Genomic DNA, 72,089 nt, shown 5'->3' on the forward strand with positions numbered 1-72,089 from the left:
TATAATACAGGACACAAAACATTTTTTATACAGATGTTTTCTAAAATCCTCCCCTCCATTGCTTGATTTAGCAACTTTTAGTAAAAGACTTTACAAAGCAGAAACTGTATGATTGTGTAATCTAGCTTAATAGTTCACCACCTCATTAATTTTTTGGCATGCATTTAGTGTAGTATTGTATTCATTGCGAATAGTACTTGTAAACTTGATATTACTGAAGAAGCTCAAAATTGGATGTAAAATTTACCAAAATATTCAACTTACCCCAAAATATAGAAGCTAAACCCCCTTACCCTGTAGTATAGAATGTCTTGTCCTTTTTTCAGTCCTGGGGAAATCTTTGATATTTAGAACATCTGAAGTGAAAGAGTAAATTGAATTTTTATTTTTTGTCAGTGGAAAGTAAAACAGTTTCATTTGGATTTGGAAGTGGTAGAGGACTGTCATTTGCAGGTTTGGCTTTCAGTAATTCTGGGGATTTGGCCTTTGGTCCTAAAGGTAAGATTAAGAAGTTATTTTAATGATCATGTTAACAGAACAAAATGCAAGTTAAAGAACCAGTCCTTTGTTACAGTGTTCTCACTAAAGTAGCACTTCCCCATTTATTAAGTGTACTCATAATGAAGGACTTCTCTGATTGATTGTACTGGGGATTGAACCCGAGGGTCCTCCATCACTGAGTGTACACCGCCCACCCCTTTATAAATTTTATTTTGAGGCAGGGTTTCATTAAGTTGCTAAGACTGTCCTTAACCTGTGATTCCCCTGCCTCAGCATTCCCAATCACTGGGATTACAGATCTGCAGGACCACACCCCAATTAATTTCATTATTAATAGTATAATTAAAAGAATTTGTTAAATTTTGTATAAATTATTCTAATGGTATTCCCTGTCCTTAAATGCAGAACTATTTTTCATTTTTGGAATAATTCTGACTTTGGTAATGTTATTCTTTTAACAATTTGATTTGTTGATATTTCAAGAATTAGGAATCTACTTTTCCCCCCCTTCTTAGGTGCTAGGGATTGACCCCAGGGCCTCACACATGGTAGGCAGGCCCTCTACCACTAAATTATGTGTCCATCACTGAATCTGTAGTTTTTAAGGAGATTATTTATATTTTAGTGTTATGGTCATGCTAATTTATGGGGCTAAAATAAGTTTATAAATGATGTGCTTTCCCAGTCTCTATCAGTGATGCTTCTATTTATAATCCATTTGGTAACATTTCTATAAAACAGTACATTCATAAAAATGATTTCATCATTTAATTGTTTCAAGATTATTAGCATAGGGCTGGGAATATAGCTCAGTTGGTAGAGTGCCTGCCTCGCATGCCCAAGGCCCTGGGTTCAATCCCCAGCACCACACACACAAAAAATATTATTAGCATAACGCTGTTCATTTTGGTTTCTCATTCTTACGTCTTTCATATCTGTGAAATCATGTGAATTTCATGTCTGAACCATCTAAATTGTTCTTATATAAGTGTTTGATTTATGGAATAAATTTTATTGAAGGTATATGCTGAAATGGTTAATGCAATTCAAATAACTATTATAACCACTTAGTTACACTTTTTTTTTTTTCACAGCTTCTGCTACTTGTAGAAGCAGTAAACTACTTTGGGATATGATGTTACATTAGAATTTATGGCTTCCCTCATAACAGGTTTCTTTATTTTTGTTTTATCCTAATAGCCTAAAAAGTAAAAGGGCTAATAAGTCAGCAGATATAGCAATATAGTGGGTACAGTTATCTGCAAAAAAACTCCAAATGAAAATTGGTGTGTTTGCTGCTTATTACTCAGTATAACCAAGTACTGTATCATAATTGCATACTAACGTGTAAAATAGGAAAAACATAAGGAGGGAGACTTACTTAAATAAGCCTTACCCACTATATTCTCTCCTCACCGTCACTTCTCCATTTTAATGAGATCATTCCATTCACCAACGTCTTTTCTTACTTTCTTACTTTGTTTTACTTAATTTATTTTGTTCTTAAGGTTTGACAGGAATCAGGAATCAGTGTGCTTGTCTTTTCACAGAAATAGCTGTTGACTTTCTCAGTTCTTTTGTTTGTTTTGTTTAATTGCAGATTATCAGATTTATTATATTTGTTTTCTTGGGTATTGAATTCTTGCTTTAATTTAAGATGTGCTTGTTAATAGTAACTGAAAGTATGAATTCCTTGCAGTTTTGTGTGTGAATTGAACTTGCCAGAATATTCTAAACTTTTTGGGGGTGGGGGTGGTTCTGGGATTGATCCCAGGGATGCTTTACTGAGCTTCACTCCCAGCCTTTTTTATTTTAAGATAGAGTCTTACTAAGTTACTTTAAGCTTCACCAAACTGCTGAGACTGCCTTTGACATTTCAGTCCTCTAGCCTCTGCCTCCACAGCCACCCTACCTGGCTTATTTTAAACATTTTTAATAGATGTATTGGTTGTTGGAAATGATAATGTTGCACTAACAATCTAAGAGCATGATTTTAAAAACCTTTAAAAAGTAGATTATGTGGTTTATATATCCTAATTTAGTCCTTAGATAAAAATTTCCCTGTTGGCAAATACTGGAGCAACTGTGTTTGGGACACAGACAACCAGTAAAGCTGCAGATGGTAGTGATGAAGAGTAGTTCATAGTGAAGATACTCATTTTGAACCAATACTGTCATGACCAGAAGTAAAAAATACTTATACTAGGGGATTGAATGGGTTGTAAAGTCTTGTACTCTGCAGCTAACATAGCTGTAGTAATCTGAATTAACCATTAGCCTAATGATTTGTTCAAAGTTTTTAAATGGTATCTTTATAAGTGGGATAGTGATACTTTTGGAGTATTGCATCAGAAATAACTGTATCTTTAAAAGTTTGTTAGATTGTTTTTCTTTTTTCCCTAAGCTTTTGAATTTTTGTGAAATGGAAATTAAATTGTTTTGGTGCACTATATCAGCTAATTGGATCAATAAATCTTTTCTTTAAACTGAAGTCAGTTATTTTGCACAATACTCTTCTGAAACATTCCTTCAGTATGAAAAAGAAATCCAGATAAATATTAATACATTAGCTTTTAAAAAAATCTGGAAATCATATTTTATTTTGAAAATTTTCCCTATAAAACTTCCACTTTTCAAAAAACAAACAAACAAAAAACAGTGAAAAATGTAGCTTTTTTTTAGTTTGTGTTTGAGATAACCCTTAAAGGCTTTAAGTGGAGCTTTGGTTCTCAGCTGGGGAAACTTTAGGAGTGGCATCTAGTTGGACAGGGTGGGTCCCTGAAGCATGACCCTGTAGACTTTGTTTTGTCCCTATCTCTTCTCTCTTGCTCTCTCTGCTTCCCAGCTGACATGAAATGGCAGGTCTGCTCTGCCATGTGCTCTCTCTCCACCAGGAGGATCTGCCTCACCATCGATCCATAGCAATGGGGCCAGGTGACCAGGGTATAAATCCATGAGCCAAGATAAATCTTTACTCCTGCCAATTTTATCACAGCGATAGAAAGATAACTAAAACATAACCGATGAAATTTCTACAGGGGTGAAAATGGTTGTTAGCAAAAGACTCATGCATTTAAAAAAAATGTCTGACTTTTTTTTGTCACTGAAGTTTTCCTTTTATTCACTGGATTTAGATGTTGGCCAACAGTATATTGAAACAAATGATCTAGATCCCAGGAAGTATCACATTCTCTGGAAAGCAGGCTACATTCTGAAAATTTCTGCATTCTGAATTTCCAGTTCACCTCCTGGTTGTGTTAATTGGAAAAAATTTACATCAAATCTGTAATCTTTAGCTTCCTGGTCTGTAGAACAGGGTTGAAGACACCTACTCTTTTTACCTTACAGAGTTGTTGGCAGGGTCAAATAAGGTTATTATTCCACTTATTATGGAAAATAATTTGTGATCAATGAAGTGCTGTCATTAAATATAAGATTTGATGCCGATTTGAAATACTTGTTTTTACATACATCTAAAACTGTAATGGATTTATCATCCATTTTCCTACAAATGACATTATTTCATTCTTCTTTATGGCTGAATAGTACTCTGTCATGTGTGTTTACATTTTCTTCATCCATCTGCTAATGGTCACCTGGGCCAATTCCATAACATGGCTGTGTTAGTAGTGCCACAGTAAATAGGTATATAGGTTTTACTATAGTTTTCTGACTATGATGTACCCTGATAAAGCTGGATCATATGATAATTCTATTTTTGTTTTTTATGGAGCCTCCATACTATTTTCCATAACGGTGTATCTCTTCACTTTTTTGATTATTTCCTTTGCTGGGTCAAAACTTTTTAACTTAATGTAACTTCAGTTGTCAATTTTTGCTACTATTTCCTGAGTTATTGGAGTCCTGTTCATGCAATCATTGTGTGTGTACCTATGTCTTAAAGGGTTTTGCTATGTTTTCCTCTAGATTCAAAGTTTGGGTCATATATTAAGGTCTTTGATAAATTTTGAGTTGATTTTTTACAGGATGAGAGAGAGACATCTAGTTTCAGTCTTCCTTAGGTGTAAGTCCAGTTTTTCCAGTACCATTGCTAAAGAGGCTGTCTTTTTCAACATGTTTTTGGCTCTGTTGAGAATCAGTTGACCGTAGCTGCATGGTTTTGGTGCTGCGTTCTCTATTGTATTCACTTGTTCTACATGTCTGTTTTTATGCCAGTACCATAGCTGTTATTAAGGCACAATAGAACATTTTGAAATTGGGTATTGTACCTCCAACATCATTCTTTTTTGCTCAGAATTGCTTTGGCAATTCAAGATTGTTTATCCTCTCATCTGTATTTTATGTCTTTTTTTACGTTTGTGAAGAACGTCATATTTATTTTAATGGGGATTGCACTGAATCTGTAGTCACTTTTGGTAGTATGGCCATTTCTCCCAACACATGAACATGGGAGGTCTTTCTATCTTCTAGTCTCTTCTTCAATTTCTTTTTCAAGTGTCATATAATTTTCATTGTAGAGGGTCTTTCACTTCCCAGGTTTTTAATCCTACTACCTTCATGAATTTATCAGTTCTATAAGACTTTTGGTGGACTCATCTGGATTTTCTAAGTTGAAAATAGAATCATGTGCAAACAGGGATAATTTTAATTCCTTACCATTTTTTCTTGCCATACTTCTTTGGTTAAAGTTTTCAGTTCTCAGCCAGGTGTGGTGGCACATGCCTGTAATCCCAGCAACTCAGGAAACTGAAGCAGGAGGATAAGGAGTGTGAAGCCAGATGCAGCAACTTAGTGAGACCCTGACTCAAAGAAAATGTAAAAAGGCCTGGAGATGTGGCTCAGTAGTAAAGAAACCCTGGGTTCAATCCCTGGTATCCCTTTAAAATATGTAATATATATGTATATATAATTATGCATAATATGATTATATATCAAATAACACTGCATATTACATATACACATTATATGATATATAACATGTGTATATATAAACATATATATAACATTTTTATGTATCATTGGAGATTTAGCTTAGTGGTAAATTACCTTTGGGTTCTATCTCCAGTACTGCAAAAAATAAAAATAAACTTTCCAATTCTCTATGGAATAAGAGTGGTACAGTGGACACCCTTGTCTCATTACTAATTTTAGAGGAAATACTTTAAATTTCTTTCCATTCAGAATGATGGTGGCAATGGGTTTGTGATATATAGCCTTTATTATATTAAAGTATGGTCATAATTTGTTGAGGGTTTTTATCATGAAGTGATGTTGAATTTTATGGAAGACTTTTTCTGTATCCGTTGAATTGATCATATGATTTTAAAATTTTATTTGTTTTTTTATTGGTACAAAGGATTGAAGCAAGGCATGCTTTACCACATCCTCAATACTTTCTATTTTTTATTCTGGGACGTAGCCTTGCTAAGTTGCTGAGGCTGGTCTCAAACTGGTGTTCTTTCTGCCTCAGCCTCCTGAGTTGCTGAGATCATAGGCATGCACCACCACACTGGGGCTATATTTGTGTGTGTGTGTGTGTGTGTGTGTGTGTGTGTATTCTTAACTGATTTTTGATAGTAGGATGATACTGGCTTTGTAGAATGAGTTTGGGAGAGTGGTTTCTCTTTCAGTTTTATATAATAATTAAAGAAATATTGGTGGTATTTAACCAATCTTATAAATTCAACTGTGAATTCTTCTAATCCTGGGCTTTTTTTGGTTAGGAGACTTCATTATTGTTTTAATTTTATTATTTGTTATTGATCTATATAGACATTTTAAACCCTCTTGGTTCCATTTTGGTAGGTTATTTGTGTCTAGAAATATGTCCATTTCTTGTAGATTTTACAGTTTATTGGTTAGAAGTTCTCCAAACATTCCCTCATGATTCTCTGGATTTCATTGATATCTGTTATAATATATCTCTTTTCAACTTTAATTTTCTTTCTTTTGGATATTCTCTTTATTTTGGTTAATTTGGCTAGGGGTTTGTTAATTTCATGTATCTTTTCAAGGAACCAACTGTTTCATAAATCCTTTTCTTGTACATTTAGTCTCTGTTTTATTTCTGCTTTGATTTTTATTATTTCTTTGTTTACTGATTTGGGATTTGTTTTGCTCGTTTTTTAAGACCCTGAGATGCATAATTCAGTTACTTATTTGAGGTCTTTCAAGTTTTTTTTTTTTTAATGTATGCACTTATAGTTACATACCTACCTCTTCTGATTACTTTCTCTGTGTCCCATAGATTCTGGTGGGTTGTGTTTTCATTTTCAATTGAGTCTAGAAATTTTAAATCTACCCCCTGATTTCTTCAATGACCCACTACTCGTTCAGAAGTGTAGTTTTCAATCTCCACGTATTTGTATAACATCTGCAGTTACTCTTGCTGTTGATTTGTAATTTCCTTCTGTTATTATAAGGTGCAAGAAAAATTTCAACTTCTGTGTATTTGTTGAGCTTGCTTCCTTGCTGAAAATATGGTCTATCTTAGAGAAAATTCTGTATACTGAAGAAAAGAATGTGTTCTATACACCTGTTAAATGAAACAGTCTGAGATGTTACATCCATTTGATCTATACTGTAATTCTAATGTTTCTCAGTTGATTTTGGGGGCAGAGCAGTTCTGGAAGATCTGCCTCTTGGTAACATTAGGTATAGAAATCACCCACCATTATTGAATTGAGACTGGTCTCTCCCTCTAAGTCCTGAAATATGTTTTATAAAATTGGATTCTATGACATTGGTACATCTATATTTACAACCATTACATCTTCTTGAGATGGATTATTCCTTTTATCAGAGATTAAGGGCCTACTCTGTCTCATGACTGATTTGAGGTCATGACAGCTTTGTTGGATATAAGTCTGGTTCCTCTTGCTTGTTTAAGATTCCATTTGATGGGAATTGCATTCTCCATCCTTTCATTTTCAGTTTATGAATGAATGTTTTTGGTAGTGAGGTGGAGTTCTTGCAAATAGTAAGCAGATGGACCTTTTTTTAATCCTATTAAGTAGTCTGTGTCTTTTAATTAGAGAATTCACGTCATTTTCATTATGGGTTATATTGAAAGAAATATACTAGTTCCTATCATTGTTAGTTTTCTTTTGTTTGTTTTGAGCACTTTGTGTTCATTTCTTTCTTATTTATCTTAAAGTTTTTGTTGACATACTGATACAGTCATGTTTGATTTTTACTTGTTCCTTTTGGCTTAACTACCCTTCTAGTGAGATCTGTTCTTTCGTATTCTTTTCTGGTCGTGCTGTCTGGTTCCTCATCTGAGTGTAGGGTTATGTATGGTTTAGTGGTCATGAATTCTTTTAATTCATGCTTATCTTGGAAAGCCTATCTCTTATTTGATTCTGAAGGATAAGTTTGCTGGATATCATAATTTACTTTGGCAGTTTTTTTCTTCTAGGTCTTGAAATCTAGCAGTTCGTGCTCTCCTGGCCTTTAGAGTTTTTGCTGAGAAATATGCTATTGTTCTGATGGGTTTTCCTTTATGAATAAGTTTTGTATGCCTTTAACCTGTATCTCTATTCCTTCCTCTAGAACTATGAGTCTTTTTTTAATAGCTATTTTTTTTTTTTTTGCAGTGCTGGGGATTGAACCCAGGGCCCTGTGCTTGCGAGGGAAGCACTCTACCAACTGAGCTATATCCCCAGCCCCGAGTCTTTTTTTTCTTTAAACTAACTTTTTATTTGTTCTAATTTGTTGTCCATGACAGCAGAATACATTTATAGATTTTGATAGGTCATACATAAATGAGGTGATCTCTCATTTGTCTGGATGTGTTGAAGGATCACATCAGTCATGCAGCCATACATGCACGTGAGGTAATAAGGTCTATTTCACTCCACTGTCACTCCTTCCCCCACACCCCTTCCCCTCCCTTCGCTCCCCTCTGCCAAATATAGAGAAACTATTCTTCCCTATCCCTCCCTGCTTATTGTGAATTAGCTTCTGCATATCAGAGAAAATATTTGGCCTTTGGTTCTTTGGGTTTGGCTTATTTTACTTAGCTTGATATTCTCCAACTCCTCCATTTACCAACAAATGCCATGTGAGTATTAAGCTTGATCATTTTAATGTTCCAGAGTTTTTATGTGAACATACTCTTTATAGTTTCTTGGTAACCCTTTCTTATTAATAAATCTGAATGTTCTAGTTCATCCTCCCTGTCTTTAAGCTCTGTAAATTTGTTTTCTCCTTTGTCTAGTCTATTGGTGAGACTTGGAACTGGGGTTTTTATCTTGACTTATTGAGTGTTTTATTTCCAAGATTTCTGTTTTTTCCCCAGAATCTCTCTTTATTAAATTGCTGTTTCATATTGCATTATCTTCCTTAATTTATTCTTCTGCTTATTTGTATCTTCTTTGATTTCATTTAATCATTTTTTAAAAATATTTTTAATTGTAGATGGACACAATACCTTTATTTTATTTATCTTTCTGTGGTACTGAGGATTGAACCAATGCCTCACATGTGTGAGGCAAGCATTCTACCACTGAGCTGTGTACATCCCCAGCCCTCATTTGATCATTTTAATAATCAGTTTTTAAACTACTTTTTTCCAGCATTTTATCTCCATTGGCACTTATGGATTTGGTTCCTGGGGAGTTATGAACTTGAAGAATCATGCTGCTTTGTTTCATGTTTTTGTGTTTTTGTCTTGAGATTTTCACATCTGTTGAACTGGTGATCTCTCCAGTACTATGTGAGGATCTTATTAGTGAGTTGCCTTCATTTTACATTGTGTCTGGGATATTAGTTTGTTGTGTAGTGTTGAGATTCATTGCAAATGGAGTTTGTGCTATAGTTTCCTTGAAGCTCCTTAGACTGTTTGGTGGATCTTGACTCCGAGTACTTTGTCAGAACCTGAGGGATTTGCTTTCTTTGTAGGCCTCTGTGAGCGGAGTCCCTCTGCTAGTTCAGGCAAGTATGATACAGACAGTGGAGCATACAGAGTGCACTTTTCATGGCTGCTTCTCCAGCACTTGTTAGCACTGTACATTGTAAGGGGGCTTGGGTGCAGCCGAGACCAGGGCCCCTTATTAGCTGCATGGTCACAATGGTTGTGTTATTGCTCCGTTGTTGCTCAGGGGCTGTAGTAGTCTTCAGCCCACCCCTGTCGTCTGTGCATGCTTGCAGCCAGCTTGTCTGCTGGGTGCTTTTCCCCACCCTATTTTTAAGTTGAAGGATCCATCAAAGTTTGAGCAAGACTCGGTCCCAGATAGACGAAGGTACAGTTTCTCTCAGCTGGATCAGGGCTAAAGCTCAGGGTCATGACATCTATCCATTGCCTTCCAGGTGCTGGGCTTGATCCATAGTGCTGGTTTGAGAGGAGAAAATGACCACCCATAACAACAAAGAATTTAAAGGAAATGATGTATCATTTCCTTTACAACATACAATAAAAACATGTAAAAAAGAAACTCTACAACCCTGCTAACCAGAGAGAAGAAAGTGATGCTCATAATATAGAATAGGTTAAAAATTAGACCTTAATGAAAGTAAAATTAATACTGAAGTAGCTGGGCACATTGACTCACTCACCCCATCTACTCGGGAGGCTGAGGCAGGACTATTTCAAGTTTGATATTAGCCTGGGTATTTAATGATACTCTTTCTTTCTTTCTTTCTTTCTTTCTTTCTTTCTTTCTTTCTTTCTTTCTTTCTTTCTTTTCTTTCTTGTTGTAGATGGGCAGAATGCCTTTATTTTATTTATTTATTTTATGTGGTGCTAAGGATCAAACCCGGAGCCTCACACATGCTAGGCAAGTGCTCTACCACTTAGTTACAGTCTCAGCCCTGATACTGTCTTAAAAGTAAAAAATAAAAAAGGCTAGTAGCTCAGTGGAAGAGCAACCCTGGGTTTGATCCTCAGTACTGTGCAAAAAATAAGTACTGGATGAAATTTTAAAGGGAGGAAACAGAAGAAAGAAGAAAATGAAAAGAAAGAAAAAGGAATAAAAATGAGAAAGTAGAGACAAGAGCAAAAATCCAACTAAATAATTAAAACGTTTAATAAAATTGGATAAAAGTATTAAAAATGGGCAAGAAAATAAAGAACAAAATTAAAATGAAAGGAAAACCAAAGAATGTTGTATTCCTCCTTGCTATGATATTTAAGATGGTGACACTTCTTTCCAAGACCTCAGATTTTTGCCATTTGCCAGGTATGGGGATGTGTTAATTTTTGTCCTTTGCCAGGTATGGGGATGTGTTAATTTTTGTCCTTTGCCAGGTATGGGGATGTGTTAATTTTTGTCCTTTGCCAGGTGTGGGGATGTGTTAATTTTTGTCCTCTGCCAGGTGTGGGGATGTGTTAATTTTTGTCCTCTGCCAGGTGTGGGGATGTGTTAATTTTTGTCCTCTGCCAGGTGTGGGGATGTGTTAATTTTTGTCCTCTGCCAGGTGTGGGGATGTGTTAATTTTTGTCCTCTGCCAGGTGTGGGGATGTGTTAATTTTTGTCCTCTGCCAGGTGTGGGGATGTGTTAATTTTTGTCCTCTGCCAGGTGTGGGGATGTGTTAATTTTTGTCCTCTGCCAGGTGTGGGGATGTGTTAATTTTTGTCCTCTGCCAGGTGTGGGGATGTGTTAATTTTTGTCCTCTGCCAGGTGTGGGGATGTGTTAATTTTTGTCCTTTGCCAGGTGTGGGGATGTGTTAATTTTTGTCCTTTGCCAGGTGTGGGGATGTGTTAATTTTTGTCCTTTGCCAGGTGTGGGCATGCTGTGGGTGCTGGTGGCAGTGTGACGTGTTCCTTTTCAGCTCCAGCTTCCGCAGGCCATGCCAGTTACGGCAGAGTGTGGACTGAGCTCAGCCTCCCCTTGCCCACCAGCCTGGGCTAAGGCAGAGTTTCCTGCAGCAGGGCTACATTCAGGCCGAGGTCTCTGGTTTTGCGTCAGGAATGGGGTTGCAGTGACAGTTGGAGCCGTCCCCCAGCCTCTCAACCTCCACACCTGTGAACCAGTCTGGTTTGCTCACCCTTGGTCCCAGGATCTGCAGTCTCTACTCTTGGGCATGTGGCAAATATCCAAACTGTAGTGGTTTGTCGTCTGCCTCTGAGCGTGGAAAACCAAATCAGTGGGACCTGCCCTGGGGTGGGGAGCCCCTGAAGGGAGAGACTTGCCAGGTCAAGCCACGTGCTCCTGGACCCAGCCCTCTTGTAAGTCCACACAGCTGCTGTCCCTCCTTTTCAAGAGATCCAACCACACATTTTATGTAGAAGCGTCTTCTCCTTACTTCTCTGCCTCATAGACCACATTTCCCACTGCCTAGAGTCCTCAGCAGTCAATTCCCGGGCCCAGATTGACTCTGAGTGGACACCTGCTGGAACAGAGTAGAGGAGAGACATTGGATCTTGGAAATATTAAAAATGCAGGGGTTTCTGATCTCCCATGCAGTAAACTCAGACAGCGGGACCCGTCTTTAGATGTCTCCTCATCATGGCATTGGTGAATTTCCTGCAAAGTGCAGTGAATCTCTTCTCTCTTGATAGCTTGCTACGTAGATCCCAAGTCTCTTTTTATTCTAAAGCACGAAATTTTGGGGTTTTGCCTGATCACTGGCTCCCTACGTTTGTACTCCAGTACTTTCCTATGGCTCCTACCTCAACTTGCAGCTGCACAGCTTCCATTTTGGTTCAGTCTCGTCAAGCAGTAGGAAAGCCTTGAGTGCCTCTCATCTACCATCTTCAGGAGTTCTTGATTCCACTTTTCTCTAAACTTGCATTTAGGTGACATACAGATAAGAAAGCATTTGGTGGAGGGAGTATTATTGTAGGAGGCGAGAATTAGATAATTAGTATGTGACATGAGTATATCTTCCTTATTGACAGGTGATTTGGATATCCACTCCTCTGGAGATAAAGTTGGTTCCTTGAAATGTTATCCTGATGAAAGAAAACTTTGAACAACACCTTTTTGCAGTTCATTCAAGCACTTAAATGTGAATTGGTAAAGTATTCTGAATTATTACTGTTATTTTTCACTCAGTACCTCAAGAAACTGAGAAAGGTAAAAGGGAAAATTGTTCATGTGTTTTCGTTTCCTTGAAGAGATGAATAAGCAGTCTGGGGCCCACTGAATAGTTGAAGAGACTAATTTATTAATTTTTGTTGAGAATTTCTTATTAAAGCATAGACACCTTATGTTTAGTGGCATCAGGGAAAGGTGAATTATTTGCCTAATTTAAAAGATAAAAAATTGCTTATGTGTGTATTCATCCACACATAAGTAAATGAAAACTGTTCTTTTCTCTTTAAAAAAGGAACTAAAAAGGAAACTGTAGTGAAGGATTTTGTGGTGGCAACATTTCAGCTAGTGTCTGTTGTAGATACAGTAATGTTAAGCACTGTACATGAAGAACCATTGAAGGGTGTGTAGTAACCAAAAATGTATTATGTAGTACTGTGCTAAATAGGGTTATAGTTTTAAAAAGGAGATAACGGTGAAATGAGTGTTAAATTGAATATTTAATGATAACAGTTTGTGGGTAGAAGAAATACTGTGGTTACCAAGAAGAAAAAACATTTTGAAATAATATAAAACTATAAAGATGTGCATATACAAAATGAAATGTTGAAATAAACAATTGTGCTTAAATATCTCTATATTATTAACATAACCATATTTGGGAGGTTGAATATTTTAAATAAATTGCCTCTTTTTCTCCTTAAATGAGTTGATTCATGTAAAACACTTTGACATTGCTGGATACATAGTAAAATACTCAAATATTAACTTATCATTATTGTTATTACTCTGTCATTTGTCATTCACAAAATCATCAATTCAAGACCAGGACATGAGGTAGATTGAATGTAGAATAAGAAAAGTAGAAAATACTTTAATAATTATAGCTTCATAGAAATTACGTCCTTTTGTTTAACTGACATTTTAATCATTTTATGTTTATATGAGTGATGTGGGTATAATTCCAAGTTATAATTTGAAGGTTTTGGATGATGACGGTTTTCACACCAGCGGACCTTTCTCACAGTTAGTGTCTACAGTCTGTCTAGAAGTGTGCTGTCCAGCCCAGGGACTGCAGACCACCTGCACCTATTGAGAACTTGAAATGGGGCTGGTCTGAATGGAGATACTGTCTAAAATACACATTGGATTTCAAATACTTAGCATGATAAAAGAAAGTAAAATGTCTTCATAATAATTTTCATATTGATTTTATGTTGAAGTGGTAACATTGTAGTTCTACTGACTATATCGTTGAAGTTTACCTCTTTGTTTGATTTTAGTGTTCTGCCAGAAAATCTTAAACGACCTATGTGTCTTGCATTGTATTCCTTTCGAACAGTGCTGCTCTAGAAATTTCTATTCTAAGATGATCTTTTTAGAGAAATCTGGGTTACTAGTTCTCTTTCAGTCTTTACTAGTTATGCCCTTGTCCATCTCGTAACTTCTCTAGAATTCAGTTTCCTCAGGGTAAACTTTGTTGCTTTACCTAGAATAGATAACAGTATGTGCTGTATCTCTCTCACTGAATTATTGGGAATTAGCAGAAAGAATTTGGCAGTTCCAGAGCATTCTACTGATCTATGTCATTTTGAATCAGACCTATGTAAAGACTAGAAAAGGTTGAAGGATGCTTAGTGGGTCATCAAAATCAATAATGGTTCATTTTTACTTTTTTGTCTCTTACATGTTTATATTTTGCATTTAAAAGAAGTTTACTTTTCACCTTTTTTCTCATTCGTTATGCTGCTAATTTTTAAAAAGAAATTTTATTCTTTTCAAATGCTATAGTAAACTTCCAGGTTTCTGTGATAGGATTTTTTTTAAAGCCTAGATGATGAACTGAATTCTTTTCATGATTTGAAGAATCGGGAAACAGAAGAAGTAATTGAGAATGATCATAGAGTTAGTACCTCCAAAATAAGCACACAGTCTTTTAAAGAAATGTAAAAATGTAAAAAATATATATAAATAGTAATAGTAATTTGGGGGCTGGGGCTGTTGCTCAACGGCAGAATGCTTGCCTATCATCTATGAGGCACAGGGTTCGCTCCTTAGCACCACATAAAAATAAACAAAATAAAGGCATTCTACCCATCTACAACTACAAATTCTAAATAGTAACTTTGTTAGTACACATAAAACTTACCTCCTAATAATAACACTGCTCCTTAGGAGTATTTCTGTGTTCTGGGTATTTCTGTGTTCTGAGTTTTTGTAAACCATGAGATGGTTACTGTGCTTGTCATTAACTAGAGAAGAGAAAAGTGAACTTCATTATTTTCCAGTTGTATGCCTGTGTTTTCAAAACTTCTCAAGATAAGTTAGTAACGATGCTTCTGTGATGCCTTCAATTGTTTTTCATGTCAGTGTTTGTTAGAAAGTGAGGAAATGATTGTGGTCGTGTTTTCCTAACCCTAATATTTTGAAAACACAGTAGAGATTACTCACAGTGTGGCTTCCTCGACACTGAACTCGCAGCAGCTCTGTGAACCTGCCTTCCTTTCATAGCTTTGTCAGGATTTCATGCAAAGAGGCGACCTTCAGTGATGGAGCCTTTAGCCTTCTGGCTCTAAGGGTTCCAGCACTGTTGCTGATGCTCTCTTTTCCTGCAAATGTGTTGTCTGCACACAGTAAACATTCATTTCCCCCTTCTCCCCTCTCCTCCATCCCCTTTGTGAGGTGGATCTCAGTGTTTGAAGACAATGAAGATGCCTTCAGCTGGGACTTGAGTCTTCACATAAAAAACATAGATTAAACTATTTTAAAAGCTAAATATATGTGAAAGTTGACCAAACATGTAAGGAGTGCTCAGGCCAGAAAGTGGTGAGGTGGGAACTTAGAGAGGCAACCATGACAATGAACTGGTCTTATTTTTAGTGTATTTACTGAACTGAATGATGTAAAACTTTTCTTTCTTAAAAATTAATTCAGGGTCTGTCTAAGATGGTGGGCTCCTTTAAACTAATGCAAGTTAAAACCACTGCTAGAGAGCATTTTATGCTCTATATATTAGAAGGAAATAAATTCTGGTGGTGCAGTGTTGGCAGGAACATGAACTAAGAGCTACTTGCTTATCCACTGCCTTTGGGAGTAAATTAATGTAACCACTTTGGAATAAAGTGGCATCAGTAGTAAAGTTGAAGCTGTGCATATAGCACAGTCCATGTATGCTACAGTCATATGCCCCAGAAAAGCTCGTGAACTTGTGTGTCAGATGCGTGGCTCTGTAGCGTCTGTATAGCTGAAGCAGCTCAAGTACCCCTCTGTGGGAGGAAGCTGCCATGTGTTTATAAAATAGGATAAAGTAGTGGAAGTTTTTGAACCCATCATTCTGAAATCATCATGGGTAGATTTCAGAGAACTTGTTACTATTTAAAGAAGGAGGTTATGGAAATTATTATAGACATAAAATTGAGAGGCAGGCACTCTACGTGATGGACTATATTGCCAGCACTAGACATAAAATTGAAATTGGGCAAAACAAAGAAGAACTGTGTGTGTGGGTATGTGTTAAAATTGCTTTAATATTTCTTTTACTTTAGACAACTTTTGTTACAAATGTTAACTCATTAATTTTATAAATTATTGGGTTTCACTGACTTTCCCATACATACATCCATCATGTTTTAATTGTGTGCACCCTCCCATTACTTTCTCTTACTCTCCTTTCTTTTGCTGTCTGTTTTTCTGCCCCTTCCCTAAAATACCTTCTCTACTTTCAGATCATCTTTTTTCCTAACAGTTTCCATGTATGGCAATTTTAACAGTGTTAATTCTCCTAGTATATGAACACGGGATATATTTTCATCTTTATCTTCTAGTGTCTTCAGTTTCTTAAGCATTTTATAATTATTACTGTAGAGGGTTTTTTTTTTTGCCTCCTAAATAAGGACTTTTTAGGTATAAGTGACAGAAATTAAAAAGAAAAATAAGGCAATAATTAACATTGTATTTGTTGTTAGTTTGGTTACAGAGAAGGGAATGTGGTAAGCTTCTGAAGTGATATTCCATTTCATATCCTGGGCAGTTAATACAGTGTTCTCATGCATTTAAAATAATTAAATCTGAAATAATTTCATACTTAGAGAAAAGTTTCATGAAGGATTCCTGTATACTTTTAACCCCAATTGTCTAAATGTTAACATTTTACTGTATTTGCTGTATCATTCTTTCTTTCTTGAAATTTTTCATAATACTGTAAATTGATACTTAAAATAATTTTTCTTGAAGATTACTCTGAGACTATTTGGAACGATAATAAGTTTGTAATTAAAATTTTATTTACTTTGCAGTTGACCTGCCAACAGAAAGGGCCTCATCAAGACCTCGACTGAATGTTGTGATGTCAGCGACTCTTCTTTGAAAAGTGCCAGCTGTCCAAAATCCAAAGTGTCAAACGAGCAGACTTTACTTCCACGTCGGATAAATCAGGTATATGATGCGTTATTTCAAATACATCTGAAACTGCAGGTAAGACCTAAATACTGATTTGAGAATTCAGAAATATTTATATTCTAGGCACTAAGTATTTGCAAAATTTGAATACAATTTTAATTAGTATAGATAAGTGAGCTAAGGCAAGATCAGAAGGGAACAAACTTAATATGTAGGACTATTGAGGGAGAAAATATAGAGACTGAAAGACAAATATTGGAAGTAGTGATTTTATCTGTAGGCATGTGTCTTAGGCTTCAGCTTATCCTATGTTTTATGTTTATATTCATCCCATCCTATTCTTCAGAAACAAATCTGCTGGTAAAGTGTGCTTTTTGAATTAGGTGTTCGAGATTCATTGTTTTAAATATTACGTAGTAAGAAGTTTCCTTGTCAACTCTAACTAACATGTATTTTTGAACCTTCTTGCAGTTTTTCTTTGGTGTTTGTTTCCTTAAGGGTGTAATTTATATACTTATCACATTTCCACTAGGAGTACAGAAAGAAACACTTGTAATCGAGTTTGTTTGCTATTCTTTTCATTGGAAACATTATATACACTTGAAATTTCCAAAACATTTTAAAAACCAGTAGTTCATTTTGTTAAGTTGATTCATGTTGTAGTATTGTACCATTTCAGAAAAAAGTTTTTCTTAGCCTGAATCACTAGGAAAAAAATTAGAGAAAGACAAAATCTGGCCCTTGACCCAGAGGTAGAATTTAGAGAGGAGAACAATGGAAAGGTCAATCCAGGTCAAGGAATTAAGAGATGAGAGTTGTTTGGAAAGGAGTGATGGTCACCTTGTGAATTTAGCTGCCTGTCTTGGAAACAAAACAGTGAATACTGAGGCTAGCACTTTATAGGATTTTTTATCAAATAAGTGACAGTAGAAACACTTTTGATAATAATCTATAGAATAAAAGAGAAGCAAGGTTGTAAGGTAGATCTATCATCTATAGTAAACGATAAAGAAAAATACTTTACAAAAAGTAAAGTACAAGGTATTAATCTGATTTCTTTAATCTTTAGACTGACTTTAAAATTTACTTTGTAGTGTTAAGAGTTGTTGTTAAGCATGTACTTTTTTTCTTTTACTTTTACTAATAAAGAGGGGTTTTTTGACAAAAGTTTAATAGGAATATGAACATGATCCAGTTTTTTATGCCATAGTAGAGTAGGCACCAAACAGGCACCTTCAGACAGGGTGGCTGGATTCTCTGAACAGCCACTATTCACACTCATTCAGGGTTTCCCACTTGACAGTACTTGTCCTCATGTTGTCACCATTCCACTCTTTTTCTGTTGCCCACTAATCATCATCTCCCCACGTTCATCCCAATATTTAAGGGGCCACATCCCTGCAATAGCTCTTGATCATGTCTGTCACCCTTTAATTTCAGTGATAATTTCTTGGCTATAAATTTTTTCAGCTTGTTGTCCATTCAACAGACTCAAAGATGCTTTGAAGTGGACTTGGTGGCCTCCAAGCATATACATTTTTGTTACACTATTGATTTAATTTATTTAATAAATATTCAAGTACCTATTAATATGCATTAGTGCTGAGTAAAATACATATGCCTCTTGCTATATGGAGCTTATTAGAAGCAGTCATAAGTACCCATATAATTACAATTTTATAAACTTAAATGAAGGAATAATAGATGTATACTGTAAGTACCTGATGGGGGAGATTGTGATTGAGATTGGAGGAGATTGAGGTAAGGTTTTCTGAGAAATTAACATTTAAGTTAAATCCCGAAAAAATGAGTAGCAGTTAGCCCAGTGAAAGACGTAGATCCTGCACTGAGACCTTCCAGTATAGTTGTTCAAAGAAAATGTAGTAGGTAGCTCTGAAGATACTTGAAGCAGGAAAGTTGCAGAATCTAATGTGCATTTACATAAATATCTTAGAGAGGGACAGGGGTATAATTTGAGAGACCAGAGAGCATTCTACTGCAGGATCCCAGGTGAGAAATAAGGGTGGCTTGGACTGGGGTGGTAGCAGAGGAATAGAATAAAGGTTATTGTAGATGTAAAATATTCTGGACTTGGCATGATGAATTCATTGAAGTATAGGAAGACTAAAGTAAGTTGGTTCTCACATTTGTGGTTTGTGTGGTGTGGAGAAAGAATGGCTTTCAGGGAGAAGAACAGTATTTCTGTTTGAAATGAGTCAGGTCTGGTAGTAAAATATATTAGCCTGGCTATTAGAAAGTAGACAGTGGGTGATTATCTAATTTGGGAATCATCTATGTGTTAGTGTTCTATCACTGTTACAAAATACCAGAGATAATCAACTTATAACGTGAAAAAGTTTATTTTGGCTCATAGTTCTAGAGATTTCAGTTCAAGATTGATGGGCTCCTTTGCTTTGGGTGGGTGGCAAGATGGTACATATGGCGGGAACACGGGGCAAAAAACACTGCTCACCTCATGGCCAGGAATCAAAGGAGAGAGGTGTTGGGGTCCCACTGTTCCTTCAGTGGCACATACCCAGTGACCAACCCAGCTTACAAAGATCCCACAATCTCCCACTTAGTGTCATTCTGTGGACCATGCCCTTAATACACGGGCCTTTGGGGGACAGTCAGCATCCAAATGTGTTAGTGTTCGACATTGTGGCCAGTATGAGAGGTGAGAGGAGTTGGTGTGAAGTAGTGTTAATAGTCTGAAGTGTCCTGTGTTAGGCTGGGGGCCTCAAGGATACAGAGACGTGGCGGATTCTGGAGATATTTAAAAGGTGGGTTAAATAGGACTCAGAGATTGTTTGGATGTAGGGGATATGCTGGAAGTTTTATCAAGGGCAAAATGCAAGTTTAGTTTTTGGACAGTCGGATAAATTGTGCTGCTTTTTGCTTATATAGAAAACTGGAGGAAGAAGAGATTAGTTTTTACCTTTTTAATGAATAACTTAAAAATTAAATTCTTTAGTGTATAGTTAAATTATATTTATTATATTTACAGACTTGTACTGTTGTCACTGTAACCAATTTTAGAATATTTTATTATCCCAAAAAGAAACCCCAACTTATTAGAGGTCATTCCTCATGTCCTCCAAAATCCCTTCATCCCCAGGCAACCACTAATCTACTCTCTGTTTCTCTAAGTTTGTCTATTCTGAACTTTTCCTATTACTGGAAGCACATAGTATCTGATCTTTTATAAATAACTGACTGCTTAGCATGGTAATTTTAAGGTTCATTCATGTTATACCATGTATCAACCCATGCTTTTTATTCTTTTCCTTTTAGTACTGGGGGATTGAACCCAGGGGAGTTACATCTCTGAGCTACATTCCCAACTTGTTTATTTTTATTTCAAGGCAAGGTCTTGCAAAGTTGCCAGGTTGACTTGGAATTTACAATCCTCCTGCCTCAGCTTCCTGAGTAGCGATAATCACATGTATGCCCCCGGTGCCTGGCCAGCACATGCTTTTTATTGCTAAGTAACATTCCATTATATAGATACATCACATTTCTTATTTCATTCATTAATTTCTGGACATTCAGGTTTTTCCACCATTTGGCTCATGAGTAATGCTCCTATGAATGTTTGTATTTGAATTTTGTGTGGACATATACTGCATTTCTTTTGGGGTATACCTACAGCGGAATGGCTGAGTCACAGGAAAACTGTGTTTAATCTCTTTGAGGAACTGGCAACTGTTTTACATTTCCACCAGCAGTGTACAAGGCTTCCATTTACCCACATCTTTTCAATCATTTATTTTTCTGGTTTTTTTTTTGCATGCTTAACCTTTTTTTTTATTGTAAACAAATGGGATACATGTTGTTTCTCTGTTTGTACATGGAGTCAAGGCATACCATTTGTGTAATCATAAATTTACATAGGGTAATGTTGTTTGATTCATTCTGTTATTTTTTTCTTCCCCCCCATCACTCCCACCCCTCTTTTCCCTCCATACAGTCCTTCCTTCCTCTATTCTTGCCCCCCTCCTTAACCCCAACCCTAAACCTAACCCTAACCCTACCACTAACCCCTCTCTCCCCCCATTATATGTCATCATCCGCTTATCAGCGAGATCATTCATCCTTTAGATTTTTGAGATTGGCTTATCTCACTTAGCATGATATTCTCCAGTTTCATCCATTTGCCTGCAAATGCCATAATTTTATCATTCTTTATGGCAGAGTAATATTCCATTGTATATATATGCCACAGTTTCTTTATCCATTCATCAACTGAAGGACATCTAGGTTGGTTCCACAATCTGGCTATTGTCAATTGAGCAGCAGTGAACATTGATGTGGCTGTATCTCTGAAGTATGTTGATTTTAAGTCCTTTGGGTATAGGCCGAGGAGTGGGATAGCTGGGTCAAATGGTGTTTCCATTCCAAGTTTTCTAAGGAGTCTCCACACTGCTTTCCAGAGTGGCTGCACTAATTTGCAACCCCACCAGCAATGTATGAGTGTTCCTTTTTCACCACATCCTCGCCAACACCTGTTGTTGCTTGTGTTCTTGATAATCACCATTCTAATTGGGGTGAGATGGAATCTTAGGGTGGTTTTGATTTGCATTTCTCTTATTACTAGAGATGTTGAACATTTTTCCATATGTTTGTTGATTGCTTCTATATCTTCTTCTGTGAAGTGTCTGTTCATTTCCTTAGCCCATTTGTCGATTGGATTATTTGCATTCTTGGTGTAGAGTTTTTTGAGTTCTTTATACATTCTGGAAATTAGTGCTCTATCTGAAGTATGAGTGGCAAAGATATTCTCCCACTCTGTAGGCTCTCTCTTCACATTACTGATAGTTTCCTTTGCTGAGAGAAAGATTTTTAGTTTGAATCTATCCCAGTTGTTGATTCTTGCTTTTATTTCTTGTGCTATGGGAGTCCTGTTAAGGAAGTCTGATCCTAAGCCGACCTGTTGACGATTTGGACCTACTTTTTCTTCTATAAGATGCAGGGTCTCTGGTCTGATTCCGAGGTCCTTGATCCATTTTGAGTTGAGTTTGTGTAGGGTGAGAGATAGGCGTTTAATTTCAGTCTGTTGCATATGGATTTCCAGTTTTCCCAGCACCATTTGTTGAAGAGGCTATCTTTTCTTCATTGCATATTTTTGGCCCCTTTGTCTAGTATGAGAAAATTGTATTTATTAGGGTTTGTGTCCCTGTCCTCTATTCTGTACCATTGATCTAACTGTCTATTTTGGTGCAAATACCATGTCGTTTTTGTTACTATTGCTTTGTAGTAGAGTTGAAGATCTGGTATTGCAATACCCCCTGCTTTGCTCTTGCTACTGAGGATTGCTTTAGCTATTCTGGGTTTCTTATTCTTCCAGATGAATTTCATAATTGCTTGCTCTATTTCTGCAAGGTACATCATTGGGATTTTAATTGGAATTGCATTGAATCTTTATAGCACTTTAGGTAGTATAGCCATTTTGACAATATTAATTCTGCCTATCCAAGAACATGGGAGATCTTTCCATCTTCTAAGGTTTTCTTTAATTTCTTTCTTTAGTGTTCTGTAGTTCTCATTGTAGAGGTCTTTCACCTCTTTTGTGAGATTGATTCCCAAGTATTTTATTTTTTTTGATGCTATTGTGAATGGGGTAGTTTTCCTAACTTCTCTTTCTGAAGATTCATCACTTATGTTATTTTTCTGTTTTTGAGAAAAACATCCTTTATTTTTCTGGGTCTTATTGTGGTTTTGCTTTATATATTTCTGTGTTTTCTATCTGAGTTCAGTTTTGGACATGCTTATTTTGTGCTACCTGAAAGTATATAGGTAGAGATATTAAATAGGCTGTTTAGACTTGAGTTTGGCACTTGAGACAATCAACTGAACAGTTGCAGGTTGGGAACATATGGTGATTTTAGCTATTGAATGGATATAATGAAGAAGAGAGTGAAGAATGAGAAGAAAAATAACTTAAACCCAAATCCTGAGCAACCATAGTAGTTACGGGATAGGTGGAGACATGGAACCTGCAAAGGAGACTGAGAAGCCATGAGCAGAGAAGGTGGCAGAAAATCAGGAGAACATGATGTCATGCACGACATTGAAGTATTTTAAGTTGAAGGAAAGAGATAGTCATATAACATGCTGCTGAGAGATTCAGTGAAATAAGAACTGAGAAGTTGTCTTTAAATTTTATAACAGGTAAGTCATTTTAGTAGCGCAGTGTGGGCTGAAGCCAGATTAGAAATGAATTGAGGAATGACTTGGAGGTAAAGAAGGTTCAGCAAATGTAGACCATGTTTTAGGAGGTTTGGTTGGGGAGGGAAAATGGGAAGGAGCAAAAGAATTTCAGATGTGACAAGAGAGATTGAAAATGTTCAGAGATCGTCAGCAGTCTTCACACAGCGGCTTGAGGCAGTGAGACCCTGAACCCATCTGTGTACAGAAGAGAAGGGCATGGAACTGATGTTCCCTCTGGCTCTTCCCTATGAATTTACCAGGCCGTCCACAGACAGTATTGTGTTTAAAATTAGGAAAGAGTAAAAAGACTTGAAATAGACACTGTGGAGAACAGAATAAAGAGGTGGCCATGAAAACGTAGCGAGTTTTCTGAACAGCACTGATAACTTAATGGAGGATGGAGACCATGAACTCAAACATACCACTTTACATGGTGCGTGACTTTTCTCCGAAGGTTTAGTCTGTGTTATCCTCAGGACAGGGAAGTTGGTCAGTGTGTCAGCCCGGGCTGGAGCCTTTCAGCCCACAGTAAGGGAGTGGAGGATACAGGTAAAACAGTGGACCATGTCCAGCAACTACTATGATCCACGCTTTATGTACCAACGCATTTTCAAAAACCCCTTGGTTAAACCAGTGCAGATTTTGGGAATGTTCTTTTTAAAAGTCACTCATATCTGGTATTTTGATTCAGTTGAAACTGCAGCACAACAGAATTTTCCTGAAGAGCTTCAAAGTGAGAGCATTTTTTAGTTGAAAGAGAACCACTGCTTTTCAGATACAGAAAATGCCTTGAGTAAAATCAAATGTGTTGAAGAAGAGGTTCTTACAAGATTTCAAATTCTAAAGGAGGTACTTATAAAGTCTTAATTTTTAGAGTAATATAATTTCTCTTTTTCTTAGATTATGTAATAATTAACATTTTGTGACATTTGCTCATTTAACCTTCTCCCTCTTTTCTCACACACACACTCCCCTTTAGAAACACCCACAGAGATCCACACACACCTTATTTTCTGAACTATTTGAAACTAGCTTGCAAAAATCAATATATAGTACCCCTAAATATTTAAGCATGTGTCTCTTAAGAATAAGTACATTCTGTATATCATTATATATTAGAAAATTAATGCTAACTGAAAAATAAAATTGAATATATAGTCCACATTCACTTTCCCATTTGGTCTCCAAAATATCTTTTATTAGTTTTTTGCTTTGTTTTGTTGTTTTCTAATCAAGGACCTACACAATCTCTGTGAATTATCTTAGACCTCTTTTAATCTAGAGTAGTTAACCATTACCATTTTTATTGCTCATGGGACTTTGGAGTCTAGGTCAGCAGTCTTGAGGAATATATTGTGTCCTAGATTTGCCTGATGGTTTCCTAACAGTGATATTTGGATCAAATACTTTTGGCAAGAATTTTATATAGTTAGTATAATTTGATAACTCTTATACAAACTGTAGTTAGTATAATTTATCTTTGCTTGATATTATTAATATGTACAATAATGTGTCTTTGTGTCATATAGCTTATCTCTTATACATGTCATTTACACAGAGTAAAATTCATTGTTGCACATTTCTATTAGTTTTGAAAAATGCTTTTAATTTTGTAATTGCCACCATCCTCAAGATAAAATGTAGCTCCAGCATTCAGAAAGTTTTATTATTTTTTTTTATAAATATTCCTTTTTCCATCCTTAGCCCTTGACAACCACAGGTCTATTTACTGTTCCTAGTTCTGCCTTTTCCAGAACACTGTATAAATATGTTCATTTCATGCTTTTTCTTTAACTTGTGATTTTTAGCAGCAGCTCATTTATGATGTTAACTTGGAATACTTTTCTTTGACTTTATCCAATTTGTGGTATATTATGCTTCTTGAATTTTTAAATTTATGTCTTTTGCCACTTTTGGGAAATTTGCAGCAACTATGTCTTCAAATACTTTTTATGCTTCAATTGCCTTCTTCTCTTCTCTGTGTCTCCAGACTCATATGTTAGTCCCTTTACTGTTAGCCAGAAGATTTCTGAGGCTATGTTCCCTTTTCCTCATTTTTTTTTCTTTTGTGTTCTTTGGGCCGGATAATTTCTATTAATATGTCTTTTAGTTCACTGTTTTTTTTTTTTCATCTCCAAGTTGCTGTTGCACCCTGTTATGGTTTAAATATGACGTGTCTCCTAAAAGCTCATGTCTGAGACAGTGTAAAAAAGTGTGAAATCATTGAGTTACAAAAACATTAACTTAATCAGTACCTTAATCCATTGATAGTTTTTAACTGGGCGGTAACTACAGACAGGTAGGGTGTGGCTGGAGAAGGTAGTAGTTGGGCTTGTTTTCTTTGCTTTCTGGTATCATGTGCTGAGATGCTTTTCTCTGCCACTCCTTTCCACCATGATGTTCTGCCTCACCTCAAGCCCAGAGCAAAGGAGTCAGTCAACTATGGACTGAAACCTCTGAAACCCATGAGCCCCAAAGACATTTTGGCTCTGAAATTGTTCTTGTCAGATCTGTTGTCACAGCAGTGAAATACTTCATCTAATCAAGCCCATTTAGTGAATTTTTATTTCTGACATTTTGAAGTTCTAAAACTGCCAATTATTTTCTTTAATTTTTTTTTCATAACGATTTCTGTATTTACATTTACTTTCACATTTACATTTACCTCATAGAACATACTTAAAAATCCAGGATCTGGGGCATCTTAGGATTGGCATCTGTTGGTTGTAATGTACAAAGCTGCTCTCCCCACCCTTTCCGCTGCAGCCATTTTCCCACCTCCCAACCACTTGTCAGTCTGTGAACATCCTAGCTAGCTATGGTTCATCAGTCAGCTTGCAAGTGTCCTTCTCTGTTATTGGTCCCCTGTTAGCTCGGCAGAATTCAACTGCTTAAGGGTGGCTACCCCGCCATCTTTTCTCTCTTGCTTATCTCTCCCCCTGACTCACTTTCTTTCTCCTCCTCGCTTTTCCACTCTCTCTAGCGTGCGCCCTTTCTCTTTCTCTTTCTTTTCCTCTCATTTTCTCTCTTACCCTGCAGGGAGACACTCTGTTTGCTTAATAAACCCTCTTATGTGATTTCCCATGTCCGGCATGGTTTCCATGGGATTCCTTACCTTTGTTATATTATTTCTTGAAACTTCATTACATTTCTAGGGTCTTTGCATGTCCAGTGACTTTTGGATTGTATTTGAAACATATTTTATAGATTCTGTGCCTTTTATAATCCTCTGGAGAATATTGTTTTTAAAGCATTTATTCGGCCCAGTGACATTAAGGCCTTAGCTCTTTCTGACCTTCTATAGGCTGTGGTTCTCATTTCAGTTTGCTTTTCAGAGCCTTTGTAGTTTTGCTTTGTAATTGTCTTGTGCATATGCCACTTAGAGGGTAGTTTGAGACTTGGCAACAGTTTAAAATCTTACTTCGGCTCTACAAGCCTTTGCCCTGCTGAGCTTGGTTTGTCCTGTTTCAGGATAACTCAGAGATGAGCCCAATTTGTACATCTTCATGTACACCAAAGTGAGAGGATGCTTTGATATTTCTTCTCCAGTATTCTCCCCACAATCCAGATCACAAGGTCCCTCTTCCTGGTTTCTTTGACTGTCTTTATCTCAGAGCTCTTAGGGAAGTAGAAAGCTCCACTTTCCATCCAGGGCTCCACCCTGGGGCAGAAGTTTGAGAGGAAAAGAACAACAAACCAACAAAACAGGAAACTTCACCCCTTTGACATTGTTTCTCCAAATTTTTACACCCTTCTCTAATTCCTGACTCTTGTTTACTTTTCACAGTCATCAGGTAGCTGCTTTCTGTGCTTTATCTAGGGTTTTTAGTGGACATCAGTAGGAAAAGCAGAGTGTAGTGGGTTTTTCCTGCCATATCATATCATATATCTTTAATACCTTTTAGGTATGGAAAAAATAAATGATAGAAATATTAAACAAGTTTTAAAATAACTACATATGATTGTATCCTCAGTTATTTAAGTATCACTTAATATAGTAATAAAATTACATAAAAGTAATTTTCTCACATTGGATTTTTTCATAGGGCTAAGGAAAAAAATGCTTAAATTCTCAGACCTCTCCATGCTAATTTTATTCTTTTTATCTCTCTTTTTATTTGTCTACTATTCTTATTAATTTTAAAGATAACTGCTTTATTTTAATCATATTTACATAATTACTAAGAAGGAAATGTAGTTTCTTGATTTTCTGTAGATACGTGCTTGTTTTGATATTTTATGAATAAATGAATGTATTTTATATCTTAAATCTAAAACATTTTGTCCTATTTAAATGTAATTAGAGGAAAGTTGATTTTTATCATTTCTGAAACTGATTCAGGAGAGAAATAGTTAGGGCTCAAAGAAATTATGTATTTAACATTGTTTGAAATGTAAAACTGAAAAAATTTTAGCTACTTTATGGTAACACACTAGCTAAAATTTACATGTTAATCTATAAAGTTATGAATTGCCTGATAGTCTCCTGAAAAAAATCATAAGTCCTTTGTTATTTTATTATTCCTTGATATGAAAAAGAAAATACATCGATGACTTTGGGTGGATTTCTCTTAGCAGAATCAAAAAATAGACTTATTGCTACTTAATTTATATGATAATGTGTTTGGGTCTTTCACAAATGTTTTTTGATGTTTTTCTGTTACTTTTGTTTATTTCACAATTTTTATAAATTATTTGCCACAATAGTCGTCTATGCTTAAATCCACTGTTTAACATTTTTGTGACTGAATGTATTCTACTTTTAGTTAATTTATGTTCAGTAGCATTAGTGATGTGGGTTCCTTATCTGATTATTAGATTGTATTTTTTCCTTCCTAGCGACATGATGCAGAAGTTGAACACTTAACTGAAATTCTTAAGAAAAGGAATAATGAAAGCAAGAGACTGAGATCCTTTTGATGCATTGAAAGAATTGAATGATAACTTAAAAAAAACCAGGTAAGACCTATTTTAATATATTTTCGGTAATGAGACCTTCTAAAAATTTTATTTTTTATTTAACAAATAATTCAATATTAGAACATTTTGGCTAGAGAAAATTTTGATTGGATTTATGCTAATTTTGTTTTGAAATACAAATATAAATAAAATATTCTTAAACTTCTTTTGTATCCTTTTCTTCTAAATGGGAAAGAAAGTTAGATGTTTGACAGTTTGGAATTTTTTTCTTTATTATTTGAGACAGGGTCTTCCTGTTTCCCAGGCTAGCCTGAAATTCATGATCTGCTTGTCTCAGCCTTCTGAGTAAGCTGGGACTACCACTGTGCCCAACTCTGAACTTTTCTGAAAGTTTAACAACTTTTTGTAGTTATTATTACATTACTACTGATATCCTGATAAGCTGAAATAATTAAATTTTAGACACTGATTTCTGTTTTTTATCCTCTCAACAGGCTCTCACTGTGTTGCTTATAGCCCCACTAAATTGCTGAGCTTGCCCTGAACTTGCAATCCTCTTGCCTCAGCCTCCCAGATCACTGGGATTCAGGCACTTGCCATTGTACCCAGTGAACTTAAAATTCTAAGTTCACATTGCCAGATTCTGTAGCATATGGGGATTTTTGTGAGATTTTTATTAAAAATTATTTTGTCTTTAGTTAATATTTGGAGAATTTTTGTAGTTAGTTCCAGACATCTAAAACTACTGTGTCTTTCTATTTTTTTATCATTTTATGTTTAGCTTTTGCCTATGATTACAGAGCAGCTACAGTGGATGCCTTTTGTGAATGCCAAACTTCATGAGCCTTTTGTAAAATTTATATATTGTTCTCTATGGCACCTAGATGGTGGAACACAGGTAAATGACTATAGGAACTTATTTTCAGGTAATACGTCAGTTAGTTTTAGTTCCCTTGATTTTGTTTATATATATATATATATATTCTTCTGTATTAATAAAATGTCTTACAGAGATTTTGATAAGAATAGCATTAAACTGGTATATCAAGTTGAGAATTGACTTTTATTGTGTTGCATCTTCCAACTTATAAACACAAAGCATCTCTTCACTTATTTAGAACTTTGATTTCTTTCATTGGTGCTGTAGTTCTCTGCATAGAATTCCTCTTTATGAGTTTTCAGCTGAATATTTAATTTTATGTGATTTTAATTAGCATTCTTTTACATTTTGATGTCCATATGCTTGTCAATAGCATATAAAAATATAATTGATTTTTTTGTTGTTTATTTTGTGTCCTGTGTCTTAGACCTCAGTAGTTTTAGGAATTTCTTAACAGACTTCTTGGGATTTTCTACATAGATTGTCATGTTATCTCAAATATAAACACAGTAACTTTTGGTTTTGTTTTCCTTTTTAATATATATATTATTTAATATATATACAATATTTATATTTAATATGTGTACCTTTAGTTCCTTTTCATGATTTATTGCATTAGCTAGAATTTCTAGCACTATACTGATTGTACATGGTGGTGAGAGCAAACATCTCTGCCTTGTTCTCCACCTTAGGGGAGAACATTTAGGCTGTTGCCATTAAGTAAACATTAACATAGTATTTTTATAGTTTTTTTCAATTTGAGTTAATTCCCCTCAATTCCTGTTTTTCAAAAGTTTTATTATGAATGGGTTTATTATTGAATTTTTTCAAATGAACTTTTTGCATTGATTGGTAAGGTCATATAATGTTTTTCATCTTAACTGCTTAATATGGTAGATTACATAGATTTTTAAGCTTTGAATCAGCTGTGCATCCCTGACATAAAACACATTTGGTTGTGATGTTTAATTCTTGTTTATTGATGAATTCTGTATGTTAGTGTTTTGTTAAGGATTCTTCACTTACATTCACAAGGAATATTGTTCTGTTGTTTTCTTTGTTTTGAGCTTTGGTTTTGTATCAGGGTAATGTTAGCTTCATAAACATGGTATTATCTCATCTGGAAGAAATTTCATAGATTAGTGTTTTGGGTAGACTTCTGCACGTGAACTGCTTGGACCTAGAGATTGCTTTTTGGGGGGAGTTTAAATTTTGAATTTATTTTTCTTAATAGTTACAGCACTATTCTAATTATAGAATTATAGAATTATAATTATATAATTCATATTAGTGATTTGTAGTTTGTGCTTTTTGAGGAACTGAGTCATTTTATCTACACAAATTTATTTGTGTAGAGTTTATCACAATACTATCTTTTTGAAATCTTCAGTGTCTATAGTGATAGCCCTACTTTATTCCAGATATGGAAATTTGGGTTTTCTTTTTTTTCCTAGAAGTTCTTTTTTTTAATTCTTTAAGAGTATTATCTTTTTGTTTTATTGATTTTCTGTCATTTTTTCTCAATTGTGTTGATTTATTCTTGCTATGTATTATTTTCTTGCTTTTCCTTGCTTTGAGTTTATTATGCTCTCTTGTTTCTAGGTTACTGAAGTGAAAACTTATTGATTCAATACTTTTCCTCTTTTAATATATACATTTATTAATTTAGTGCTATTTTTCCATCCATTCTGCTTTAATCATGTCCTACAGATTTTGATATGTTTTATTTTCATATCATGACCCATGAATTATTTAGTCTGTTATAGGTGTTTCTGTTCCACAGGTTTGGTTGTTTTGTTGATATTCTTCAGTTGTTTTATATCCTTGTTGATATCTATCAATTGTTAAGAGGTGGTGTTAAATATCTCAAAATGCATAAATGCATTCTACTCTCATGTGCAACTAATTAGAACAAATAAAATTTTAAAAAATTAAAAAAAGAAGTACCTAGCGTTAATAGTAAATTTGTGTTTCTTCTGTTATTTCCATCGATTTTTACCTCACATAGTATATCTCTGTTGCTCAGTCCAAATGCATTTAGGATTGTTTTGTCTTCTTGATAGATTAACCCTTTAATTGTTATATAAAGTCCTGTTTTGGTCATTTTCTTTGCTCATGAAATCACTTTAACTGATATTAATATAGCCATTTCTGCTTTCCTTTGATTCATATTCTCATGGTATATCTTTTTCCATTTTTTTTAACATTTTACCTGCATATATTCTTATATTTGAAATGAGTTTTTGTAGGCAGCATAGGGCTGGGTTATGTTTGTAAATCAGTTTTGTCAATCTTTGTTTTATTTGATTTTTAATTTGTACATGATAGGGCATAAACTGTCATCTTATTTCTTGTTTTTATCTGTTTTTCATTTTTTATGGTTTCTTTTTTCTACTGTTTTGTGGGTTACTTCAACATTTTTTAGAATTCCATTTTCATTTATCTATCTATAATCTTTGGGGTATCTCTCTCTCTTTTTTGTGGTGCTGGGGATTGAACCCAGGGCCTTGTGAGGCAAGCACTCTACCAACTGAGCTATGTCCCAGCCCCCAAGGGGTATATCTCTTTGTTTAGCTTTTATACTAGTTCTAGGTATTATATTATATATGAATCACTTATTAGTCTCACTGGTACCAACATTTTACCAGTTTTTTTTTTTTAGAGAAACATAAGTTTATTATTTTCATAACCAACATGTAATTGGGCACTGATATGCAAAATATTGTTAGTTAATTAAAAACAATGCCAGTTCACGGTAGACCTACATAATACACGATCATATAACTGCAGAACTCTTTAAACACAAAATTTAACTACTAGAACCAGAAGTTGAAGGTGTATTGAAGGTATCCTTAATATTATGAGGCCTAGGTCTCAAAAAACTACCAATTCTCGAATGAATTCTACTATGGAACTGTCGTCCTCTTTCTCTTCTCAGTTCCTACTAATGGCATGTCCTGCTTCAGTACAAAGTCCAAAATCAATTTCTTATTCTTTTTAATGTCATAAAATGTTGATTTACTGATTCCAAATTCATCCATTACACTTTTAAGAGATCGTCCAGCTTCAATCGTGCTGAGAACCTTCATTTTTTCCTCCAAATTCAATGTTGTATATTTCCCGCTTTTATTCATAGTGAATTTGATTTCAAATAACCACAAAATAAAAGAAAGGGAAATGCCTTACTGAATTGGGAAAAACATTTTAAAATAAGAAAAGCTAATGGAGAGTCCCAGAAGGTTCTGGCATTTGTATTGGAGGGTAATGGGCTGAAAGGGATAAGGGCTCATGATGGAAGTGCGAGTCTTATGTACTCAGAAAGTCGCCACTATCAAAGTCCTGCCTGGCTACTGAAAGGTACAGGAAATCAGTTTTTGGAACCCCTTTGTTTTTCTCTCCCTGATGATAGGGTTACCTACGTACATTCTCTAATTCAACAGAGGAAAAGGGACAAAATGAAGAGGAGATGCATTGACAGACCTGTGCTCACAAGAACAGAACCAGGTGGGTTAAATCAATAATACAAAGTTGATGCTTGAGAAGGGAGGTGAAGGACGCAAAGGCAATGACAGAGGAATCTGTGTAGCAGAGCTGCTGTGTGGCTTCTCTTCTTCCAAATCGACCTGATTTTACCTCACTGCTGGAACAGACAACAGTGCTCAAGTTGCTCTGTTTGAAGCATTCACTTGGCAACAGTTCATCTACCCGTGTAGACCCCAAGCCTCCAGGACCCTGGCATTGGAACATCTAGAGAGCTGGAGCTTGGGAACAGTTGTACAGACTCTCTAAATGAAGGACAGTCAGTAGGTTCTGTTCCACATGTGAATGAAATCCAACATTTATTGTATTCAAACCTGAGTGTCTATTATGTTGCCAAGATTATATGTAAATAATTTGTTAGTGGCACTTTTCCATTCTCAGCTCTTCTTCCTTGGGTATACCAGATGTATTTTCCAGTATTCTTTTTTTTTTTTTTTTCACTGAAATGATTCCATATTTGGGATATCAAGTTTCAGAATCATGGAGATTCTCAGAGCCAAGTCTGAAAGTTTTACAAATACTTAACCACAGTTTTTTTTTTTTAAAGGTCTACCATTTCACTTTTGTCTTTTACATTAGGATGTCAATATACTTTTCATATTTGAGACTTTAATTTCTCTTTTGTGTAGATTTTACTTAATTTGAACCAAGAATCAATCACCTGAAGAATTCGAAAGGTTTCTCTTCTGGTGTTTCTGATCAGTTGTTCTCATAAGTCCTTCTGCTAGCAAACTCTTCTGTACCCTCAGGCCTCCTTTCAGGGCCTCCTGGTGCTTCCCAAAGCCATTCCAGGCCTTGAGAAATGTTCTACTTTAGATTAATTCCACGGTTTTCATCCCAGATAAACAGTTTCATGAGAAGAAACAAAACTGCCACTTTTATCCATTCCAGGTGCTGCAGAGCTGCCTGCTCTCCAGGACCCCGCAGGGACAGCTGGGGCATGGGCCGGGCAGGGCGGTGAGGTCCGGTCCAAGGCAGGAGACCCTTGGCTCGGAGGCATCGAAGCTTCCCCACTGCCTGGAGGGGAGCCGCCCCTCCGGAGAGCCCGGAGCGCAGGCGCGAGGCCCTGGGCACCTCGCGCCGCTTTACCAGTTCTGAGTAACATAGATGTGACATCTCTTAACTTCCCTCATTTGTGATCTAATCATGCTAAATATTTCTTCTGTCACTGGCACAGTGACCTGTGCCTCTAATCCCAGCGTGGACTTGAGAGATTGAGGCAGAAGGATCTTGAGTTCAAATGCAACCTCAGCAACTCAGTGAGGCCCTCAGCAACTTAGCAAGACCCTGTCTCTAAAGAAACATAGAAGAAAGGCCTGGGGATGTGGTGGTGGCTAAGCACACCTGGCTTGGTACAAAAAAAAAAAAAAAGAAAAATGAGATGATGTTATTGTTTTTGCTTCACCCATCAGTTTATAAACTCAGAAGAGAATAAAAGTCTAGTGCATATTTTTGTTTCTTGTGTCCTTCTTCCTAATGTTCTTTTACCCTTCCTTTCTGTTTAAAATAACTTAATTTTTTAGAGTAGATCTGCTGATGACAGAGCCTCCTGTTTTCTTCATTTTGCCATTCTGATTTTCCTCTCATTTCTGAAGGATATTTGCACTGGGAATTGGATTTTGGGTAAGAGACACTTTTTTTTCTCTCCAACCTTTGGCTTTTTAGAAATGTCCCAGTTCCTTCCACCTCCATGGTTTCTGATAAGAAATGTATTGTCATTTGAGTTATTTTCCCCGTACATGTAATATAGAGTATCATTTCTCATTCTCCTTTTTTTTTTACCATTAGAAAACTGACTTTATTTTGTACACTGGAATAAAACATCAGGGACATAGGGTGTGAAGTTCAAAATTATTGTGCAGGTAGAGACAATGGTGCATATTTGCAATCCAGTCAACTTGGAGACTGAGGTAAAATAATCTCAAATTTAAGGTCAGACTTGAAAACTTAATGAAATTGTATCTTTTTTATATTTATTTTCATTATAAACAAATGGTATACATGTTGTTTCTCTGTATATGAAGTAAAGGCATACCATATGTGTAATCATACATTTACATAGGGTAATGGTGTTTGATTCATTGATATTTTTTCCTTCCTCCCACCCCTCCCACTCCTCTTTTCCCTCTATAAGGTCCCTCCTTCCTCCACTCTTGCCCCCCTCCCACCCCCCATTATGTGTCATCATCCGCTTATCAGTGAGATTATTCATCCTTTAGTTTTTTGAGATTGGCTTATCTCACTTAGCATGATATTTTCCAATTTCATCCATTTGCCTGCAAATGCCATAATTTTATTATTCTTTATGGCTGAGTAATATTCCATTGTATATATATACCACAGTTTCTTTATCCATTCATCAATTGAAGGACATCTAGGTTGGTTCCACAATCTGGCTATTGTGAATTGAGCAGATATGAACATTGATGTGGCTGCATCTCTGTAGCATGCTGATTTTAAGTCCTTTGGGTATAGGCTGAGGAGTGGGACAGCTGAGTCAAATGGTGGTTCCATTCCAAGTTTTCCGAGGAATCTCCACACTGCTTTCCAGAGTGGCTGCACTAATTTGCAAACCCACCAGCAATGTATGAGTGTACATTTTTCCCTACATCCTCGCCAGCACCTATTGTTGCTTGTGTTCTTGATCATCACCATTCTAATTGGGGTGAGATGGAATCTTAGGGTAGTTTTGATTTGCTTTTCTCTTATAAATAAAGATGTTGAACATTTTTTCATGTGTCTGTTGATTGCTTGTACATCTTCTTTTGTGACATGTCTGTTCATTTCCTTAGTCCATTTGTTGATTGGGTTATTTGTATTCTTGGTGTAGAGTTATCTGAATTATGTGTGGCAAAAAGATTTTCTCCCACTCTGTAGGCTCTCTCTTCATGTTGTTGATAGTTTCCTTTGCTGAGAGAAAGCTTTTTAGTTTGATTCTATTCCAGTTATTGATTCTTGCTTTTATTTCTTGTGCTACGGGAGTCCTGTTAAGAAAGTCTGACCCTAAACCGACATGTTGAAGATTTGGACCTACTTTTTCTTGTATAAGATGCAGGGTCTCTGATCTAATTCCAAGGTCTTTGATCCATTTTGAGTTGAGTTTTGTGCAGGGTGAGAGATAGGGGTTTAGTTTCTTTCTGTTGCATATGGATTTCCAGTTTTCCAGCACCATTTGTTGAAGAGGCTATCTTTTCTCCATTGCATATTTTTGGCACCTTTGTCTAATATGAGAAAATTGTATTTATTTGGGTTTGTGTCCGTGTCCTCTATTCTGTACCATTGATCTACCTGTCTATTTTGGTACCAATACCATGCCATTTTTGTTACTATTGCTTTGTAGTATAGTTGAAGTTCTGGTCCTCTTTTTTTTTTGGGAGTTTTCATAAGTTTGACAATGATTAATCTTAGTGTTGATCTCTTTGGATTTATTCTTTTTGAGATTTGTTCAACTTCTTTAATCTCTACATGTATATTTTGCCATGTGTGAGAAGTTTTTATCCATTGTTTCTCAGATTTTTTTTAGCTATCTGGTTTTTCTTTCCTTTGAGAACTCTATGACATGACTATGAAATTTCTTTTTATACTTTTAATTCCTCAACATCCTATTTGTTTGTTTTTCAGTTTAGTTTGCTTGTTCAGATTAACTGTTTTCTTTTTTTTTTTTTACTTTCTAGTTAACTAATTCTTTCTCTGTCCCCTCCATTCTTCTACCCAGGCTAGTCACTAAATTTTTATTGTGTTTATTGTATTTCCAGTTCTAAAATTTCCACATGGCTTTTCTTCTGTATTTTCTTTGGTGAGACTTTTCAGTTCTTCAATGAAATTTTCTAAAAGTGTTTATAGATGCTCATTTTATCAGAGGTGTGTTGAATTCTTTGTTGGTTAATTGTAATATTTTGTCATATATTGGGATTGGCAGGTATTGATTCTCTTTTTTCATTTAGTTTTGAGACTTTCCTTATTTTTGGTGTGGTGAATGTACATTTTTGGTCAATATTGGTTGCATATATTGGTGAAGCGTCAGCAAAAATTTTAAAAAATGAAATATTTGTGGTTTTTTACTTGTTTTCAATTGAAGAGAAATCGTGTCCACACACATATTTGAAAAGTAAAGAGCAATTTATTTTCCTATTATAGAAGTAGTATAGAGCATTAGAGATTGTTTTTTAGACAAAAATAAGTAGAATTCCTTAATCTTGTCATTTTATCATGATTATATAATAATCTTGAGATATTTAATTTCAAATTGATATTTTAATTCCTGTGCATTACTTTTTCCTAATGATATTATACACTTATTAGCAATGTATTTGAATTAGATTACACTGCTTGTGCCACCCACTCATTTGGTATTTGATACTCACAAAATCTCAGTATATCTGCTTGTAATTTAAAAGCTGAAACTTATATGCATTGCAGTATCAATATTGAGAAGGGAATTGTTCACAAATCCCCATTCAGAGGCAGGTAACTATTGTAAACTCGGTGACATGGGATTGAATAATTAGAATCATAACAAAGGAAATTTTAAGTTATTTCTAACTCTGGCTTAGCAAAGCATACTCTCTGCAGAAGTCTGAAGTGGTTTTCTTTCACTTGATTCTTGTGAATATATGTAATATCAGTAGATTCTTTTATTTTAGAGGTAGTTTTTTTCTATGCCGTTATTCCTATTTTGCCTATTTTCTTGTTTCAGTTTGTTCTCCATGAGAATTTTCTATGATTCTAACCTAGTATTTGATTCTTTTGAAATTGTTCTGTTTTCAGAGTCACTGAGGACATTTATAGTCAGATTAAACTGAAAACAGTGAGACTCTAGATGGTCATTTCCTAACCAAATACAGTAAGATAACCTGAGAAACTCGTAGTCAGTGATGGTGGAGCAATGACGAACAGAGAGCAGGCAGCCTGCCTCTCTTCCTCTGATGATTCTCTGTTCCAGAAATATAGCTTGATCTTATGTTTTTACATGTTTTAGAAAAATACACTCTTAAGTTTCTTTTCAGTTGATTGAAACCTTCCCGTCTTGCATATTTTCAATTGTTTTATTTTTTTAATTAACAAAATTCATTCATTCTGTTGCAGTATTTAAAATAAATGTTTTCTTGGCATGAGCAAATACTCTAAGATTGTGCATATTTTTAACAGCATTCAACTGTGACATCAACATTGAGAAGACCGGGTGAAGGTATATTTAAAGGAGTGATGATTAAAGGAATTCAGGATAATTCTTCAGAACATTCTATGGAAAATAAACCAAAGACAGCTGCTTTCTTTAAGAACTCCAATTCGCCATTGAGATTTTTGTCAACTTTAATTATTCTCAGAACAGTCACTCAAGGTCAGCTTTCAAGCATGCATACAGAATAATTTTTAGTAACTCAAAGAGATAACCATATAATAAAGCAATTATTTTATAATCAATTATGTTTTAAATTTTAAGCATGAGATTTTGACTTATTTCATAATGGTGGCACCTTATTTAAAATCAACTTTTATTTGCTGAATTTGAGAGAATGAAATCTTTTGTATTGTTGCTTCCTTCTAGAAGCCTGTGTTGATTCTCTTAGATCATGTTCTAATAACACCCTTCACTTATAATTCTTGGCTTATTTGCCACATAAACTGGAATTGCTAGTTAGTTTATTATTTTCTGCTAGACAACCAAGTTGGCAAACTCTAGCTTATAGAGCATATCAGGTCCACCATTTGTTTTGTTAATAAAATTTTCTCACACAGCCATGCTTATTTGTTATTTCTTGGCTATGACTCTTTTTGCCTTTGAACAGCAGAGCTGAGTAATTGGCAATAGAGACTGTGTAGCCTCTAAAATTTATAAAATTATTACCTGGCCCTATACCAAAAAAACTTACCAATCCTGCACTAGTTAGCTTACTAAGGATAAAAACTTACTTTGTTTATCCACCCATACCTAGCATGGTGCTTGGTGTATAAGAATGGATTTATTGATATATAAAGAAATGAATAAATTAAAAATATTGCTAGATGCACAAGACCTGGGCTCAATCCCCAGCATTGCAAAGGAAAGAAGAAATGAAAGGAGGGAGGGAGGGAGGGGACAAAAGGGAGAGAAAGAAGGAAATGCTTCAACCAAAGATGATCATAATTTTTCCCTCCAGTACTAGGGATTGAACACAGGTGTGTTCTACTGAACCACATCCCCAACCATTTTTATTTTTTATTTTAAGACAGTGTCTCACTAAGTTACCAGCTTGGCATCAAATTTGTGATCCTCCTGTCTCAGCCTCCTCAGTTGCTGGGATTTACATGTGTGCAGCTTACTTATATGTAATGTCAACTTAATTGATATACTGTAAATTATTAACTGTAACCAATTTTCATTCTGAATCATTACATATGAGAATTTTTGTTAAAGTGAGTCATGCTAGTGTAGTCAAGCAATAAATATATCAGTTTTATATCTATTGTGTTTGCTAAATTGTATGACTCAGCATGGTGGTTTCTTTAAATGGGCAATGACAATAACTTAATTTTGTTACTTTATCTGAAGTATGTTTATCTTAAGTCATTACTCCCAGTGGTAAGTGAACTAATGAAGAAACAAAAAGTCATAATTCTACCTTCTTAGTTATTTTTGCTTGGTTTTGGTTCTCAAAATTATATTAGACTGGTAACTGTTTAAAAGATCATTTATGAGTCAAGCATGGTGGCTCATGCCTTTAATCCTAGCAACTCAGGAGGCTGAGGCAACAGGATCACAAATTGGAGGCAGCCTCAGCAACTTAACAAGACTCTCAGTAACTTAGCAAAACCCTGTCTAAAAATTCAAAAGGCATGGGCATACTCAGTGGTAAAGTGTCCTGAGTACAATCCCTAGTTTCAAAAAGGGAAAAATAAAAGAAAGGCACAATTAGCCCAAAGTAAAGTTTACTGCAGGCCTATTTCAAGAACTTATGTGTTTACATGCACACATAGATGAATAAAGTTTTATCAGACCATAGCTACACATTTAAAAATGTACGTATTCATCAGAGATCCAATAAGGTTAATATCAGAAATTCAGTGCCATATTAGTACAAGAAAAAATTTTAACCATGAATAATTTAATTAAGAAAAATTCAAAGTCATATATCAACATACAGAATAGTTTGATAGAATGTCATGTTCATTCTTGATAACTGTAAAAAGGCAACAATGCAGTAAGGAATATTTGTTTAAAATGGGGAAATAACAGAAGGGAATTATGTGCTCCTTGTCACCATTTCTGTTCAGTACATGATTGGACATGCTGATCATCTTTACAGAGCCAAGTATGACTATTGGAAAAGAGTAGAGAAAACTATTAATTCAAGGATGCTCATGTATAAAGCCTAAAACAACCAATAAAAGAGCCAGTGAGGGGCTGGGGTTGTGGCTCAGTGGTAGAGCACTTGCCTAGTATATGTGAGGCATGGATTTCGATTCTCAGCACCACATGTAAATAAATGAATAAAATAAAGGTTCATCAACATCATAAAAAATATATATTTAAAAAAGAGCCAATAAAAGGAAAGAGGTATAGTTAAAATGCCAACAAAGAAGATAATATACACCTTAATTAAAAGACTAATAAGTTTGTCTGATTGGATAGTCAAGTAACTTTCAGAGTGAAGACTATTATTGCAGATGAGGGTCATCTCATAGTGATTAAGTGATCTTATCAAGAGATCATAATCCTTTATATACCAGTAGCACAAAGCAAAAACTGACAGAACTGAAAGAAGAAACAGTTGTTTTTTAATTTTGAGACAAGGTTTACGAAGTTTCCCAGACTGGCTTTGAATTTACAATTCTACCTCAGCCTCCTGAGTCACTGGAATCATAGGTACGCACCTCCACACACGTCTATATTAAATTCTAGCTTAATAGTAGCTGTCTATTATCAATATCAATAGATTCATTATTGTTTATATTATTTAACTTTTAAGAGTTAAGATATATTAGATCACATTAGCTGTCTATGGCTATATAAACAACCAAACACTTATGGGACTTACAAAAACCTTTTATTTACTAGCTCACAATTTTTTGGATTGGTAATTTGGTATGGACACAGCTGACAGGTTTTTCTGGTTAGGCTCCCTGTCCTTGGTTGACCTTTCTCCCATGGAGCCTATTCACATGTGGCAGAAAAGTTGGCGGTGCAAGAGCTCTGGAGGCTAGGATCCCGAGCACACAGCATCACTTCTTCTGCAGCTTGTTAATATCATAGAGTTCACCTAGGCTCAGAGCCAGACTGTGGAGCTCATTTGTAGAAGGCAATTTTGGCAGAGTTTCTAATTGCTTTTTAAAGTTGCCATATAGATTACATAAAGGAAAACCTTATCTTACACTGATTAAAATCAACAGATTGACTTTTGGTAAAGAATATAAAGGTAACATTTCAATGACAGGACTTTGTTAAAAGACTCAATAATATAACACATTTAGGAAAATAAATGTTTTGAAATAGTTATAATTAATATTTTAAAAATATTCCTTTGGAAGATAAATTGGTCTTGTTTTTAGAAACAACTTCACTACTGGATAAATTCAAATGAGAACATAATTTATCTGTAAGGTCGTTCTTGAAAAAAATAGTTAAGTTCTATTTTTGGTCTTTAAAACTCTTAAAGAACAATTTCTTCAGCTTGTAAATTTTAAGAAAAATCCATATAGCATACAGCCTATTTAATAGTCAGACAATATATTAATAAGTGAAGCAATATGTATTAAATGCAGCAGGTGGTGCTGTGATAAAACTTTTGTTCCTTATAGAGTTTAAAATTCATGTATACTCTGCGTAATTGCTAAATATATATTTATGTATATATATTCTAAACAAGACAAATCTAAACAATCTAGCAACTTTGTTCTATTACTCTTTTATTTCCAGTGTTTATTTTTTAGCTACAAAATTAAGTATAGCAATGTTAATGTTCCTTGAACTAAATTCTATCAAAAAGAAAAAGGAGTACACTGTAAAGGGATCCAGAGGCACAGATCCTTATTTCTCAAAATATTTTAATATATATTTTAATTTCATATGAGTTACTCTAACTTCTCATTCTTAATAACTAGGGTTTAGTTGTTTCCTTAATATTTATGTAAGAAAATTCAACCCAAAACCAAGAAGACAATAAATGTCATTTGGTGATTCTATTATACTTTCAGTGTATTTCAAGTCATTAAAGTAGAAATCTCAATGGAAAAAATAACTGAGTATTATATGAACAACATGAACTTTTAAAAATTCATTTTAATAGAGTTTTGAAAGGAGAATTATAGAAAACTGTTAAGAGTAGTGGCTTGGGTTTGTTTGGCATATTGAAGTATAATGATACACATATCTAATACTTTATTTGCATTGGTTCTAATTAAATTAGTGCATTTCAATCCTGACTTTAGAAGCTTCCCAGGTACCTGTGGAACATCTTTAAGAGAATCCCAGGCAATCTAATCTGATAGGTGTCTTTATAGTGCTGGCCTTGCTAAAATACTGCTGCCATTCTTATTTACAGATATATTAAGAATAGTAGCACACCAGAGCATATCCAAACTTCTGAAGTTGTCTTTCAGTGGTCTAATATCCAATTTTTAGCCAGAGACAGAAATCCTTGTTAAAATTCATTTGGCAAGTTTGTATAAAGTCACATTTTGAAATAACCATTCAGAAAGAAGTAAAGTAATGCTGTTCAAATTTTTTGGAAGCATATTAGTTATAATCAAATATGGAAAATAAATTGTCCTTGTGATATTTAATATAAATCATGTTTTATTTCTTCATGCCAATTGTTTTAGTACTAAAATACGAAAATTTTAAAGAAAATTTACCCTATCTTGATGTAATACCTTTTCTCTCCCTTTCCCATTGAGTTCTAACAAATTAAGGGAAAATTGATCTAAATTTAGCCTGTGATCTCTCGTCATTTAGTTTTTGTTTCTCTTCTGATTTTGTTACAGTGATGATGCTCTTTTTTATCCTTCTGATTACCAACTTCACTACTGATATGCAGATGATTTTGAATTGTTTTTCAGCTGATTACCTGGCTCAGGCATTTGCTTCTCTCTGGATGAAGGGAGAACATTGCTTTTGGAGTATCTAGCAGTTCCAGTAATATTAGGTCATTTGAGAATATCCAGTAAAGGACTCCCATCCAATGTCATTGATAGTTTGTTTTAGATGACAGTAGGCCTCGTAGGGAAACTGAAGCCAACGTAGTATCAATCATTTTATATCCAAAATTAATAGTTTCTCTGAGTCCTCTCAAATTTATGTAATATGGAATATGTGGCCTCTTAAACTTATATAAAACTGTCCTTTGGTGCTGGGTTTGTGGCTTACTGTTAGAGCGCTTGCCTAGTACAAGTGAGGCACTGGGTTCAATCCTGAGCAACACATGAAAAATAAAATTAAATTTAAAAGAGAATTATGTTATTTATTTAAACTGTACCTTGTTCTTTCTCTACTGATACTATATTCATACTATAGCATTAAAACTGCTGTAATCACTAGCCTCTGGCTGTTCATACTAACATGCTTTCCATTCTATAAAATCTAAACCTAACAGAATAGCTGCCTGTCTTTGTACCCTTCATAAGAATGTGATAAATTTGTTGTACCCCCTAAAACTAATAGCTGCCATTTGGTCTTTAATGCTAAAGAAATATTTTTACTATTCCACATTTAAAGTAATATAGTAGATTCCCTGGGACCTTAAAGATGATTATAATATCCATAGTGGCCATCTAAAGCACATATAACAGCTCCCCTGTAGACTTCAATAATAATACAGTATTCCTATTATGGCCATTCCATGTCCTCCTTTAAACAGTATATGCTTACAATAGCATGGAAAACTATACAAGAGCTGTCCTTTAATATTAATATAATTTGCCTGATATTACAATATCAGAAATGGATATCAGAGACATTCAGAGTACTCAAATACTAATATAATATCCAAGCTATAGAGTATCAAATACGAATATAGAAGCTGTGCTGTGGCCTCTAAATCTAATGTGTTATTCATAGCCTAGCATCTAAAATGAATATACTAGCTCCCCTCTATCTTGAAATACTAATATTATATCCATATTATCACCTACAAAACCAATGATATATATGTCCTGTAGCCTTTAATATTACTATATGCCATCTTCTCCATAAACCCTGAAAACAATATAAGTGTGGATTTTAATATTCATTTAATATCCTTGATATAACATCTAAAACTAGTAAACAGATGTTCTGTAGCATTTAACATTAGCATATTTATATTACAAAGTATGCTAATAAAATATATACATTTTGGGGGCATTAAATAATGTTTATGAGATATCATTAAAATTAATGTATTAACTACCATGTTGATTTTAATCCTAACATGACATGCATACTTGAGTTTCTAAAACTGACCTAATGGTTTATTTGTGGCTTTTAATACTAATATGATATCTATACTGTGACTTATCAAACTGATATGATAGCTGCCTCTTAATATTGATGTAATATTCATACTATAGAAGGTACAATTAGTATAATAACTGCCCTGAGCTTTTAATACTATTACATTATCCAAAGGATAGCATTTATATTAACATAATAGCTTCTGTAGATCTTGGATATTGATCGAAGAGGTGTGAAATAGCATCCAAAACAAATATAATAGCTGTTATGTAGTCTATTGTGCAAAAATAATATCCATAATAAAATACCTCATGATAATGCAATATCTGTCCTTAGTTATTAATAGTAATGTAATACTCATACTACACCATCCAAAAGTGACGTAATAGTTGTCCTGTGGACTGTAGTCCTATTATAGAATCCATACTGGTTTAGAATCCTCATGTCTAGGGCTGCTCTTCATGAGCTTCACTGGGAGTGAGGAGAGAGGTAAGACTGAGCACTACCTGGACCCAGGATGCAAATTCTCAACAGGCTCCATTAGAAGCAAACCATGCTCAGTAACTGAAAGAGTTCAGAAGGCAGCTGATCAAGCCACATAAAAGGCATGGTCTTTGTCCCACTTCTCTGGGAGAATCCTGTCACCAGTAATGCAACTGCAATGAAACCTCCCTCAGTCATACACAGGGTTCCATGCCACCTGGGATTTGCTCCTTCAGATCTGAGTTGCAGTCTTGCACCTGAGACCAACTAGGTGGCACTTAAGTCCCATGGTCTCTCTGTCAGGATCACCATACCCTGAGTACACAGATGTGAGGATATGAGGAGGGACAGATGTAGCCTGCGCTGCCTTGCTGCCCCTTAAACAAGGCCAGAGGGCCAAGTCTGTGGGCTGTGTTTCCAAGGTGTCTCAATCTCACACTGCCATTGATTGTTCTGGCTTCACACTGTGCTGTTAATCACTGTATTTTCCTAGTTTGAATTTCAGTAGGGAAACTGTGGTCATAGTATTTCACTTGAAAATGTATTATTTTATCTATGTGGGTCTAACAGAAAAATCATAATTTTAAAAGAACATATGCTCTTGTGATTTTTCTGTTGAGAGTTTTGCACACCACACCTTTGTCTTTGATGCCCTTCTTAGGGAATAGTACAGGCCTCAGAGCTTGGGGCCTCAGGGTTTGGATCTGGTCATGCTGCGCTTCAGAGTGTGTAAGCACTGGGACAACTGGGTAGAGATCCATGTTGAGGATATTGGTAGAAAGATGTATTGGAGGCAAGGGACTAACACTCAGGTAGGCTTTATAGATGTGCTTGTTCATGGGACTTCTTTGTTAAGACAGTGATTCTGTTTCCAGAGGAATCAAACACCTCTGGAACCCAGGATCCATCACCCCTTTTCTGTGATTTCTTTTTTCTCCTGTTTTGGAGAGTTAAGCAAAGATCCCAGCAAAGCAATTTTTAGGCATTTTCCAAGAGTGGTCAATAAAGATAAATTATCACTAACTGACCTTGTTAGCTTAAAGACTTTTTACAGTGACTTGGAAACTGACTGAACTTCTGCTCATTTCATGGTCCTAACAGGCCTGCCAAAGCTCATACAGGGCTCTTCCTCCTTCCTGAAGAAACTTAGTGGATAGGGAATGTTATCACATAATGCCATAATGTCATCAATTGAATACCTACAGGAGCAGGAGCTAAGAGGGGAGAGTTTTCCATTACTTTGATTTTTACCAGCTTAAAAACAGGGACTATTTCCTTATTTCCTTTTTTCCAAATTCACTGGTGCCTCAGGGCTTAACAAACTCAGCACCATTCACAGTTGCAGGTCTTCCTTGTGATGATCCTCCCCATTTGTTGTTTCCCCATAAATTTCAAGAACATAGAAGCATTCAGCAATGCCCTATCCTGGGAGCCCTCCCACAGGGGTGATTGTGCATCTGAGTAATAATATTCAAGTCTCTCTAAGCCAGTGGTCTATCATCAGACTCTCACCTTTGTGGGAAGGTACTGAGAAGCCAATTAGTTCTGTGTGCACAAGCAAGATGGTTCTAAGGTTTTGAGATGGTTAGTAATTTTTTATGTTTCTTAATAGATGAGAAGGAGATCAGCTTCTTGTGCTCATTCAAAAGTGGGCACAGGGCACTCAGGGAACCTGCATTAGATTAATGACTATCCCCTGAAGAGAGTGGTTACCTAGTCCTTTTCTATTTTCCAAGACTGAATTCTCAGTCCTTCTCTGCTCCAGTAACCTTAGCTATTGAAGAAATATTGCCTTCTGAGTTGGTTCTTCATTCTTCTACTGGGACTTCTTTCCAAATTTTAATTAGAAGAATAGAAACTGTCTTCAACAACACAAAAAGAAGTGAACTGCTGTGACCTTGAAATAAGCAATGCAGACGTTCCTTAAAGAAATAGAGAAAGATAATTCCACTTCCATGGTTATGACCATGGTATTGAACAAAGTTTTGGAAATTTCACACCATCATTTATTCTCGATAGAAATTGCATTCATGAATTTTATGAACAAAATATTTTTATCTAGGTGAGTTATTTAGAAATGGAAACAGAAGCGCCAGTTTCTTGCTATTTAATGGGGTCCCTGGAACTTTGCCTGCTGCCACACAAATTTTCCAAAACATCTCAGGAATTATAGCAGTGCCACTGCTATGGGACTGTGGAGACAAAAGAGACTTCTGATGCCCACATCTTGGAAGAGAAATACCATGGTTCTTGCTAATTTAGGTTTTTTTGAAACCAGATGCTGATGTGGATTTACTTAGATGGCGAAGCTACAGGTTTTGGACAACAGAATTCTCTGGTCCAGTGATCCCTTGTAGTGTACTCACATCATACAATGAGAAGAAATAGTGAAACAATCCTGAATTTCACAGGAAGCATTGGGAGGTCTATGGCACAGGGGTCTGTCTCTGAAAATCAGTCATGACAAACTTCCAGTGGGGCAGAGTGGAAACAAGGACAAGGTAGAAGTTGATTTCCCCTCTTTCACTGTTGGATTCACACCATGGTAGAGTTGTATGTCATCCCTTGTCCCTCTCCTTTCTGTTGTGTTTTCTGTACGTTGGTGCATTACAGACACATGACTCAAACATTAGTGTTCCCAAGGAGTACATATATAAATGGCCTTATACACCTGATGACAACTTCAGAAGCATACACTAGAATAATCCCAGGGGAATAAATGGCAAAAGTATTAAGGTCTTGTAAGGCATAATGACTTCTTCAGGACCACCCACATGGCCAGAAGGAGGAAATGGGTCTGATTCAAACTGTCTTTCCAAACCAGGTGAGTTGGTTACACCTGAGACAGCCTGGGGACCAGATTCAGGGTGTGTTGATGTAACCATGTCCACTTGTGTATACATCAAGGCAAGATGGGAGAAACCTGCATCTCAGTGGGCCATTAGAACCATCTTATGTAAGAGAGGGATTTGGGTATGGAGTCCCCAAGGAAGTGACCTCACTTCCTTGGCAGTAGAACCCACAGAACGTGGAACCCTAGTAGCTAGGCACCCACATTCCAGATAAACTCCCATTCTGCTTGCTTGTGTTGAGAAAGTAAGTCCAGAGCTATGATTTCTTGTTGTCTACTCATCTTTGGATGCTTATTTCTCAGGAAAGACCCTAGTAGGGTCCTTTCCCAAGATTGGAAGCACTGTATCAATGTTGGGACCAACAACTCTGGTGATATTTCCCAAGAAGACCAGAGATGAAACAGGACAGGTCATTGGAAGTGAGTAGAGTCTAGCCCTCCATTCAGATTCCCATTTAGATAGCACCAGACCCTCATAAAGCCCTCCTACACCCTTCAGAGGGCCCTCCCTACATGTCAGAGAGCCCACCCTAAACCCTAATCCTAGGCCTAACCTAACCCTAATCTCATAGTGCTCTCCCTTCACCAGTTTTTCTCCCTACTCATCTCGCCAAACTCTTACTACTCACCTCAAATGGCCCTCCAAACACAGTTCACTGAGTTCTTTCTACAATTTTGAGTGCACACACCCTGTGCCACTTTGTGAGCCATCCCAACTCAATTCAGGGGGCCCTCTCACACATAAAAATAGTCCTAGGACAAGCATCATATAGCCCTCTTACACAATTCATACACACCTCCTTACACAGCTCAGCAGCTGCACACTACCAATCTTAGAGACCTTTCTCTACACATATTATAGTATGCTCCATAAACATCAATGGAAACCATCTTATATCAAGAGCAGTACCTACTTGTGTAGACAACCTGAGGTAGACATCCATATATACATTACTGAGTACAAATTATATGCCTATACAAGACCTTTGTACTAACTATATTCTTTAAACACCTCAGAGAGAATTTCCACTCACCTCACAAAGCCCTGACTAGACATCTCAGCTCTTTCCACTCACCTCAGAGGTCTTTCCTATACACTGCAAAAGCCCTAATTATCCAGTTATGTGAGCCCTCCCTCTCATAGCAAGAAGTCCACTGACAAACCTTACAAATCCCCCCTACACCTTTCAGAAGGCCCTCCCTACATATATCAGAGAGACCTCCCTACACAAAGAGAACCTGTTTTAACACAACAGAGAACATTTCCTACACACCAGAAACACATTCCCCTACACATCTAAGTAATCCCACCCTACTCCCATCAAGAGCCCTTCCTACACACCTCAAAGTGCCACGCATACACAGCTTAGGGATGCTTCCTCCACATTTTATTGAGCAACACCCAAATAACTCAGATAGCCCTCTTTATACATCCCAGCAAGCACTCCCTATAAACACCAGAGAGAGGTTACTTCACACCTCAGACTGCCCATGCTGCACACCTCAGCCAGTGCCACATACACAACACAGATAGATCTCACTTTTATGCAGACCTCTCCCTACTCATCTCTGGGTGCTGCATACACACACTTTCTCCATTGAAAGCCCTCACAAGCACTTCAGAGATTTCTTATACTATCCTCAAAAAACCCTCCCATCAAAACATAGTGTGTTCTCCCTACACATATCAGAGAGGTCTCACTGTTCACTTCAGGGGGTCCTCCCTCCACAAATGTGTTAACATCTCTACTCAGTCATAAGGCCCCTTGCACCCCCATAGATCCCGTGGCATATCTAACAGAAAACTCCCTACACACCTGTGAGAACCCACATACACACATCGGAATGCCATCCTTATGATTTAAATGAGTCCTCACTATACACCTCAGAGAACCTACACTACAAAGCTCAGAGAGTCTTCCCTAAACATCTCAGCAAGTCTGACCTATGTGTGACATAGGCCCCCTTCACACTTCATAAGGTCCTCCTTTCTGCATCAGTTTTTCCTCCCTACTTCTTTTACAGAGCTCTCACTACTCAGCTAAAAAGCCTCCAGAAACAACCCACTATTCATCTCAGTACACATTATTTATACAGCTGAGTGACCCCTCCCAACTCACCTCAGAAGGACCACCCACAAACGTCATGGAGACCTCTGACACACGTCATAGATCTCTTCTTCTAAACAGATCAGAGACTGCAAGTTACCAACCTCAGAGTCCTCTCTGCACACCTCAAAGTAACCTTCATTCACATCAAAAAAAAGCCCTTCGAACTTACCTCAACAGCAGTCTCTACACACCTCAGAGAGACTTCCCTACACAACTCAGCAAGTACAAATTAGATTCTTTAAAAATCTTCTTTACTAACTAAACTTCATTTCAAGTACTCTCTAAACCCTCAGAAAGCCCATCTACTCACCTCAGAAAGTCCTCAATACATGCTTAAAGGAGCCCTTTCAATTCACAACAGAGGCCTTCCCTATGCATTCAAAATACTGAGCCCAACCCAGAACCCAACCCTAACTCTAACCCTAATACTAGCCCACCATACATACCACAGAGCGCCCTTGCTGACATTGACAGTGACCATGACCCTGACCTTGACACATTACTGATCCTAATGCTAAACAACCTCATAAAACCCTCCCTTCTACCTCAGTGTTTTCTCCCTCATTTCACAGAGCTCTCATGCCCTACCTTAAAAGGCCCACCAGACACTACTCATTAAGCCCTTTCTACAATTCACAGACACCTCCCTATGCACCTCTGTGAGCCCTCCAAGCTCACCTCGGGAAACCCTCCCACACACCACTAGGAGACCTCAAACACATTTGTAGAGCTCTTACACATGTCACAGTTTCCTCCTTCCACAGTCACATACTACCATCCTAAAGCACCTCCCAAATACTCTCAGGTTACCCTCCTTAGACATCAAAGAAAGCTGTTCTACTTACCTCAAATGCATTTCCCACACACTTCAGAGGGACACCCTTACACATCTCAGTTTGTACCAGTTAGATTCCTTTGCAATCCAGTTCTGATTAAACTTCTTTTCAAGTGCACTATACGCACCGCAGAGAGTCTATCTACTGTTACGGAAAGTCTTCAATATACACCTCATAGAGCCCTTTTGACTCACCACAGAGGCCTTCCCTATAAATTGCAAATACTGAAACTGACCCTGAGTTTGACACTAACCCTAATTTAAGCCTACACCTCAGCCCTCCCTACATTCCAGGGAGCCCTCCCTGACACTGACACTGACCATGAACCTGAACCTGACCCTAGATCCTGATCCTAAGCTTAATAGTGCCTTTCTCATTCATCAGTTTGTTCTCCCTACTCATCTCACAAATCTCTGACTACTCACCTTGAGTGGCCCTTGAATCACAATTCGGTGAGCCCTTTCTACACTTTAGAGCACCTCCCTGATTGACCTGTGTGAACCCTCTCAACTCATTGCAGGGGCACTTCCACATGTGTAAAGCATCCCTCTGGCACACATAATAACACCCTACACACTCAGACGCCACACCCTGCAAACCTCAGAGGGCCCTCTGTACACACATCTTAGTTTCCTGCTGACACATCAAAGAATACCCTCACTACACATCTGGAGAACTGTCCCTACACACCTCAGAGAGACATCCTTACAGACCTCAGTGAGTACTCAATGTGGATTTTTGGAATCCTTCCCTAATCACCTCAGTGAGTCTCTGTACTCATCTCAAGGAACCCTCATAATACACCACAGAGAACCATTACAAAAATTCAGAGAGCTGTTTCAACACACCACAGAGGCCTTCCCATTAAAATCCAAATACTCATTTGGATCCTGACACCAACACTGAACAAAATCTTAACCATCTAACTCTAACACTAACCCCCTAATTCTAATACTAACTATAAATATAACCATAATCCAAGCCCTAACCTCAAAAACTAACCTTAAACCTAATAGTTACCCTCCCTTTTCAGGTCAGAATCATCTCCATACAAAAATCTCAGAAGCCTCCCTACACATCCGAGTGCCCTCCTGACACATTGAATAATGTCCTCACTTCAAGAGAAGTCCCTACACACCTGAAATAGACATATCCCTATGCAAAAAAGTGAGTACATACAATGCTCCTTTTCAAGCCCTTCTAAACACCTGAGTGAACCTTTCTATTAATCTCTAAAACCCTCACTACACTCTTCAGAAATCCCTTTTGACTGGCCTTCCATATACACCAAAAATACCCCTAATTCCTTAATTGAGCACTAACGCTCATGTCAATTAGCCTGCCTATGAACCTCATAAACCCCTCCTATACCCCTCAGAGACCCCTCCCAAAATACCTCATAGCACCCTCCTTCCACAATGAAAAGAATCCACTTTCACACCTCAGAGAAATTCCTATATGCCTCAAACATTCCTCCCTATACATCTAAGGATTTCCTCCCTACTCACTTTAAGAACACTTCCTACTATAAATCCCATCCATACACACCTTAAGGACACACCCTCCACACTTCCTTTTGCAAACCCTAAAAAACTCAGAAAGCCCTCCTTATACATGCCAGAGAGTAATCCCTAAAAATGCCAGAGAAATGTTAATTCAAACCTGAGAATGCTCCTGCTACACACCTCAGCAAACCCTACCCACACATCTCAGATGGGCCTCAATATTCACCGAAAACTCTCCCTACTCACCTCCAAGTGCCTTACAAACACACCTCAGAGATTCCATCTACTATCCTAAAAGAAACCTTCCACCACAGGGCGTCCTCCTTGCTCATATCAGATGGATCTCTGTGTTTACTTCACAGGGCCCTCCTGCGTGGGCAAGAGCCATTTTTCACACCTCATAGATAGCTTCTGCACACCTAATGGAGATTTCTCTACACAACTCAGCCCACACAACAAACCTCAGAGAGCCCTTCCACTCCTACACACCTCACAGTCACCTTCCTCCACATCACAGAAATCCCTCCACACTCACATCAAGCACCCTTGCTACACATCAGAGGGCCATCCATTCACACAATAGAAACCTGTACTACGCACATCACTTATCAATCCCTACAGAACTCGGAGATCAGTTGCCAAATACTACACACCATCTCGCTACAGTACTTTACAATTCAGAGGACTCTGTTACACACGCATAGAGCCCTCCTTTCACTCAGTTTGTCCTCCTTATTCACATCACAATTCTCCACTTACTCACCTTAGAAAAACATGTCTACACCCATCAGAGTGTACACACCTCTCACCAAAGAGAACACTACCTAAACATCCTATTCAACCATCCTCTGTACAAATCTCAGAGAGTCTTCCATACAAACCTCAGAATACCATTTCATCAAACCTCAAACCTCAAAAATGCTACCTCTGCATCTCAGGTAGCCTGCACTACTCCCCAAAAAGCCCTCTCTATTCACTGCCAAAGGCCAAAACTACAAAACTCAGAGAGTCCTCATGATACTCCATTGAGTGCCCTCCCAAAACACCTCAGAGATTCCCTACACTATCTTCAAAGGAACCTTCCATCAAATTTTAGTATGTTCTTCTTACTCAAATCAAAGATATTACACTATTCACTTCAGAGGGCCTCCCGTACACAACCGAGACAGCATTTCTCCTCAGATGTAAAGCCCTCTTACAACCCTCATAGATTCTTCTGCACAACTAATAGGGACCACTCTACACACTCCTGAGAGACTTCCCTTCACATATCAGTGTGCCATCTGTATGCATTTCAATGAGTTCTCACTAAACACCTCAGGGAACATGCACACCAAAGCTCAGAGAGCCTTCCCTACTCATCTCAGTGAATCCTACCTACACACCAAAGAGATACTCCACTCCACACCTCATAATGCTTGTCTTTCTACATTTGTCCTCCATACTCATAGAGCTCTCTCTGCTCACCTCAAATGATTCTTCGAGCGCAACTCACTAGAGTTCTTTCTATTCATTTCAGTAAACACTCTGTATAGACCTGTGTGAGCCCTCTCAACCCCTCATAGTTGGACAACCCACACGTGTCTAATAGCCCTCTGACATGTCATAGAGTTCTCCTGCACACCTCATAGTGTACTCTACACAGTTCAGACCATGCACTACTAACCTCAGAGAGCCCTCCCTACACACTTTACAGTATCCTCCATGCACATAAATAAAAGAATTCCCTAATTACCTCAAAGCAATCTCTATAAACCTCAGAGAGACATCCATACATACCTCACTGAATACAAACTATACTTGTTTTAAAGCCCCATCTGCTAACTATACTTCTATGCAAATCCTCTCAAAATGCCACAAATAGCCTATCAATGTACCTCAGAGAGCCTTCAATGCACACCTCAGAGAACAGTTTTGAGTCACTACAAAGACCTTCATAGGCCTTCTATGTACAACACAAATGCTGACCTTGATCCTGAACCTTAAAAGACCCAGAGTACAGAGATAGAACACAGAGCACATGGTCTAGAGTACAGAGCCCAGAGCACAGAGAATACAGCACAGAGCCAAGATAACAGAATACAGAGACCAGAGAGAGACCAGAGCTCAGAGACAGAGCCCAGAGCACAGAGACCACAGCCCAGAACTCAGAGCACAAAGACCAAAGTACAGAGCAAAGAGCAAGAGCAAAGAGCCAGAGTCCAGAGCCAAGATCCAGAGCACAGAGACAAAACAAAGGGCACTGAGCCCAGAGACCAGAGCACAGAGCACAGAGCACAGAGCCCACAGCCCAGAATATAGAGCCCAGAGCACAGAGTTCAGAGCCCAGAGCCAAGAGCACTGAGGCAAGAGCACAGAGTCCAGAGTCCAGAGCACAGAGTCCAGAGCCCAGAGCACAGAGTTCAGAGCCCAGAGCCAAGAGCACTGAGGCAAGAGCACAGAGTCCAGAGTCCAGAGCCCAGAGCACAGAGGTTAGAGTCCAGAGCCAAGAGCACCGAGGCAAGAGCACAGAGTCCAGAGTCCAGAGCCCAGAGCACAGAGGTTAGAGTCCAGAGCCAAGAGCACTGAGGCAAAAGCACAGAGTCCAGAGTCCAGAGCCCAGAGCACAGAGACCAAAGACCAGACCCAGAGTACAGGGACAGAACAAAGAGACCAATGACCAGAACTCAGAGCACAAAGAACAGAGCACAGGGCATGCACCCAGAACCCAGAGCACAGAGCCAGAGAAGAGAGACCACAGCACAGAGCACACAGCCAGAGCCCAGAGCATAGACCCAGAGTACAGAGACAGAACACAGAGCACATGGCCTAGAGTACAGAGCCCAGAGCACAGAGAACAGAGCCAAGAGAACAGAGTTCAGAACTCAGAGCACAGATCCAGAGCACAGAGACCAGAGCACAGAGCCCAGAGACACATAGTACAGAGCACAGAACCCAGAGCAACCCAAAGTACAGAGACACAATACAGAGAGCAGAGCCAAGAGCTCAGAACAGAGAGCACAGAGCACAGAGACCAGAGCACGGAGACCAGAACCCAGAGCCCACACCCAGAGTAGAGAGACAGAACACATACACCACAGCCCAGGGCTCAGAGCACAGAGCACAGAGAAAGAAGCACAGCAAACAGAGCACAGTGACAGAGCACAGAGGCCAGGGCACAGAGCACAGAGCACAGAGAACAAAGGACAAAGCACAGAGACCACAGCACAGAGCCAAGAGCACAGAGCTCCAAGACAAAGCCCAGAGTACAGAGCACAGAGCACACAGACCACAGCACAGAGCTCAAAGCACAGAGACCAGAGCATAGAGCACAGAGCCTGGGGCACAGAGCAGAGAGCACAGACAACAGAGCACAAGGCACAGAGACCAGAGCACTGAGCAAAGAGACCATAGGACAGACCACAGAATCCAAAGCCCACACCCAGAGTAGAGAGACAGAATACAGAGACCACAGCCCAGAGCTCAGAGCACAGAGAAAAGAGCACAGTGCCCAGAGCCCAGAGCACAGAGCAAAGATCCCAGAGCAAACAGCACAGAGCACAGGGCACAGAGCACAGAGCCAGAGTCCAGAGCACAGAGCACAGAGCACAGAGCACAGAGCCAGAGCCCGATGCACAGAGCCCAGAGCACAGAGCAAAGATCCCAGAGCAAACAGCACAGAGCACAGGGCACAGAGCCAGAGCACAGAGCACAGAGACCAGAGCTCATAGAGAGCACAGTGCACAGACACAGAGACAAGAGCAGAGAGCACCTAGCTCAGAACATAGATCCAGATAGAGGGACAGTACTCAGAACCTACATCCCAGAGCTCACAGCAGAGAGCACAGAGAACAGAGAGCACAGAGCCAGATCCCAGTGCACAGAGTGCAGAGCACAGAGCATAGAGCCAGATCCCAGAGCACACAGCCAGGTCCCAGAGCACACAGCCAGGTCCCAGAGCACAGAGCACAGCCCAGAGCACACAGCCACGTCCCAGAGCACAGAGCACAGAGCCAGAGCACACAGCCAGGTCCCAGAGCACAGAGAACAGAGCCAGAGCACACAGCCAGGTCCCAGAGCACAGAGAACAGAGCCAGAGCCCAGAGCCAGAGCACACAGCCAGGTCCCAGAGCACAGAGCACAAGGTAGAGTACACAGCCAGGTCCGAGAGCACAGAGAACAGAGCCAGAGCACACAGCCAGGTCCCAGAGCACAGAGAACAGAGCCAGAGCCCAGAGCCAGAGCACACAGCCAGGTCCCAGAGCACAGAGCACAAGGTAGAGCACACATCCAGGTCCCAGAGCACAGAGCCAGGTCCCAGAGCACAGAGCACAGAGCCAGAGCACACAGTCAGGTCCCAGAGCACAGACACAGAGCCAGAGCACACAGCCAGGTCCCAGAATACAGAGACAGAACACAGAGGCCTGAGCCCAGAGCTTGGAGTCAGAATACGGAGACAGAAACCAGAGCACACAGCAGAGTGACCAGAGTCCAGAGCACAGAGGACGGAACACAGATCTAGAGCTGAGGGCCAGGGACTGGAGATCTGGGTTTGGGCTCTGGGCTCTGGGCTGTGTGCTCTGTCTCTGAGCTCTGATCTCTGGGATCTGGCTCTATGCTCTGTGCTCTGCACTCTGTGCACTGGGATCTGGCTCTGTGCTCTCTGTTCTCTGTGCTCTCTGCTGTGAGCTCTGGGATGTAGGTTCTGAGTACTGTCCCTCTATCTGAATCTATGTTCTGAGCTAGGTGCTCTCTGCTCTTGTCTCTGTGTCTGTGCACTGTGCTCTCTATGAGCTCTGGTCTCTGTGCTCTGTGCTCTGGCTCTGTGCCCTGTGCTCTGTGCTGTTTGCTCTGGGATCTTTGCTCTGTGCTCTGGGCTCTGTGCATCGGGCTCTGGCTCTGTGCTCTGTGCTCTGTGCTCTGTGCTCTGGACTCTGGCTCTGTGCTCTGTGCTCTGTGCCCTGGGACCTGGATGTGTGCTCCGGCTCTGTGCTCTGTGCTCTGGGACCTTGAGGTGTGCTCTGGCTCTGTGCTCTGTGCTCTGGGACCTGGCTGTGTGCTCTGGCTCTGTGCTCTAGTGCTCGGGGACCTGGCTGTGTGGTCGGGCTCTGTGCTCTGGCTCTGTGCTCTGTGCTCTGGGAGGTGGCTGGGTGCTCTGGGACCTGGCTGTGTGCTCTGGGACCTGGCTGTGTGCTCTGGCTCTGTGCTCTGTGCTCGGGGACCTGGCTGTGTGCTCTGGCTCTGTGCTCTGTGCTCTGGGACCTGGCTGTGTGCTCTGGCTCTGTGCTCTGTGCCCTGGGACCTGGCTGTGTGCTCTGGCTCTGTGCTCTGTGCTCTGTGCTCTGGGACCTGGCTGTGTGCTCTGGCTCTGTGCTCTGTGCCCTGGGACCTGGCTGTGTGCTCTGGGCTCTGTGTTCTGTGCTCTGTGCTCTGGGCTCTGTGCTCTGTGCTCTCTGCTCTGGTCTCTGTGCTCTGGCTCTGTGCTCTGGGCTTTGTGCTCTGGGCTCTGGGCTCTGGGCTCTGTGCTCTGTGCTCTGTGCTCTGGGCTCTTTGCTCTGGGCTCTGTGTTCTGTGCCTTGTGCTCAGTGCTCTGGCTCTGTGCTCTGTGCTCTGTGTTTTGTGCTCTGGTCTCTGTGTTCTGTGCTCTGGGCTCTGGGCTCTGTGCTCTGTGCTTTGGGCTCTGTGCTCTGTGCTCTGGGCTCTGTGCTCTGTGCTCTGTGCTCTGTGATCTGTTCTCTGGGTACTGGGCTCTTGCTCTGTGCCCTGTGCTCTGTGTTCTGTGCCTTCTGCTCTGTGCTCTGTGCTCTGTGCTCTGTGCTGTGGGCTCTGGCTCTGTGCTCTGTACTCTGTGTTCTGTGCCTTGTGCTCTGGTCTCTGTGCTCTGTGCTCTGTGCCCTGTGCTCTGTGTTCTGTGCCTTGTGCTCTGTGCTCTGTGCTTTGTGCTCTGGAATCTGCGCTCTGTGTTCTGTGCTCTGTGCTCTGTGCTCTGTGTTCTGTGCTCTGTGTTCTGTGCTCTGGGCTCTGGGCTCTGGCTCTGGCTCTGTGCTCTGAGCTCTGTACTCTGGGCTCTGGCTCTGTGCTCTGTGCTCTGTGTTCTGTGCCTTGTGCTCTGGTCTCTGTGCTCTGTGCTCTGTGCTCTGGGCTCTGGCTCTGTGCCCTGTGCTCTGTGTTATGTGCCTTGTGCTCTGTGCTCTGTGCTCTGGGCTCTGTGCTCTGTGCCCTGTGCTCTGTGTTCTGTGCCTTGTGCTCTGTTTTCTGTGCTCTGTGCTCTGTGCTCTGTGCTCTGTGATCTGTGCCTTGTACTATGTGCTCTGTGCTCTGTGCTCTGGGCTCTGGGCTCTGTGCTCTGGGCTCTGTGCTCTGTGTTCTGTGATCTGGGCTCTGTGCACTGGGCTCTGGCTCTGTGCCCTGTGCTCTGTGTTCTGTGCCTTGTGCTGTGTGCTTTGTGCTCTGTGCTCTGTGCTCTGTGCTCTGGGCTCTGTGCTCTGGGCTCTGGCTCTGTGCCCTGTGCTCTGTGTTCTGTGCCTTGTGCTCTGTGCTCTGTGCTCTGTGCTCAGCTGTGCTCTGTGCTCTGGGCTCTTTGCTCTGGGCTATGTGTTCTGTGCTCTGTGCTCTGGGCTCTGGGCTCTGGCTCTGTGCTCTGTGCTCTGTGCCTTGTGCTCTGGGCTCTGGGCTCTGGGCTCTGTGCTCTGTGCTCTGTGCTCTGGGCTCTTTGCTCTGGGCTCTGTGTTCTGTGCCTTGTGCTCAGTGCTCTGGCTCTGTGCTCTGTGCTCTGTGTTCTGTGCTCTGGTCTCTGTGTTCTGTGCTCTGGGCTCTGGGCTCTGTGCTCTGTGCTTTGGGCTCTGTGCTCTGTGCTCTGGGCTCTGTGCTCTGTGCTCTGTGCTCTGTGATCTGTTCTCTGGGTACTGGGCTCTTGCTCTGTGCCCTGTGCTCTGTGTTCTGTGCCTTCTGCTCTGTGCTCTGTGCTCTGTGCTCTGTGCTGTGGGCTCTGGCTCTGTGCTCTGTGCTCTGTGTTCTGTGCCTTGTGCTCTGGTCTCTGTGCTCTGTGCTCTGTGCCCTGTGCTCTGTGTTCTGTGCCTTGTGCTCTGTGCTCTGTGCTTTGTGCTCTGGAATCTGCGTTCTGTGTTCTGTGCTCTGTGCTCTGTGCTCTGTGTTCTGTGCTCTGTGTTCTGTGCTCTGGGCTCTGGGCTCTGGCTCTGGCTCTGTGCTCTGAGCTCTGTACTCTGGGCTCTGGCTCTGTGCTCTGTGCTCTGTGTTCTGTGCCTTGTGCTCTGGTCTCTGTGCTCTGTGCTCTGTGCTCTGGGCTCTGGCTCTGTGCCCTGTGCTCTGTGTTATGTGCCTTGTGCTCTGTGCTCTGTGCTCTGGGCTCTGTGCTCTGTGCCCTGTGCTCTGTGTTCTGTGCCTTGTGCTCTGTTTTCTGTGCTCTGTGCTCTGTGCTCTGTGCTCTGTGATCTGTGCCTTGTACTATGTGCTCTGTGCTCTGTGCTCTGGGCTCTGGGCTCTGTGCTCTGGGCTCTGTGCTCTGTGTTCTGTGATCTGGGCTCTGTGCACTGGGCTCTGGCTCTGTGCCCTGTGCTCTGTGTTCTGTGCCTTGTGCTGTGTGCTTTGTGCTCTGTGCTCTGTGCTCTGTGCTCTGGGCTCTGTGCTCTGGGCTCTGGCTCTGTGCCCTGTGCTCTGTGTTCTGTGCCTTGTGCTCTGTGCTCTGTGCTCTGTGCTCAGCTGTGCTCTGTGCTCTGGGCTCTTTGCTCTGGGCTATGTGTTCTGTGCTCTGTGCTCTGGGCTCTGGGCTCTGGCTCTGTGCTCTGTGCTCTGGGCTCTGTGCTCTGGCTCTGTGCTCTGTGCCTTGTGCTCTGTGCTCTGGGCTCTGGGCTCTGTGCTCTGTGCTCTGTGCTCTGGGCTCTGTGTTCTGTGCTCTGTGCTCTGGGCTCTGTGCTCTGTGCTCTGTGCTCTGGGCTCTGTGCTCTGGCTCTGTGCTCTGGGCTCTGTGCTCTGTGCTCTGTGCTCTGGGCTCTGTGCTCTGTCCTCTGGGCTCTGGCTCTTTGCTCTGTGCTCTGGGCTCTGTGCTCTGGGCTCTGTGCTCTGTGCTCTGTGCTCTGTGCCCTGTGCCCTGTGTTCTGTGCCTTGTGCTCTGTGCTCTGTGCTCTGTGCTCTGTGCCCTGTGCTCTGGACTCTGTGCTCTGTGCCCTGTGCTCTGGGCCCTGTGCTCTGTGCTCTGTGTTCTGGGCTCTGGGCTCAGTGCTCTGTGCTCTGGTCTCCTGTCACTGTGCTCCTTTCTCTGGTCTCTGTGCTCTTTATTCTGTGCTTTGTGCTCCATACTCTGTGCTCTCTCTCCTGGCTCTGTGCTCTGGCTCTATTCTCTGTCTCAATACTCTGGGTCTCGGCTCTGAGCTCTGTCTCTCTTCTCTGTGTCCTGGCTCTGGGCTCTGGGCTCTTCTAGGCACTGTGTTCTGTTCTCTGTGCTCTGTGCTCCAAACTCTGTGCTCTGGGCTCTGGATCTAGGCTCCAGCTCTGTGCTCCACACACACTGCTCTAGGCTCTGGCTCTGTGCTCTCTGATCTGTGCTCTGGGCTCTGGGCTTTGTGCTCTGTGCTCTGGGCTCTGGGCTTTGTGCCCTGTGCTCTGGGCTCTGGGCTCTGTGCTCTGCACTCTAGTCTCTCATCACTGTGCTCAGTGCTCTGTGGTCTGTACTCTCTACTCTGTGCTATGTGCTCTAGGCTATGTCTCTGTGCCCTGGGACTTGTGCTCTGGGCTCTGAACTCTGTGGTCTGGGCTCGGGGCACTGTCTCCGACTCTGGGTCTAGAATCTTTGCTCTGTGCTCATTGCTCTTCATTCTGTGCTCTGGGCTCTGGCTCTAGGCTCCTGCTCTGAGACCAGAGCACAGAGACCATAGTGCAGAGCCCAGAGCCCAGAGACCAGACCTCAGGGACAGAGCACAGAGCACAGAGCACAGAGCACAGAGCCCAGAGACCAGAGCTCAGGGACAGAGCACAGAGCACAGAGCACAGAGCCCAGAACCCAGAGCTCAGTGACAGAGCACAGAGCACAGACCTCAGAGACCAAAGACCATATCTAAGAGCCCACATCCCAGAGTAAAGAGCACAGAGCCCAGTGCACTCTGCCCAGAGCATAGATCCAGAGTACAGAGACAATACACAGAGCCTACGTCCCAGGATCACAGCACAGAGCACAGGAACAGAGCCAGAGCCCAAAGTACAGAGTGCAGAACACAGAGCACAGAGCACAGAGTATAACTCAGAGAATAAAGAGAGTTCAGATCCCAGACCCAGAGTATTCAGACAGAGCCTAGACCCAGAGCCCAGAGCACACACCCCAGAGCACAAAGCACACAACCTAGAGCCCAGAGCAGAGAACACAGAGAACAGAGCCCAAAGCCCAGAGCTCAGAGCCAGAGCCAGAATACAGAGATGGCAAAGAGAACACAGAAGAATGATCAGAGTCCAGAGCACAGAGCACAGAGCCCAGTATCCAGACCAAATATAGAGTGACAGAACACAGAGACCAAAGCCCAGAGCTAAAATCACAGAGCACATAGACTACAGCACAGAGCCCAGAGACCAGAGCTGAGAGCCAGAGCACAGAGCACAGAACTCAGAGACCAGATCACAGAGCACAGAATACAGAGACCAGAGTAGAGAGCACATAGCTCAGAGCATAGATCCAGAGTACAGAGACAGAACAGAGAGCCCACATCCCAGAGCTCACAGCACACAGCACAGGGAACAAAGAGAGAGCCCAGAACCCAAGTCCAGAGTGCAGAGCACAGAGCCAGAGCACAGAGCACAGAGCACAGAACCAGACCACACAGCCAGATACTAGAGTCCAGACCCAGAGTACAGAGACATAACACTGAGCCCAGAGCCTAGAGTACAGAGCACAGAGCACAGAGAACAGTGAGCAGAGCACAAATAGTCCAGTGCCCAGAGCAATTGTAGAGAAACAGAGCATAGTGACCAGATCCCAGAGCTCAGAGCCCAGAGCACAGAGAAAAAAGCCCAGAGACCAGAGCTCAGACATAGAGCACAGAGCCCAGAGTCCAGAGCACAAATCAACAAGCCCAGAGCACAGAGCCCAGAGGACAGAGACCAGAGCACAGAGCACAGAGCTCAGAGAAAACAGACCAGAGCACAGAGCACAGAACTCAGAGACCAGAGACAGAGCACAGTTCACAGAGCACTGAGCCCAGACCCAGAGTCAGAAACAGTGACAAGAGCCAGAGCTCAAAGCACAGAGCCCAGAGCACACAGCACAGAGCACAGAGTCAAGCCTGAGCTGAGAGTACAGAGCACAGAGCACTGAGTAAAGAGCACAGAGACCAGAGCACAGAGCACAAACCAGAGCACAGAGCACAGAGCTGAGTGCCCAGACACAGAGCTCTAGGCCCTGGCCCTGGGCTCTGGATCTATGCTCTGTCATCTGGGCTATAGGTTCTGTGCTCTGAGCTTGGGTCTCTTTGCTGTGTTCTCTGTGCTCTGACTTGTGGGTTCTGTGCTCCTTTTCTCTACACTTGGTCTGGGTTATGGGCTCTGTGCTCTGTGCTCTGGTCTCTGTTTTCTGTGCTCTGAGTAATGGCCTCTGGGTTCTCTGTTCTGTCTCTGTACACTGGGTCTGGGCTCTGGGATTTGTGCTCTGGTCTCTGTGCTCTGTGCTCTGGGCCCTGTGCTCTGTCTTCTAGTATCTGTGCTCTGTGCTATGCATTCTGTGCTCTGGGCTCTGTGCTCTGGGCTCTGCTCTGTGCTCTGACTCTGGGCTCAGGCTCTGTGCTCTATGCTCTGTTCTCTGGATCTGTGATTTGTGCTCTGGTCTTTGTGCTCTGGCTCTGTGGTCTGGGCTGTGAGTCTGTTCTCTGTGCTCTGAGCTCTGGATCTGGGCTCTGGGCTCTGGGTCTGGGTCTTTGTGCTCTGTTCTCTGTGCTCTGGCTTTCAGCTCTGGGCTCTGGCTCTTCTTTCTCAGCAAGTCCTGTTACACATTTGGATGTGCTTTCACCTATTCTGTATTGATATTCAGGTTTTTGCCCATTTTGAGTCTTTGCTTTTGCATTTGAGCACAGATTTTTATGAATAAATTTCTGATATTCTTGTGTACTCTGTATTGTGAGAACCATGATTCAGTGTTGCTTATCCCAACATGATGTCGTTCACACTTAAATTCATGGGAGTAGGTGGTCTAAATTAAAAATCAGCATACATATCATCAGCTGTCCCTTGCAAGCAACGGGAGAGAGCCTGAAACTCACAAGGGCATTGATGTCCTTTCAAGGGGAATTAGGGTCAATAATGATGGTTGCTTACAGAATGATCTGGCACTGACTACTCACTGTATTGGTACAGTATGTCGAAGCTGAAGAAATGTCCTGGAATTTTGGTGTAGACCTTAAGCACGACCATTTTGTTAGTGTCTCTTCACTGAAGTTGGTTTTCAGCACCCGCCCATCTGCATTCCATGCCCCCCAGAGGTCCTGACTCTTCCTTTTTGACTATTCAGCTTTGAAACTTCCTAACCATTCCTCTTTCAGCACAGTGCATGTTCAAATTTGGTATTATGCCCAGTGAAAATGTGTTCGTCATGCCAACAGCAGGTCCTTGTTTCATCCACTGGCTGGTGCTCTGCATCTTACAGGGGCTGGTAATAGGACGCTTGGCCTTTCCCAGAGGGCCTTGTGCCACAGAGGCACTAGTCTGGTCAAGGGAATGAACATTTGGGTGAACGCAGATTGGCCAGATGTTTCTGCATCTGAAGGTGAGTTGAAGAGCCTCTGGAAACATCACAGCAGCCCAGTTGTAAGACAGAAGCTAAGGTGGTTGGCCCTGGCAGGAGAGGTGAGCACAGAACATCTCTCCTTGCTTGACAGCTCCTTCTCCTTCCTGTCCTCCATCCAACATGCTGAGTGAAAGACTCCTCATGAGCCATGCCAGCAGCCACCCACCTCCACTTAGAAGACCAGCTCCCCAGGTTCCAGCTGTCTCCTGTTAGGGCTTTCTGGGAAAGTAGGGGCAACCGACCTGACTGGGCGTGATGTTTCCCAATTCAAGTAGCACCTAAGCCAGGGAGCTGCACTGCACCCTCCCCTGCCCTGAGCTGTCAGCAGCCATCATGCCACATGGCTGCTAGGGCCCTAGGCCAGTTCCCTGACTCGGCAAAATTGCTGGTGTGCCCAGACATGGAGGAGAGGTTTCAGAGGGCCATGCCAGCTGGGGCTGGTGCTAAGCTTGGTAACCCACGTGCCCTCATGCAGCACTTCGTCCCTGCCTCGTCCCCTTAGACCTCATGGGGCCTCATTGCCCACAGCAGGAGCTAGGTGACTGGGCTGTCATGAAGCCTGGTGTGGCCAGATGAGCACAGCGCCACCTAGCAGGCCATGAGTGTAGTGCCAGCTGTCAGTCTTCAGCTGGGTCCCTTGTCCTGCCTGGACCCGGAGCGATCCACCGCCCACTTGGCAGCACCCCGCATACCCCATAGCTCCTCTTCAACTGAGCCAAGAGATTAGGATCCCATTTCTTGAAAGATCAGGTCTCTGGCCCTCGCTCCCTTTGTCTTTCCTCTTACCGTCCCCGTGGATCCGGTGCTTGTTTTGAATCTTGGTCTGAAGTGGCCAGGAACAGAAGCATCTCTGGTTGCAATGGGAACCACAAAGCCACCGCACTGTCATGTCACGCCTCTGTGACCTCAGGCGCTGTCTTCAGTGCAGGTACAAGGTCATGGAAGCCACTCCTAAATATCCAGGTGGCCCAAGGCCCAGAGCCTCTGGGGAGAGAAAACGTGCATTTTCCTAATGGAGCCTGGAACCTCCAAGCCCTTCACACCCGACATGCCCAAAGTCCACCCCTTCCACTTTGAATAAAGTCCCTCTCCCGTCTTTTGCTCTTGTGGCACAGGATCACTGGAAACCAAGTGAGGCAATTTTCAGAGTGCAACGACTTGCAATCGAATGATTGAGAGATCACGGAACATTCCTGGGAGCCTGGTGGGCATCGTAGCCCCTGCCCTGATTCAAAACACTGTGTATTTGCTGATCATTCAGTTCAAAACCAGAGCTCTTCCCTCGCCACAGTCATCATTGCCTTCCCCAAGGTTGGTTTGCCGAGGTGGCAGTCAGTGTTCGTTGGGACAACCAGTTCTCAGCAGGTTCTTCTTTCAGAGGTGCCAGGTACCAGGAAGAAGCAGAATCCGGCACACTTCAGATTCCAGAGGTTCAGGTACCAGGAAGAAGCAGAATGCGGCACACTTCAGATTCCAGAGGTTCAGGTACCAGGAAGAAGCAGAATGACAGGCACACTTCAGAATGACAGGCAAACTTCAGAATGACATCGACTACCTCATGGCTGTGAAGGGACTGGGTAGGACGGTGCTGACCATCCTGTGGAGCTTCCGCTGAAAGAAGAGTTACGGCTGGCATGTGGCTATGCTGGTTCCTCCAGGGTGTTGAAGGGTTGGATGTACCACCAAGGCCCCAGAGGGGCTGGTGTTGGGTGCAGGAGGCCACAGTCACAACACCACCAGCAGTATGGCATCGGAGTTTCTTGCTGACTGTGAGCCAGGTCCTAAACTGCACTCCTTCTGTCTCTTCAGTGCTGGGTGACTCAGTCCTTGCCAGCAGTGGGCACCAGGACCATCTCCTCCCATCTGTTTTCTGAGCTTCGTAGGATGATAGAGCTTGTGAACAGGGACAGTGGACATGTGGGGCAAGTGGTGGCTACTGGGCCTGTGTCCCACATATAAGCACCAGGGGCATCACAGAGGCATTGGATGAAAGTGTGGCAAGGGCTAGAATAAGTAGTGTGTGATGTCATCAGAAGGGCATCTTGCACAGGATAGGGGCCAAAAAATTTGTCAATGTGATCAGCCATAAATTATCTCTAATGAGTGTTCAATACCTTCATCACCATACATGCATGAGGCACAGAAAAGTGCAGTCAGCTGCTGAGCATCCACATGAGAGATGTGCACAAGGTTCTAGCCAGCCACAGAGATCAAAGACTGTTTTTCATCCCAGGGTCACCATTGCTGGGGGGCGCACTGCATGACTCAGTCCAAGATTGCTGAGTCTCAGGGCTTCATCGCTGCAGGAAGAAGACATGGATGCCATTAGAGACCAGAGAGGTTTATGTGTGTGCCACCCACCGACTAGTGAAAGCAGGTGACAGATCCCAGGAGCTGAGAAGTTCATGGGCTCAGGTCTGACATACCAGTAGGTCCTGTAGATGCTCACTGCCTGCCAGGGCATGGCTGAGCAGTCAGCAACCTGAGCACCAGCACAAGTGGCCTTCTCAGCATGTTTGTGAGGGGTGTTTGGTCTTTTGCCTGTGGTGCTGGGAGGTGCTGGTTGTGGACAGCTCTTCTACCCTGGGGGATAATGGGGGGTAGAAAGGCTTTGCAAGAACACCTTCAAGAAAGAATCAGTATAGGTCGAGTCTTTGTTGTGGGACAAGGAGCTGTTTAGAAGCGTGGGTAGTGCGGGTCTATCCAAGTTGTGAAGATTCCTGAGCCAGACAGGTCAGCTGATCACATGAGCAGGTGACCAGACTGAAGGGTAGGTCATAGGCCAGGAGTTGAGGGGTACTTTGTGCCCTGGAACACATGGAAAGCATCTGGAGGAGCAGAGTGTGACAATCTGTAAAAGTGAAGGAACAGGCAGTGGTTGCATGGGCTCACCCTCCATCAGGGTCCCCCAGGAGGATGAGTGGCAGTGGGAGAAAGTGGGCAGAGGGCTGGAGAATCCAGGCTCTGTTCTCACTGTGCTGCTGTCTCTGAGGGGAGGTGTGGAGGGGGTGCTGGCATCAAGGTGTCTCCCAGGCCTCTAGTCGGCAGGAGAGAAGGAAGGTCATGGGCAGACGTGGAGGTTTTGCAGACTGGTTGATGTGAGATGCCAGGGTGAGTGTGAACACCCAGCAGCAAGCTGCTTTCTTCTCCAGGGTGCACAGGGCTGCATGGCAGTCAGAACTGTGGGTGGGTAACTGGGGGGTGTGAGCAGTGAGCAGCATCGAGATGTTGTGTTGACCACACTCGGTTGGCTCTTCTGTGTGCCACTTTTCACTTACATGAAGGGTCAATGACAGCAGAGTCACAGCCACCAGTCTCGACACCCCTTGTGCGGTGTCAGCAGTTCCAGCTCTGTGCCCCTTGGTCACCTAGTGAGTGACACTGAAAACTCTCAGAGAGCACAGAAGAGCAGCTGAGCAGCACCTGGGCTGCTCCTGGATCAGGAGGAAGGAACTCTGTGTCTTTGACGCCCAGAGCAGTTAGAGCAGCAGTGAGGTGTGAGAAGAGTCCAGGAATGCACCAGGCAGAGGAGCAGCAGGCGGGAGGTGACTTTGGAGTTGATGAGAAGACACACGGGTGAACTGTCACCAACAGGGAGTGATCCTGCTTCAACAGGAGCAAGTCACCCAGGGCAGCAGTGGGAGGAAGGGAAGGTGAGACAGGTTGCAGCGTACAGCAGCCCACAGACCTGGCCCTGTGGAGACAGAAGCGAGCAGGGAGTATGTCTCAGGAAGGCAGGGTGGTGGGGACCACTGTGTCCCACAGGCCTGGGCTTGAGGAGGGCTCCCAACTTTGGGAAGTATGGTGGGACAGCATGTGCCTCTCCACGGAAATGAGGTCCCAGTCCCCAGAGGTGAGGGGTTCTGGTGGGAGGTGCTGGAGGTGAGAGGAGAGGCAAGGGCCCAGGGGCAGGCTTGTCAGCAAGAGGAGGCATGGGATATAGAGGACTTCTCAGTAGGCCAAGACTAAGATAAGGGTGGATAGAAAATTGCAAATAAAGTGCATGTGGGGTGGGGGTTAGTCCCTGAGGAGACCTGTGCTGAGCAGTGCAGGAGGGGTGCCCTCAGAGGAGGTAGGTAGGTGGAGATCCAACCCAGAGCACAGCCCAGGGGGCCTCCTCAGCTGTGTGTCCATTCTTGTGGGAGAGGCTGTCCACAGGCAAGATGTCCCCTAGGAAGAGGACGATGGATAGGGGTTCAGGGAGATGAATATCATCTTCCTCAGAGAGCTGGATCCTGAGCATAGAGCAAGTGGAGGGTCCTGTTCTGCACCTCCCTCCTCACTATCCTCATCCTGGAACCTACAACCCTTCTCCCTCTGCCTTGAAGGACCCCAGAACCAGACTTTCCCCAGAGAGTTGTGTCAAGGGGTACAGGAATTTGCCTCAGGTATGAGCACCCAATCCAGCAAGGCAGAGCAGGTAAGGACAACACACAACAACAGGTAACATACCCAGCACCCATGAAAGTTTCTAAATCACCCCAGAAGAGTCCCCAGGCAGTGCAGGGAGCTTCCCCCACAGAACAGCCAGGTCCCCTAATCAACAGACTGCTCAACCAAGCAGCTGTCCCTACCTACAGTCTCTCCACACCTCCACCCAGTTTGCTCCTTCCACATTGGACGACCCCATCCTGAGGGGAGACCCCCACACTCCTTCCTGTACCTCTTTTCCTGTTAGGTGGCTTCCCCCTCTGCCCAGGTAATCACACTCCACCAGATAGCACACCCTCCATTCCTCTCCTGGGTGTCTTATGCTACCATCAAATTACCCCCAAAACCCTCCAATGGTCTGTTCCTCAGCAACAGGTATCACATCTTGAACTCTTCCCTCCATGTGTTCAATTTTCTTACATGGGATGTGTTCATTTATCACTTGCCTAATCTGCAGAGGCTCCCAGAGCTGAGATAGGGCCTTTGAAACCCAAGACAAAGATCATTCCAAGAAGGTAATGGCCCTGACCAGGACTTTCTGTAGAGCCTTCTCTTCCAGGATCTCAGGATGTTCCTGGCCAGGTCTTGGTGCTCTGGAGATTAGCTATCTGGGTGCAGTGTCAGCTCAGAGGAAGGGCCCATATTTGACTGGGGATCGGGTGAGTTCAGGAGATAAGGCCCATGTGTCCTGCCTACAGGGACCCTGCTCTGCCCCCCCCACACAGGCTGCCCACACAGTCCCCTCTCCAGTGCACCACAGCATTTGTATGCTATGCTATCCTTGGAGAGCTTAGCAGGGTTTATACCCCTTTCTTGATGAACACAAGCTGGCCCAGCCAGCTGTGTACACACCTGTAACCCAGGGCTAGTATTCACAGTTGTGAGGCAGGTGGGTTTGACTTTAGAGATGAACTTGACCACTGAGCAGGTGTACAACTGGTCTGGCAAATACAGGAGGCATTGCCAAATATCCCTTCTCAAGTGTATCAAGGCTGTCTGGGAGGTCACACCAGAACTCCCCAGTGTGGAAGAGAAACTAAATGCTCTATGTCATGCACGCCTCTGGCTGCAAATGTAAGCCTTGGGTGTGAATCCTGGCCCAGAGTCCAAAACCAAGTTGGAAGTTTCCAGGAACCTGGACACCACAGGAGACAAAAAAAGAAAAAAGCACTCAAAGACTTATCAGCTCTGTCAGCAGGGCAAAAAAGTTATTCTACATGCCGAAGGGCACCCAGAAATCAAGAAGGAAAGCAAGCACACCAAGAAGGCAGTCTGCCAGTCTCTTTATCCCTGACATAAGTGGAGCTTGGTTGCAACCCACTGCTCATGGTGACAGCACAATCTTTGGTGTGAAGTGATACTGAGGAAGAGAAGGCTGAGGAAGTGCAGGTGTAGAAAGGCAGCCATTGTAGAAAAAGGGCAGTCATGAAGTGAGGGGGTCACATGGAGATTCTCTGGTTTGACAAAAAAGACTGAGAGATTTGTCCTTTCTCAATATTCAACTCTGGAGTTTTTGGGAACTGGGGAGAATGCTTTGACAAACATATCTCACTAGGTGGTAGAGGTGCTGCTTTGCTGATAGAAATCACATGAATCTTGAGTGGCCAAGGAAGCATGGGGTCCTGGGGAGCTAAGCAAGCACCTGGGTCATCATCACCTCCCTGGAAAGGGCACTAGTCCCTGAAGTGGAGGCTGAGTGGGCAGGGGGTGGGTGGAGGGTAAAGGCGCAGGTGGGAGGAGTGGCTCTGGGACTGTCATGGTTTGCTGCCCTTGGCAGTGGCTGGTAATGTCCCATGGCTGCCCAGTCCCGCATGGTGCAGTTCAGGGCCTGGGTCTTCTCAGTCCACCACAACGTAGTTGTACTCTTCAGAGGAAACAGAGGACATAGATGTCGGAGGTGAGAGTGGCTGAGTCACTACACAGGGAGGGGATGAGCAGTGTGGTCCTGGCCTCAGGATCCCTCTTCTTTTTGCATGGGCTTCAATTTGACTCCAAGCACACTGTCCCTACCTTTCAGGTGACACATCCTGTGAGTCCCATGAAGCAACTCAGGCCCTTCCACGACTGTTTGAAAGATCCCATGCCACCTCTACCCACAACCTCCAGATGAGGTTCAGGGTCCAGGATCTGTCTGTGCTTCCTGGCTGTGGAAATGAGCCCAAGACCATCCCTCCAGAACTCATTCTCAGAGAGAATGCATAAGGTGTGGGCCACAGGCCCTTTTGTGTGCTCCATGGAGAGCTCTTAACTTAGAAGTAGAGAGCTCCATCCTCCTGTACTGACTGCCTGGTCGCTTCTCTAGGTGCTGTGCCCAGATATCTGCCCCACAGTGAGTGCTCCTCAGACCAGAACTCAGACAGGAGGCAGGAACCTTGAGATCCAACATCACTTGCTTCATAACCCTGAGCTTCCGGCTTTCATGTGTGAGGCTGTGTGGAGGGAGGGGCACTGTGTCCCCACAGGGACCACATCTAAAGCAGGATGAGGTTTCCAAGGCTTTGATGCAGGGAGAGAAGCTGAAGGCTGCCTTCCCTGAAGCTCTGATCCCAGGCACCTTATGGTGGTCACTGGGGTTGCTCTGCTGGAAGTCCAGGACCATGTACTCCACATTGTCAGGACTCTTCTCAGGGGCTGGGCCGCTTGTGCCACAGGGAGTAGGAGCTGCTTTCCCCAGGCTCTGCTATCACAAGGAGGAAAAGCAGTCAGTGAACACAGTGGTGCAAGCACTGTCCATCCACCCCTCTTCAGTGTGCCTGTGCAGCAGACCATGCTGCTGCCTGTGTTGGTCAGAACGTGGAGAGTCTGGTTCAGAGAGCTGCCATGACTTGCCCATGGTGGCACAGCTCTGCAGCCATGGCCCCAGTGCTACTTCTCACCTGCTGTCTTCAAGACAGGAAAGCAGCAGGTTGTTTCTGGGTGTGGTCTATAGGGTTTATGTGGCTGTTCTACTTTGGCTCCCTGGACACTCCCACTAGTGGCCTGGATGCCTCCCAGAACCCCCTGCACTGTTTGTAGGATTCTCCTGGAGTCCCATGCAATGACCCAGGTGGGGCCTTTATTCTGTGACCTGGTATGGGCTAGCTGTGCCTTGTAAGCCAGTGTTTCAGGAAGCACCCATGCTCTACCCTTTCCCACTGCAGACTGTGGACTGCTCCCTCTGCCTCCCTGCTTCCAGCACCACCCCGTGAATGCAGCAATCCTGCCAGCTGCACCACAGCCAGGAGTCTTTGAGAGTTCCCTGGGAAGCAAGCCTTCCCCACAGAGAACGAGGGTGTTCTGTGCTCAGGAAGGACTTGCAGCCAGACTCTACCCCAAGGGAGGTGGGAAGCCTGGACAAAGGCAAGGGCACAGAGTCACAGGGATCTGGGAGTGGGCCCAAGGGAGCTCACTTCCTCGCTCTGTCCCAGGTTCAGGCTTGTGGTGCTCTGTGTCAGGGTGAAGCACAGGTCCTAAGAGGACCTAGAGACCTCAGTGCAGCTTCTGTGGTAGAATGAGGAGTTGATTCAGCTGCATGCTCTGACCTTCAGCTGACTGGAGCTTCAATCCACGCCCAGAGAAATATCTGATCTGGGATGCAACTGTCCCCCTTCACACACCAGTGTAGCCAGCCTCAGGAGGCCTGTGAGTCAACAGCAGCAGCAGTCGTTCATGTGTGTCCTTCCTGGCCCTCAGGTCAGAACAGCACAGTCACCTCTCTCTCGCCCCAACCCTCTAGACATGGATGCTCACATGGGCCCAGGTGACTGGGAGGAAGGCTGGCCAAGGATGCTGCCACACCAATCCAGGGCTCTGGCTTCGCTGGAATAGGAGCAGGAACTCAGTGACCAGACACAGCAACAGCACACAAGTGAAGATGCACAGCATGTTCATGGAGGGCTTCCAGGTGACTCTAGCTTCAGAGGGAAAAACTGAGGCACAGCCTCAAATTTTATTCATGTTCCCAAATATATGATATTCCTCCTTTATCTATGATAACCACATACCTAGGATCCAAAGTGAGAAATATGTTCTAACCACAGGCTATTCTACCCAGGTTTATGATTTTATAATACACATCAAGAGGCTTCACCTGAAGTGGTACTGGTACCACTCCCCACCGATCCTGTGCAAGCTGGGTAGTCCATTCTGGAGGGACATGGCTCCACAGGTCCTGCATCATGAGTTCCAAACCCAGGGACTGAGTCACTGTTGGCCAGACGCAAGGCACTTCCTGCTGGTGCTGCTCCTTCTGTTCCTTCACTGTGGCCCTGTCACTGGGCCTTGGCCTACAATGCTGGGAAGTGCAAACCTGAGTCTCAGAGTCCTTCTTCCAGACCC

The 72,089-nt window shown here is 41.2% G+C and overlaps 1 pseudogene; it reads left to right on the forward strand.

Annotated features, from left to right (window-relative positions):
- The first annotated feature begins 28,748 nt into the window (after positions 1 to 28,748).
- LOC124975618 (coiled-coil domain-containing protein 138-like) lies at positions 28,749 to 42,576 on the forward strand (annotated as a pseudogene).
- The last annotated feature ends 29,513 nt before the right edge of the window (positions 42,577 to 72,089 follow it).

This window comes from Sciurus carolinensis, unplaced genomic scaffold, assembly GCF_902686445.1.
Source record: "Sciurus carolinensis unplaced genomic scaffold, mSciCar1.2, whole genome shotgun sequence".
In the NCBI taxonomy this organism is placed as follows: domain Eukaryota; kingdom Metazoa; phylum Chordata; class Mammalia; order Rodentia; family Sciuridae; genus Sciurus; species Sciurus carolinensis.